At 43.1% G+C, this 66,171-nt stretch overlaps 4 protein-coding genes and 1 long non-coding RNA gene across 11 annotated transcripts in view; 3 read left to right on the top strand and 2 right to left on the bottom strand.

Moving 5' to 3' along the window:
* The window catches only part of LOC109906112 (uncharacterized), a 7,975-nt gene extending 3,051 nt beyond the window's left edge, over nt 1-4,924 (top strand). The window contains exon 6 of the long non-coding RNA XR_004203195.1: nt 526-4,924. This is a non-coding gene — a long non-coding RNA (uncharacterized LOC109906112). The remainder of the gene's footprint in view (nt 1-525) is intronic.
* Nucleotides 4,925-7,612: 2,688 nt separating this feature from the next.
* gpr55a (G protein-coupled receptor 55a) lies at nt 7,613-16,201 on the top strand. Of its 6 annotated transcripts, XM_031791109.1 has the most exons (5): nt 7,616-7,722; nt 10,901-10,978; nt 11,358-12,180; nt 12,324-12,704; nt 14,302-16,201. In XM_031791109.1, exon 5 carries the CDS (start codon nt 14,306-14,308, stop codon nt 15,323-15,325), a length of 1,020 nt encoding a protein of 339 aa, XP_031646969.1. In that variant the 5' UTR covers nt 7,616-7,722; nt 10,901-10,978; nt 11,358-12,180; nt 12,324-12,704; nt 14,302-14,305; the 3' UTR covers nt 15,326-16,201. The 6 variants fall into 6 exon arrangements, with proteins under 6 accessions (XP_031646971.1, XP_031646969.1, XP_031646967.1 ...); XM_031791107.1 differs by having other exon boundaries at nt 10,901-12,180; XM_031791110.1 differs by lacking the exon at nt 10,901-10,978 and having other exon boundaries at nt 7,623-7,722; nt 12,060-12,180.
* A 7,303-nt stretch (nt 16,202-23,504) lies between these two features.
* On the top strand, nt 23,505-25,217 carry lpar5b (lysophosphatidic acid receptor 5b). Its single transcript, XM_020503772.2, has 2 exons — nt 23,505-24,624; nt 24,956-25,217. Exon 1 carries the CDS (start codon nt 23,666-23,668, stop codon nt 24,593-24,595), a length of 930 nt encoding a protein of 309 aa, XP_020359361.1. The 5' UTR covers nt 23,505-23,665; the 3' UTR covers nt 24,596-24,624; nt 24,956-25,217.
* A 607-nt stretch (nt 25,218-25,824) lies between these two features.
* LOC109905859 (integral membrane protein 2C-like) lies at nt 25,825-43,751 on the bottom strand. Its single transcript, XM_020503504.2, has 6 exons — nt 43,328-43,751; nt 41,353-41,499; nt 40,850-41,038; nt 40,626-40,736; nt 30,510-30,657; nt 25,825-27,150 (listed from the first exon to the last, which is right to left on the bottom strand). Exons 1-6 carry the CDS (start codon nt 43,421-43,423, stop codon nt 27,059-27,061), a joined length of 783 nt encoding a protein of 260 aa, XP_020359093.1. The 5' UTR covers nt 43,424-43,751; the 3' UTR covers nt 25,825-27,058.
* A 4,651-nt stretch (nt 43,752-48,402) lies between these two features.
* cab39 (calcium binding protein 39) lies at nt 48,403-63,609 on the bottom strand. 2 transcript variants are annotated; one of them, XM_020503506.2, is made up of 9 exons: nt 63,316-63,609; nt 58,681-58,841; nt 58,114-58,278; nt 57,389-57,507; nt 54,459-54,627; nt 54,254-54,313; nt 53,270-53,335; nt 52,743-52,886; nt 48,403-52,640 (listed from the first exon to the last, which is right to left on the bottom strand). In XM_020503506.2, exons 2-9 carry the CDS (start codon nt 58,792-58,794, stop codon nt 52,452-52,454), a joined length of 1,026 nt encoding a protein of 341 aa, XP_020359095.1. In that variant the 5' UTR covers nt 58,795-58,841; nt 63,316-63,609; the 3' UTR covers nt 48,403-52,451. The 2 variants fall into 2 exon arrangements, with proteins under 2 accessions (XP_020359095.1, XP_020359094.1); XM_020503505.2 differs by having other exon boundaries at nt 63,311-63,537.
* Nucleotides 63,610-66,171: the final 2,562 nt, after the last annotated feature.

Genomic DNA, 66,171 nt, shown 5'->3' with positions numbered 1-66,171 from the left:
GGCTAGGTTTGCTGAGCTTGTGTAACTCTACATTGACTGATTTCAAATATGTTTACAAGGTGACTGCCATTGGAGAAGGGGTCACCAGGTATGTCCTGTCCACTGTCATGGAAAATCTTTTTAATATATTGATTTATAGACTTGTAGATTATTGAAAAACAGTTTTTCCCCAGGTCAGTCAAAAAGAGAACTGTTTATTTAAGATGACCTTGCCCTTTGAGGGTGAGCAGGACCATTGTGTTCCTTCCACATCTCAGGCACTTTTGGAAAGTCATTTTATTTTGGGGGGAGTAGCTGGGTGCATGATTGGGCACTTACATTTTTTTTTTTTTAAATGGTGGGCCACACCTTGCAAGACTAAGCCCTGCTATCATACATGTACTGTTTGGCAGAGAACCAGAGACGGCACCGATAACCTTATCTGACTGCGTGGACCACGATGTCCGGGATGTCATCCAGTTGGTTCGGAGAAACATTTTTATCTTTTGTGTATATATATATATATATATATGGTTTTTTTTGTAGGTTCATCAGAGGTCCTGAAGAATTTGTCAGAGGTCCTGAAGAATTTGTCAGAGGTGCTGAAGAATTTGTCAGAGGTGCTGAAGAATTTGTCAGAGGTGCTGAAGAATTTGTCAGAGGTGCTGAAGAATTTGTCAGAGGTGCTGAAGAATTTGTCAGAGGTGCTGAAGAATTTGTCAGAGGTGCTGAAGAATTTGTCAGAGGTGCTGAAGAATTTGTCAGAGGTGCTGAAGAGTGCTTTTTTTTCTTTCTTTTTTTACCCTGAAGCTGTCAAAAAATACTATGACATATGAGGATTTTGAAAATGATCTGATGGCAAGCATCTCCTCATCCTACTCTTGGTTTGGTCCGTTTTGATTCAAAGCCCTGCAGGAAGACACGATGTTCACATCAGCTCAAAAGTTTTATACCGCTTTTTATTGTTATTTGATATACTTTAGTAAACCGTGATACAGACACTGATAAAGTGGCTTACATTTTACATTCTAATGGTAATGGTTAACCAAAAAAATCTAAGCTGTACAATTTGAAAGATTAGACAGCTAGAATGAAGGTAGTGACGGCCTAGGAACAGTGGGTTAACTGCCTGTTCAGAGGCAGAACGACAGATTTGTTGACCTTGTCAGCTCGGGGATTTGAACTTGCAACCTTTCGGTTACTATTCCAACACTCTAATCACTAGGCTACCCTGCCGCCCCAATTCCCAATGGCCTTGCAGGCCGATGCATTCTAGATAGATCCTATTGGAGGAGGAACCTGAAGCTGATGGGCCAGTTCAATGGCCTACCCTCCATATATACTCCCATTATCCCTATTTAAAAGTCCTGTCTTAAAAGGTTTCCTCAAGGAAGTGCCTAGGCAGTCAAGCAGCAGAAGAGAAATGTGCCTTTTAGAAGCTCCGAGTAGTTGGCTAATCCAACTTGATGGCCACAAACGGAGGAAAATAATTGCTGGTTGTAAATAAAATAAAAATTGAAAGGAATTTCTAGGAAATGGTGATATTAATGCACTGCCTCATTTCTATATTGGATAAAGGAATTAAGTACATGAGGACAAATATTGAGTTGGTATGTGTTCTGGGTCCCTCTCAAAGAAATCAATGCTAATTGTGACTAACATCTCCTCTTTATAGATGGCAAACTATTTACTTTTGAAGCCAGGTGGGGTTTTCCAACTGTGGGAAACATGCTGTATTAGGGAATATTGTGTGGTATATCAGAATTCCCATGCACTTGTTCTATGCCTGGCTGCACTACAAGGTGAACTGTAAGGCAAGTTACCCTCAAACTGTACAAGAGACTGAAAAAACTGATGCTTCATCTGATGTTTGAATATTTTTGATATATCTACAACATATCCACTCTATATGACTGTATTTACCCTGAAATGTGTTTTCCACCACACTGAGGAAGAAGGTGTCTCAACTGGCCAATCAACGTTAGGGGTGCCCTTGACAAACGAGGCCCATCGCTCCTCCAGTTTAACTTGACCTTCACATGCCTGCCGCTTTGCTGGATCCATTTTGCGCTCGTTTTCTGCAATAAAGCGCCTGATGTATATTAACCAACATTGGTGTTCATAAGGTCCAGAGTCTGAAAGGCCTGATAAAGACAAATACCTCCACTTTTACACCAGGTGAGGGGTTTCTTTATTGCTGTGAACTGGGTCTGAGAGGAGCAGGACACCAGAGGCAATGAAGTGAAAACAAATAGATTCTGAAAAAATTCTAAAGTGTACAGGGTTCAGTGCAGGGGCATCCCAACTGCATGAGTGCACTCTGGGCTTGTAAAATTCAACTGAACAGGTCAAATACTGTTTTGAGTAATTAACGCAGAGGCCAGGGGAAATCTGGGTGGCCTAAATGCTAAAAACCAGCCAGAGTCTTAAATGTAGCATGCCCATGGGTAAGGGGCCAGATCCAAGCCAAAGCAATGTTAGGAATTCAAACGGGCATCTTTCTGCCTTGTTATGTCTCACTTCCTTAGAAAAACATTGGAATTTGTCATGTTTCTGCGTAATTACTGAGTTACCTCAGACAGCCTGTCTGTTGAATTTAACTAGACGTTTTAGGAAGGACAAGCCCTTCTGAATAAACAACAAATTATGACTGTGTGCACTCCGCAGTTAGGAAGTCTTCTCTGCCTTGTACTGTAAGATATGGAATTTATAGCTCTAAAGCTGTATAAATGTTCAAACAGTGTGGGACAGAGTGATAAGGCTTTACTCTTATTTCTCAGCCCTCTGCCTTTTCTTATATTGAAATATGCTCCAAGGCCTTTGGCACAGTTCATTAATACAGTAAGATCCAGTATATCATGAATCTATTATTTGGGGACGTTGAGAATATGTGACTGCAGGTCATTTACAGTGAACTGTTAATTCAGCACCCAGTAGACAGTGTTTCCTGTCACACACAGTGATGAACATGTGAGCTGTGCCTCAAGACCTCCCCGGTGTTAGAAATCTGACAGTAGATGGGCAGTGCAGCCGTTTGACCCCTGAACTTTCCTGATGAGAGGGCGGTGTTTCAAGGTGATAAGGGCTTTAGCCCAGGGAATCCTGACACTGAATAAACCTGATGTAGTGTATTGTAACAGAAGCCAGATTTGGGGTCGCTCCACTTGCACTTCCACTAACACCTTATATCAAACTTCCCTCGGAGTCCAAACATTTAAGGAAGAAAATTATACAGTCTAGTGAAAAGGGAGAGGCCCATTTACACATATTAGTGTGCCCTACCAAGGTGACTGGCTTCAGTTGGTCTTGATAGGGTTTGTAGCACCTGATCCTGTTTGAGGCCCCCGCTCACGTTCCATCCCTTGCACATCCCTTGATGTGATGTCCTCGTTCCGTGGCCTGGCTCAAATTGAAATCATAAGTTGCTCCAGAGGCCGTTGCCTCTGTGTTCTGGGGGTCTGTGGAGAGCAGGCTGTGTCGGCAAGCCTTTCCACACTGTTGCAGTGTTCGCCCCAGATTATTACAGCATAGATAGCACTGAGGAATAGAAGGACTACAATGGTCATTACGGTGCGTGATATGGTGAGGGTGGTATTTTGAGTTTGCTTGTCTCAGGAGGGGCATGATTGATAGTTAGACATACATCACCAGAAATAAACGTTTTCATATATTCTTTAAACAGTCGTGAAGAAGACATTCAGCTGAAGTTGAAGTGACACTTTTTGTTCTACTCTTTAGTTGAACTGCTCACTAGTGTAAAGACAGCAGCATGTCTTATTATTGACTGTTTCTCACTGCAGTTTTACTGAGACAGTCAATGAGGACAGGGCAAACTACAAATTCAAATTAAAGAATAGAATTGAGCGGTTATTGAACACCCTTTCTGAAGGCTCCACAAGTAAGCATCATTAATGTTTGTTTACCATGCTTCCTGGTGTACTTTGGGATTAAATCTGATTTTTAAAGGCAAACTCAAAATTTGTGATGACAGTTTATTTCACAGAACAGCACTAAAGTAAAGCACTTCGGCAAATGAATACACCCTAGACAAGTTGTCAGACAATCGATGAGGGATTTTACGTCACATTCGCTCATTCTTTTGGGAGGTAAAATGCTTTGGAACTAAATCAGCCATATACAGGACATTTTACAGTGTACCATCTTGACTCACTGTTCAGCTTATAGTTTCTTATTACAGTGTTTTGCTTGTTGCATGATGAGTTTGAATGAGTGGAGCTCAATTGTTCAAATTGCCATCAATTTGTAAATAACCTTCTTTAGCTAAAGCCAACTCATTTAATGTCAGAAATCACAGCTTGTTTGTATCATAATAGATGGCACTTGTCTTATCAGTCAATTGCATGTTATTTGCAGACAATTGCACCTTGCGATGGGGACTCCCAGACTCTGACCTGCCCTCAGTGTGAATGACTCAGTGAGAACAGCCAAAACAGCTCAAACAGCATTTGCTGTTACATAGAAACTATCAGCATTTGAAATTCTCTTGGAGATAGTTTGACCAATACAAATACTGAAATCAATTCAATTCTCAGACCCAGGCTTTTAAACATCTCCAATTATATCTGATAATATGGCAACTGTCTCACTATAGACATTTAAGACGCTGGAAAAAGAACCTTGAGCATCTGGCAATGTTTGCACTTCCATGTCAGTCAATGGCCGTGGAAGCTGAACCTCAGGGACTGTGACTCCTTCAAGATGGTGACCATAAGGACCTCCCCCGTCAAGGCTGTATTCCATGTCAACCTAATGTGAGATCAACAGTAAAATATGAGCATGTCTATTCTATGCAAATAATAAAGGAATGGGAATCACAATTGAACAAGGTCATTTGGGAATACAGTGTTTGTTTGCAGTGTAAAAAAAATACCACAGGTAGTTGCAATTTATCTCTAATCATGTTAAATAAAATGTGGTAAAATAATGTTAACCAATTTAATTATTTTATTATTTGCATCATTGATTGCTGCTTACATTCATACTTATTCATATGTACAAATTTGTGTGTCATGCATTAGAAGTGTACTTGCTAACATTATTTAAAGTACAAACCTGGAGGGGGTCATGATATCCCTCACGTTGATTCTGAGTCCATAGCTGCAGTGGTGACTGATTCCCCTCAGTGCGCAATCAATGGTGGTTCCAGCTGTCCTTGAAGAACTGCAGGTGCCTTTGGATTTGTAGAATAAATCTCCAGTTCAGGGCATAGATGTGGATCTCTTCCTCTAGGTTGAGTAGACCCTCCCTCTCCAGGTTGCAGAAAGAAGCATAGAAGATGTCCAACACTCCCCCCAAAGACATCCCTCCACAGTCATTTATCCTGGATAAAGAGACAAAGCAGAAACATCCCTCCACAGTCATTTATCCTGGATAAAGAGACAAAGCAGAAACATCCCTCCACAGTCATTTATCCTGGATAAAGAGACAAAGCAGAAACATCCCTCCACAGTCATTTATCCTGGATAAAGAGACAAAGCAGAAACATCCCTCCACAGTCATTTATCCTGTATAAAGAGACAAAGCAGAAACATCCCTCCACAGTCATTTATCCTGGATAAAGAGACAAAGCAGAAAAGCATAAGAGTGTGAGAGAAAGAGTTGGGGGAGAGAGATATGTTGTTATTGTTATTCATAAAATCACCACAGTTGTCTACAGTCACAACTCTTTCTATGCAAAAAAGTTGTAAGAATGTTAACTAATCAGAGCAATTTAGCATGTGACCTAACACAAACCTAACAGAACCTCAATATCATTCTGATAACTCCTTTGCTTCGTAAACATGTTTATCTGCAAATTTAACAAAACATAATTGGCCATTTAAGCTAATAATGTTGATTTGAAGAAGTAGGAAAATATACACAATTATTATAAAAATGATTATACCTCTGATTCTGTGTACTTCTACCAGTGAGATGGGAATTCCCTGTTTAGGCCTCTGGTGGACACCATGAAGTGTGCCACTTGAACATGTTCTCCTCCTTTGTCAGACCTAACGCGTGATGGCACTCCACAGGTGTTGACTGCTTCAAGGAAGCTGTTCATCACTGTGGAGGCCCGGTTGTTGGTGGCGGCGCTGAGGTACACGATTAGATGCCTAAAACCATCAATGCTACCATGAACTACAAATCACCATCTGTAATAAAGAAATTGTATTGTTTCGTTTACTGGAATATTAAAGGTTCCATCTAACATAGTCAAAATCATCTTCACTCTTCAATCACTGGATGGATGTGTTATTTTTTCTTTGACTGACATTGGCTTTACACTTCAAGACAGTAATGCAAATGGACATGATGATGAGTGAATTGGTAATAAATATATAACAAATACATCCTGATCCCTGTCCCAGCTTGTTGAATAGGCCTCTGGCATAAACGTTGCTCTGTGACGGTTAGTACAGCACTTAATGGAGCGCAGGCGCCACCCCAGTGGCATGAGTTCAACTGAGAATGGAGGGGATGGGTGACGTAATGGGTTAGAGACCTGTTTGGTTACCAAATTGCTGAACACTACAGGGTCAACCTCTGTGTCAGTAGATGCAGCTAACTGGAACAAATTGTCAGCCAGAGACTCCACACAAAAAAGTAAATAGTCAGATTCAGCACAAGCATTTTCAGCTAGGTTAGCCAAAACTCTCAAATCTCTGGCTGTCTCTTGCATTCGTGTAGCCATATTGCGTAGTGTCTGTGTCATAGAAACCATGCATGTGAAGTCAATCTTCGTACTCTGATACCGATCAACCAATGGGAGTAAGGTCATTCATTTATTTTTACATTTACCTGCATATATATTTATGGATTTATTTATGTATTCATAATCTTTTTTACTTTGGCCGTCTTGGTCCTCCATAGACTGGAAGATCACTGACAAAGTAGGAAAAGTGAGATGGAAATGAAATGAGGATGTGGTTGTGGTGGTGATGTATGCTATGTCGTAAGGACATTGTTCTCTGCACTACAGTATCAGACAGACTTCTCAGGAAAAAGTCTACTAATACTTTCAGGCAAGAACCATAGTTTCCAGAGAGCTAGATTACATATTTAGTAGTTATATTTCAAACACACAGACAGACATTAATTTTAGTTGGCTCCTGGCAGTGTACTCAAGATATCCCCTGGCTGTTCCTGTGGCTCCCTCTAGTGCCTCTTTGTACGAAAGGATAACATAATATTTCACTGTTTCAGACTTTTCCAGACAGTCTCCCACTCATACTGTATGTGAATGTGTGCATTAGCAATGACAGTTGTTGGAATCATGATATGATAAAAAATGAGATTTACAATTGGAAAACTTTTCGTATACAGCTTGGTTTCTTCTAGAAAATACTAAAAGACAAACTCCAACCTGCGTAGGAAACGTATATAGTTATATCAATGGGGAACACCTTCTGTTAACATACATATCTTACAAAGGCAGTGAAAAGGTTCACATCAAAAAACAACAGAGCATGCTAAACCACGTGAGCGTGGCCTAAGCAGAAACTGCTTCCACGGTATGTGCTCAAACCACACAATACTTGATGACTGTCTTCCTTTAACTATGCAATCTAGTCAACGAAAGCGGCACTAGACTAGAGCAGATCGGGGGGGGGGGGGGGGGGGGGGCGTTCAACTGTTTCACAGAGGAAGAAGTAGTGGCATGACAGGCTGTCTATTGTAGGTGAAAGTGTGTCTTACCATCAAGTATTCAAAGCCAAAAGATTTGGTTCCAACACGATTTCGGTGAGTGTTTTTTTTCCGTAGCCTACTGTAATACTTTTGGACAGGAGTTTTGCTCCCAGTTCGTCACTGCATGCTTTATAGAATTAAAAGCACATCATACATTTACATTCACCCACGGTTTCTGCTATGCTGTTGTGAGATGTCGTATAATCTTAAATCCTCTAGAGACATTTCAATGTCACTATCCCTAAAACAATGGAAAAACAGGCACTTTCTACCATGGGGAAAAATCACTGTTCAGACCTTTTCAGTAGTGATTCCGTCTCTTTTCAGTGAGTTGGCTCATTCAACTCAGCTCAACAGAGTCAAGTTAAACAGATTGTGATAGTTTGACTATAATTGCTTTTAAAACAATTCTAATTAAATTTATAAATGAAATCATACTCTACCTTAACCACAATGTATTTTAAAATGCATTGGTTAGTTATGAAAAAGAATGCTATTAAACATTTGCATTTAAAGTAGAACTTTGTAATGTATATAAACAAAGTGCATATAAATGTAACAATTCAAAACGAATACAATCTGAACAACATAATAATAGAATATTGCACCATATCAAAGACAAATAAATAACAATGTGCAAAACTGCAGCATCCCACTTTAAACTGGTCCCTCTTTTCTCTCTTCTTTATTGCCATGTAATAACCAGCAGCACACAGAGATTTGCATTCAGAAATGCAATCTGCCTCACATTCGAGGGGCTGATGGTTTCTTCTCTCAGTAATTATTTGTCCAGTTTTCGAGAAGACCCTCTCAGAGGGAACGGATGTGGCCACTATTCAGAGTCTCCCTGTCATGACTTTAGTAAGCCGTGGGTAGACAGAGGCCTTGTTCTTCCACCAGGAGGGGCTCCTCCAAATAGCATCAGACCTCCATTATGACATTGCTCTCTCGTCAAACAGCTCCACACAGCAGGGTTTTGTGGCACTACTGCTGGTGCTTCTGCTCCATCTGATCCCTCTTCCTCCTGTTGCCCTGGTGCCTGAGCCAGCTGACTGCTGGGGCTGTTCCTCCCTCTTCTTCCTGTTGCCTTGGTGCCTGAGCCAGCTGACTGCTGGGGCTGTTCCTCCCTTTTCTTCCTGTTGCCTTGGTGCCTGAGCCAGCTGACTGCTGGGGCTGTTCCTCCCTCTTCTTCCTGTTGCCTTGGTGCCTGAGCCAGCTGACTGCTGGGGCTGTTCCTCCCTCTTCTTCCTGTTGCCCTGGTGCCTGAGCCAGCTGACTGCTTGTGCTTCTGCTCCATCTGATCCCTCTTCTTCCTGTTGCCCTGGTGCCTGAGCCAGCTGACTGCTGGTGCTTCTGCTCCATCTGATCCCTCTTCCTCCTGTTGCCCTGGTGCCTGAGCCAGCTGACTGCTGGGGCTGTTCCTCCCTCTTCTTCCTGTTGCCTTGGTGCCTGAGCCAGCTGACTGCTGGGGCTGTTCCTCCCTCTTCTTCCTGTTGCCTTGGTGCCTGAGCCAGCTGACTGCTGGGGCTGTTCCTCACTCTTCTTCCTGTTGCCCTGGTGCCTGAGCCAGCTGACTGCTGGGGCTGTTCCTCCCTCTTCTTCCTGTTGCCTTGGTGCCTGAGCCAGCTGACTGCTGGGGCTGTTCCTCCCTTTTCTTCCTGTTGCCTTGGTGCCTGAGCCAGCTGACTGCTGGGGCTGTTCCTCCCTCTTCTTCCTGTTGCCTTGGTGCCTGAGCCAGCTGACTGCTGGGGCTGTTCCTCCCTCTTCTTCCTGTTGCCCTGGTGCCTGAGCCAGCTGACTGCTGGGGCTGTTCCTCCCTCTTCTTCCTGTTGCCCTGGTGCCTGAGCCAGCTGACTGCTGGGGCTGTTCCTCCCTCTTCTTCCTGTTGCCCTGGTGCCTGAGCCAGCTGACTGCTTGTGCTTCTGCTCCATCTGATCCCTCTTCTTCCTGTTGCCCTGGTGCCTGAGCCAGCTGACTGCTGGTGCTTCTGCTCCATCTGATCCCTCTTCCTCCTGTTGCCCTGGTGCCTGAGCCAGCTGACTGCTGGGGCTGTTCCTCCCTCTTCTTCCTGTTGCCTTGGTGCCTGAGCCAGCTGACTGCTGGGGCTGTTCCTCCCTCTTCTTCCTGTTGCCTTGGTGCCTGAGCCAGCTGACTGCTGGGGCTGTTCCTCACTCTTCTTCCTGTTGCCCTGGTGCCTGAGCCAGCTGACTGCTGGGGCTGTTCCTCCCTCTTCTTCCTGTTGCCTTGGTGCCTGAGCCAGCTGACTGCTGGGGCTGTTCCTCCCTTTTCTTCCTGTTGCCTTGGTGCCTGAGCCAGCTGACTGCTGGGGCTGTTCCTCCCTCTTCTTCCTGTTGCCTTGGTGCCTGAGCCAGCTGACTGCTGGGGCTGTTCCTCCCTCTTCTTCCTGTTGCCTTGGTGCCTGAGCCAGCTGACTGCTGGGGCTGTTCCTCCCTCTTCTTCCTGTTGCCTTGGTGCCTGAGCCAGCTGACTGCTGGGGCTGTTCCTCCCTCTTCTTCCTGTTGCCTTGGTGCCTGAGCCAGCTGACTGCTGGTGCTTCTGCTCCATCTGATCCCTCTTCCTCCTATTGCCCTGGTGCCTGAGCCAGCTGACTGCTGGGGCTGTTCCTCCATCTGATCCCTCTTCTTCCTGTTGCCCTGGTGCCTGAGCCAGCTGACTGCTGGGGCCGTTCCTCCATCTGATCCCTCTTCTTCCTGTTGCCCTGGTGCCTGAACCAGCTGACTGCTGGGGCTGTTCCTCCATCTGATCCCTCTTCTTCCTGTTGCCCTGGTACCTGAGCCAGCTGACTGCTGGGGCTGTTCCTCCATCTGATCCATCTTCTTCCTGTTGCCCTGGTGCCTGAACCAGCTGACTGCTGGGGCTGTTCCTCCCTGCTGCTGAGGTTATTCTTTGAATAGCCTCATCAGTCGTTCTGACATCACTGAAGGATAACTTCTTAATCCTGGGGTCAAGTGCAGCGGTTTCACATGTCCCGTGGTTACATTTGCTTCTCTCTGGCTGCTGGCTGTGATTCGCTGCAGGCCCTTACACATGAGTATAATTTTTGAGGTTGTTACATAGCTGAAAAGAGAGAACAGTAACTTATTAGTTCAGGTTCATGTTTTGTCTACTGATACTACATTCTTATTTACGGCTCATATACATATAAAATACTGGATTAAATAATGATGTAGTAATAACTGCTTACTGTACCTCTCTCCACTGATCTCCACAGTGACCTGCTCAAATTGTTCCAGGACTCTGCACACCTCCTCCACCACCTCCCATTCCTCTTTGGTCAGACATCCAACAGGTGCATTGACAATGGCCAGGGTAGAGAGGATGGCATCCTTTGACTGAAGAAACCGCTTCAACATATAAAATGTTGAATTACATCTTGTAGTTCAGTCTTGTTTAGGCCTCAGCTCAGGCATCCCCATCTGGCGTTGTGTAGACTTTAGTTTTTCAGCACTTATTGTGCTCCTGTGGAAGTATTCCACAGCTGCTTTCACTTTGTCCACAGTGGGCTTCATCACCTTCAGAACATATCTTACAATCAGGTTGATTGTGTCGGCAAGACATGGATGATGGGTCCATTTAAACATTTTCATGGCTTTGGTTGTTAGCTGCATTGTTGCTGACACAACAGACCTCTTTTCCATCTACTGACATTCTTTGGTCACACTCAACAGTTCCTCTGCCAAGTTCCCTGAGGTGTGTCTGTCGCTGAATTCAAAGCATTCCAGAAGACAGCTAGACACGGAAAATCTTCAATGAAGTGACATGTAACTGACATGTAAGAAGTGGTTACCCTTGATGTCCAGCTGTCAGTGGTAAGGCAAACTGCAGTAGCTTTTTGGACTCTTCCCCACACTGAAGCCTGTGTGCTCTCGTACAGTTGTAGAATAAGTGATTTTGAAAGGGTTTTCTTGCTTGGAATTGTGTACATTGGATTTAGACTATTGCTATAGTTTCTAAAACCTCTGTCCTCCACGATCGAAAATGGCTGGAATTTGGTGGCAATAATTTTAGAAAATGCAATATCAATTTGGCCTTTGCTACAGACATAGACTTTGGCATAAACTGGTCCATAGAAGACTGCGTAGCTGTGCGTCGTGGAGTAGGCCTACTTGACTGAGTGGATATATCTCCACGTGTGGAGGTGCTGGCTCCACCACTATCACTAGCAGGCCTATTAGTTTCTCGAAGCTCCGCTACAGCTAGCTTCACAGTTGGGTGCACAGTTCGCATAGGGAAGGTTGTGTGTAGAACCGGCTTTATATGAGATTTTGTTTTGGCAAATTCTACACTGTGCTCTAACATTATCTACATTATTAAAATGCATCCAAATGCTACTGTGCTTCCGACTCATTTTCCAGCTGTTGTTTTCACAGCTGTCCTTCTTCTCTCTCCTCGGCTGCTAAGTGTGTGACTGTGAGTGTGTTGGCTCGGCTCTCCCTCACGCATCTTTGGTTCATTGGTTGACACTTCGTGTCTGATTGACAGGAACAACAGGTGAGGCTGTTAGTCTGTGCAGACAGAACGAATGTGTGTGCGCTTGAGCATTTTATTTTTCTTTCGTTCTTTGAATTAGTTAATTCTATTAATTTCAATCTTTAATTATTCATATCTTTATTATTTTATTTTTTTATAAATAGATTCGGCTCTTCTGATATGCGAGCCAGCTCCCAACGTTCACCTACAAGAGCCGGTTCTTAGAGCCAACCAGCCACGTCTTGCTTCCGGACAAGCTAAACACCTTCTTCGCCCACTTTGAGGATAACACAGTGCCACTGACACGGCCTGCTACCAAGAACTGTCGACTCTCCTTCTCCATGGCCGAAGTGAATAAGACATTTAAACGTGTTGACCCTCGCAAGGCTGCCAGCCTAGATGGCATCCCTAGCCGCGTCCTCAGAGCATGCGCAGACCAGCTGGCTGGAGTGTTTACGGACATAATCAATCTCTCCCTATCCCAATCTGCTGTCCCCACTTGCTTCAAGATGTCCACCATTGTTCCCGTACCCAAGAAAGCAAAGGTAACTGAACTAAATGAGTATTGCCTCGTAGCACTCAAGCCTGTCATCATGAAGTTCTTTGAGAGGTTAGTTAAGGATTATACCACCTCTACCTTACCTGCCACCCTAGACCCACTTCAATTTGCAATTTGCGTCTGTGGAACCCAATAGGTTCACAGATGATGCAATCTCCATCACACTGCACACCGCCCTATCCCATCTGGACAAAAGGAATACCTATGTAAGAATGTTGTTCATTGACTGTAGCTCAACATTCAACACCATAATACCCTCCAAGCTCATCATTAAGCTCGGGGCCCTGGGCCTGAACCCCGCCCTGTGCAACTGGGTCCTGGACATCCGAACAGTCCGCCCCCAGGTAGTGAAGGTAGGAAACAACACCTCCACTTCGCTGATTTTCAACACCGGGGCCCAACAAGGGAAGCATGCTCAGCCCCGTCCTGTACTCACTGTTCACCCATGACTGTGTGGCCACGCACATCTCCAACTCAATCATCAAGTTTGCAGACGACACAACAGTAGTAGGCCCCAACAATGACGAAACAGCCTACAGGGAGGAGGTGAGGGACCTGGGAGAGTGGTGCCAGGAAAATAACCTCTCACTCAACATCAACAAAACAGAGGAGCTGATCGTGAACTTCAGGAAACAGCAGAGGGAGCAAGCCCCTATCCACATAAACTGGACCGCAGTGGAGAAGGAGGAAAGCTTCAAGTTCCTCTGCGTACACATAACTGATGATCTGAAATGGTCCACCCACACAGACAAGTGTGATGGAGAAGACGCAACAGCGCCCTCAAGAGGCTGAAGAAATTTGTCTTGGTCCCTAAAACTTTTACAGATGCACAATTGAGAGCATCCTCTCGGGCTATATCACCGCCTGGTATGACAACTGCACCGCCCACAACTGCAGAGCTCTGAATAGGGCGGTGCAGTCTGCCCAACGCATTACCGGGGGCAAACTACCTGCCCCCCAGGACACCTACAGCACCCAATGTCACAGCAAGGCCAAAAAGATCATTAAGGACCACCCAAGCCACTGCCTGTTCACCCCGCTATCATCCAGATTGCGAGGTCAGTACAGGTGCATCAAAGCTGGGACCGAGAGACTGAAAAACAGCTTCTATCTCAAGGCTATCAGACTGTTAAATAGCCATCACTAGCCAGCTACCACTCAGTTACTCAACTCTGCACCTTAGAGGCTGCTGCCCTATATACATAGACATGGAATCACTTGCCACTTTAATAATGGAACACTAGTTACTTTAATAATGTGTAAATAATGTTTACATACTGCTTTACTCATCTCGTATGTATATACTGTATTCTATTCTACTGTATTTTAGTCAATGCCACTCCGACATAGCTCAATCTAATATTTATATATTTCTAAATTCAATTATTTTACTTTTAGATTAGTGTGTATTTTTGCGAACTATTAGATACTACTGCACTGTTGGAGCTAGGAACACAAGCATTTTGCTACACCTGCAATAACATCTGCTAAATATGTGTATGTGATCAATATAATTTGATTGTGTCATAAGTGAAAGTGCAATGACATTTATATGCGTATTCTATTTCCCTCTCTGTTTGCAGTAAAATGCCACTGTGTGAAAGGGACGTGTGCTATATACAATGGATTGTCTACGTCCCCACATTCGTGGTGGGTTTACCCCTCAACCTGGCCACCCTGTGGCTCCTCCTCTTCAGGATCCGTCGATGGACTGAGTCCACAGTCTACCTCAGCAGTCTGATCATCAACGACAGCCTTCTCATCTTTTCTCTGCCCTTCAAGATATACGCCTTCGGCCGCACCTGGGGCCTGAGCATGGGCTTCTGCACCTTCCTGGAGAGCCTGGTGTTCGTCAACATCTATGGGAGCATCGTACTGATCGTGTGCATCTCGGGCGACCGATATGTTTCTCTGCGGTTTCCATTCAACGGCAAGCGTCTACGCTCGCCACGGAAGGCTGCCCTGGTATGCCTGGCTGTGTGGGTGACGGTATTCGCTTTCACCACACCCGTCTATGAGCTCCACAACAAAAACACCACTAGCCTGCACAACAACAACGAAACCAGGTGTTTCGAGGGATTCTCCAGGGAAACCTGGGGGAAGAAATGGATCATTGTCGCCATGGAGACGGTATTCACAATCAGCACTGTCACTATGTTGTTCTTCTCAGTGCGCGTGATGCAGATCCTGAGTGACATGCGGCGTCGGAACCCGCTGGACAAGAAGGTGAGGGACAACAAGTCTGTGAAGATCGTCCTGAGCAACCTGGTGGCCTTTATGCTGTGCTTCATCCCGTACCACGTGGCCGCAGTCGTCTACTTCCTGGCCAAGAACGGCACAGAGAACCCAGACGTCATCGACCCCCTCAGAGACTTCGTTCACATCAGCACCTGTCTGGGCAGTGTCAACTGTCTGACGGACGGGGTCTGCTACTACTTCATCCTGAAGGAGAACCTGCTGACTGCCAGCCAGGAGAGGAGGAGGATGTCCACTAGAGGGAACAACGTGGCAAAGCCCGGGGAAATCAACCAGCATCCGATGGACAACATCATGGTCAAGGGACCCAGAGAGGCAGGATCAGACAACCAGGTCACTGGAGATCGATAGGACTTGCTAGATATGTGTGGTTTATCGGAGTGGAGTGGAGAGCAGGGTGGAGGCGATTTCCCTGTAGATGGATGGCTATTACCTCTATCTGGGAAACGGAAACTCAGATCACCACAACAGAGAGGAGAGAAGTCTCATGAAAGACTCTCGAAGAATGAATGACTGGTGTTAGGTTCTAATTCTCAGAGTAAAAAACTCAAAGGACATTTATGAAAGCTTAACCAAGTTTATTCTGCCCAGAGGGTCAATACAGCTGCATTCAGATAAAAACATTTTCACACAAGCACTGATATTTAACTGTTCCTCATAGGCTGAGTCTCCTCCTACCCATCTGTACAAACATCATTCTTACTGTTAGGCAGGACACTAGTGATACGGGCCATAAACTTTTATTTCTCCCTTAAGGTGACCTGACCTGACCTCAACGCCCCTCCATCACTAATCCACAGCTCTCTCCCCCTATCAATGCCTGCCACATGTAATCGCTTTGATGGGTGTCACCTTGGGGTCATGATAGTGGCTGCACCAAATTATTGATGTATTACAATAATTGATTATGCTTATGTTGTATGAATAGAAGGGGAAGGGCTATAAGACGCTCCCCCACTACATTTATAGGGTCCTGGACCACAGATGAGCAATATATTCATTATAAGGTTTAATACTGTTCCACAGTTCTTTTCTAGTCTCTGCCTCTTATAAGAAACGGTCTGAGCAGATATGTGAGCCATTGCCGCCAAAACAGAGTGTCTGTGAGAAAGCACCGCAAGGCTAAAAGAGATACAGTGCCTTGCGAAAGTATTCGGCCCCCTTGAACTTTGCGACCTTTTGCCACATTTCAGGCTTCAAACATAAAGATATAAAACTGTCTTTTTTTGTGAAGAATCAACAACAAGTGGGACACAATCATGAAGTGGAACGACATTTATTGGATATTTCAAACTTTTTTAACAAATCAAAAACTGAAAAATTGGGCGTGCAAAATTATTCAGCCCCTTTACTTTCAGTGCAGCAAACTCTCTCCAGAAGTTCAGTGAGGATCTCTGAATGATCCAATGTTGACCTAAATGACTAATGATGATAAATACAATCCACCTGTGTGTAATCAAGTCTCCATATAAATGCACCTGCACTGTGATAGTCTCAGAGGTCCGTTAAAAGCGCAGAGAGCATCATGAAGAACAAGGAACACACCAGGCAGGTCCGAGATACTGTTGTGAAGAAGTTTAAAGCCGGATTTGGATACAAAAAGATTTCCCAAGCTTTAAACATCCCAAGGAGCACTGTGCAAGCGATAATATTGAAATGGAAGGAGTATCAGACCACTGCAAATCTACCAAGACCTGGCCGTCCCTCTAAACTTTCAGCTCATACAAGGAGAAGACTGATCAGAGATGCAGCCAAGAGGCCCATGATCACTCTGGATGAACTGCAGCGATCTACAGCTGAGGTGGGAGACTCTGTCCATAGGACAACAATCAGTCGTATATTGCACAAATCTGGCCTTTATGGAAGAGGTGCAAGAAGAAAGCCATTTCTTAAAGATATCCATAAAAAGTGTTGTTTAAAGTTTGCCACAAGCCACCTGGGAGACACACCAAACATGTGGAAGAAGGTGCTCTGGTCAGATGAAACCAAAATTGAACTTTTTGGCAACAATGCAAAACGTTATGTTTGGCGTAAAAGCAACACAGCTCATCACCCTGAACACACCATCCCCACTGTCAAACATGAGGGTGGCAGCATCATGGTTTGGGCCTGCTTTTCTTCAGGAAGATTTTTAAAATTGATGGGAAGATGGATGGAGCCAAATACAGGACCATTCTGGAAGAAAACCTGATGGAGTCTGCAAAAGACCTGAGACTGGGACGGAGATTTGTCTTCCAACAAGACAATGATCCAAAACATAAAGCAAAATCTACAATGGAATGGTTCAAAAATAAACATATCCAGGTGTTAGAATGGCCAAGTCAAAGTCCAGACCTGAATCCAATTGAGAATCTGTGGAAATAACTGAAAACTGCTGTTCACAAATGCTCTCCATCCAACCTCACTGAGCTCGAGCTGTTTTGCAAGGAGGAATGGGAAAAAAATTCAGTCTCTCGATGTGCAAAACTGATAGAGACATACCCCAAGTGACTTACAGCTGTAATCGCAGCAAAAGGTGGCGCTACAAAGTATTAACTTAAGGGGGCTGAATAATTTTGCACGCCCAATTTTTCAGTTTTTGATTTGTTAAAAAAGTTTGAAATATCCAATAAATGTCGTTCCACTTCATGATTGTGTCCCACTTGTTGTTGATTCTTCACAAAAAATACAGTTTTATATCTTTATGTTTGAAGCCTGAAATGTGGCAAAAGGTCGCAAAGTTCAAGGGGGCCGAATACTTTCGCAAGGCACTGTACATAGACACAGACCCCTGCAGGGGAGTAAATAGATAGGAGACAAGTCAAACATACCACTGTAAGCCACACGGGAATGGAAAATTACTGCTGGGCTATAGTTTTCTCCTGCAAGTTTGTATAACTGTATATGCATGGGCTGGGTCTCATCAGTAGAAGGTGTTGATGTAGGCAGTTACATTACTAGGGGTTGACTGCAAGCATATTAAAGCAACTTTGACCTTTTATATTTTGCAGAACTTACTCTGAAACATGCGTGCTGTGTTTCCGTTGTCAACTTCTGTCTGCAATTGCATTAATAAAGGTTTGATTGATTTACTTAAAGAAGATATTGTCTGATTGCTGATTTTACCAATAAGCCAATGATTGACAAGGAACAAGGAACCTTTCCCAACACTTGCACTCAACACATTCCAAGCTTAGTTGCACACACTATATACCTTTCTCCTATAACCATTAACTTCTGGTGTAGACCCTCTAAACCTCAGCACTCCATCAGTGACATGAATAAGTATATTTCATATTCTCAGAACCAAACAGTCCCTCCTCTCGAACAATAGCTTCCTACTGTTCAACTTACTTAAACTTGGAAATTACTTATAAATGAACAAACAATGATAACAAAACATTCACCGTGAGGTTTACAAACTCAGAGACTTATGGCCTCTGATCTATGATCACAACAAACACAATCTTAATTTCCATCTCTCATCACACAACAAAATGACATTCCAGCTGAAGCTGTTGGCTTCCTCCCCTTCAGCTGGAGCTGCTTTTAGTTTCTCCACTTTCTCCTTCTAGTTCCTAAGAGAGTGATAGCATAAGACTTGGAAAGCAACAAACAGACACAAAAAACATAACAGTATAATTATCCTCTTGAAACTCTGGGGGTGGTATTTCATTTTTGGATAAAAAACGTTCCCGTTTTAAACGGGATATTTTGTCATGACAAGATGCTCGACTATGCATATAATTGACAGCTTTGGATAGGAAACACTCTAACGTTTCCAAAACTGCAAAGATATTGTCTGTGAGTATAACAGAACTGATGTTACAGGCGAAACCCAGATACAAATCCAATCAGGAAGTGCCCCATATTTTGAAAGCGCTGCATGCCAATGACTCCTTATATGGCTGTGAATGGGCTACGAATGAGCTTACGCTTTCTACGTATTCCCCAAGGTGTCCACAGCATCGTGACGTATTTTTACGCATTTATGTTGAAGAATAGCCGTAAGGGACAACATTGAGAAAGTGGTCACATGATGGCTCCCGCAGAAAATCTTGCGTAAAGTACAGAGGTAGCCATTATTCCAATCGCTTCTAATGAGAAACCAATTGTCCCGGTGGATATATTATCAAATAGATATGTGAAAAACACCTTGAGGATTGATTCTAAACGTTTGCCATGTTTCTGTCGATATTATGGAGCTAATTTGGAAAAAAGTTTGGCGTTGTAGTGACCGCATTTTCCGGTCGATTTCTCAGCCAAACATGAAGAACAAACGGAGCTATTTCGCCTACAAAAATAATATTTTTGGAAAAAAGGAACATTTGCTATCTAACTGGGAGTCTCGTGAGTGAAAACATCCAAAGTTTTTCAAACGTAAATTATTTAATTTGATTGCTTTTCTTATTTTCGTGAAAATGTTGCCTGCTGCTAGCAGGGCATAATGCTATGCTAGGCTAGGATAAACTTACACAAATGCTTGTCTAGCGTTGGCTGTAAAGCATATTTTGAAAATCTGAGATGACAGTGTGATTAACAAAAGGCTAAGCTGTGTCTCAATATATTTCATTTGTGATTTTCATGAATAGGAAGATTTTCTAGGAAGATTTATGTCCGTTGCGTTATGCTAATTAGTGTCAGGCGATGATTACGCTCCCGGATTCGGGTTTGAAAGTCACAAGATTAACAATGTGGTAAGCTATGCATAATTATATATGCATGAAAACCCAATGTCTGAGACCATGACAATTCCCACTTTCTCTTCACCTGACTCTATGCCTCCAGGATACTTTTCTGCTGGATTTCACAAAAATGACAACCCTAAAAAGCCTCCTCATGCTTTTGCCCAGTCTTCCCTTTCCGGCCCCATTTTTTGAGAGGTGTTCCCAAGCCATGTCATTTTCACTTTGTTCCCCATCTCCTCCATTGCCACCTGATAGGCAAGTATGCATCCCTAATCAACGCTACATCCTCTTGAGGTAACTCAGCACTGTATATGCTTTCACATCAATGCCTTCAAAATGTTGTTCAGAGTACAATTACCCCAACATATATTCTCTTTCATATGATGCATTAACCAATAAAGTAGCTAACCCAACCCAACTATGATGTTTAAAGTAGACCAAATCCATCTGCATGTCTACAGTGGAATCTAGTTGCTCTCTCTCTCTTTAGCTCTGCTTCCTCTGTCATGGTGTCATCAATCTCACCCATTATGCATCTGGACCTCACTTCACGTGAGAACTATGCACCCACCGAGGTGAGATATGACGATCTTTAACGCTGCAGGTGCTGTAAGAAGTACTGTATGTGGACCAGACCAACACTGTCCCAACACCCCCGCCTGGTCTATCTTGATGTTCACTCAATCTCCGGAATTCAGCATCTCCAGCTCCTCATGTGCTGCTTTCACCTGAGGATATACTGCAACACATGGGTCATTTCCTGACAACATAGACTCTCCTCCTATGTCAAGATCACTAATATGTGACATTTGAATAACAGCCTCCCCTGTACTCCCATCGGTCTCCCAGTTACCAGTGATCCGGGTCACAGCCCCAATGTAAGTTTGCTTTCGTCCCTCTGCATCCAAAGAACACCATACCTACTGTGAAGCATGGGGGTGGAAACATCAGGCGTTGGGGCTGTTTTTCTGCAAAGGGCCCAGGACGACTGATCCGTGTAAAGGAAAGAATGAATGGGGCCATGTATCGTGAGATTTTGAGTGAAAACCTCCTTCCATCAGCAAAGGCATTGAAGATGAAACGTGGCTGGGTCTTTCAGCATGACAATGATCCCAAACACACCGCCCGGGCAATGAAGGAGTGGCTTCGTAAGAAGCATTTCAAGGTCCTGGAGTGGCCTAGCCAGTCTCCAGATCTCAACCCCATAGAAAATCTTTGGAGGGAGTTGAAAGTCTGTGTTGCCCAGCAACAGCCCCAAAACATCACTGCTCTAGAAGAGATCTGCATGGAGGAATGGGCCAAAATACCAGCAACAGTGTGTGAAAACCTTGTGAAGACAGAAAACGTTTGACCTCTGTCATTGCCAACAAAGGGTATATAACAAAGTATTGAGATAAACTTTTGTTATTGACCAAATACTTATTTTCCACCATAATTTGCAAGTAAATTCATGAAAAATCCTACAATGTGATTTTCTGGATTTTCTTTCCTCATTTTGTCTGTCATAGTTGCAGTGTACCTATGATGTAAATTGCAGGCCTCTCTCATCTTTTTAAGTGGGAGAACTTTCACAATTGGAGGCTGACTAAATACTTTTTTGCCCCGCTGTACATGTATTGTGTAACATGAAGTCCTATGAGTGTCATCTGATGAAGATGATCAAAGGCTAGTGAATATTTGTTATCTCTATTTGTGGTTTTTGTGACTCTGGCTGGAAAATCTTTGGCTGGAAAAATGGCTGTGTTTTTCTGTGGCTATGTGGTGATCTAACATAATCGTTTGTGGTGCTTTTACTGTAAAGCATATTTGAAATCGGACACTGTGGTGGCCAAAAGTTTTGAGAATGACACAAGCGCCAGGACTGTCTCCTAAAGTTGATTCAGCTGCGGGATCGGGGCACCACCAGTACAGAGCTTGCTCAGGAATGGCAGCGGGCAGGTGTGAGTGCATTTGCATGCACAGTGAGGCAAAGACTTTTGGAGGATGGCCTGGTGTCAAGAAGGGCAGCAAAGAAGCCACTTCTCTCCAGGAAAAACATCAGGGACAGACTGATATTCTGCAAAAGGTACAGGGATTGGACTGCTGAGGACTGGGGTAAAGTCATTTTCTCTGATGAATCCCCTTTCCGATTGTTTGGGGCATCTGGAAAAAAGCTTGTCCGGAGAAGACAAGGTGAGCGCTACCATCAGTCCTGTGTCATGCCAAAAGTAAAGCATCCTGAGACCATTCATGTGTGGTTGCTTCTCAGCCAAGGGAGTGGGCTCACTCACAATTTTGCCTAAGAACACAGCCATGAATAAAGAATGGTACGACACATCCTCCGAGAGCAACTTCTCCCAACCATCCAGGAACAGTTTGGTGACGAAGAATGCCTTTTCCAGCATGATGGAGGACCTTGCCATAAGGCAAAAGTGATAACTAAGTGGCTCGGGGAACAAAACATCAATATTTTGGGTCCATGGCCAGGAAACCCCCCAGACCTTAATCCCATTGAGAACTTGTGGTCAATCGTCAAGAGGCGGGTGTGGATAAACAAAACCCCACAAATTCTGACAAACTCCAAGCATTGATTATGCAAGAATTGGCTGCCATCAGTCAGGATGTGGCCCAGAAGTTAACTGACAGCATGCCAGGGTGGATTACAGAGGTCTTGAAAAAGAAGGGTCAACACTGCAAATATTGACTCTTTGCGTCAACTTAGTGTAATTGTCAATAAAAGCCTTTAACACTTATGAAATGCTTGGAATTATACTTCAGTATTCCATAGTAACATCTGACAAATGACTGTAAAAATGACTCCTAAAACCATTAACTTCTGGTGTAGACCCTCTAAACCTCAGCACTCCATCAGTGACATGAATAAGTATATTTCATATTCTCAGAACCCAACACTGGCCAACACATTTTCAAATCAATCATCCAACCTTCAAGTTAATGTTCCGTTGTATTCTCACTCATCACACCTGTGACCTCATTCAAGTATTGCCCTTTAGGAGGCTGAGATCCATAGAGGTTCCACAGAATATCTCAGAGGGCATATCTAACTCTTAACTAATCTGATCAACAAAAGGCATGGGATTTACAACAATGAGTCTTGTAATTTATTCATACTGAATTGAAGCATATACATAATTATACATTGTTCAGATATGGACTGCTCAGATGTAATCCACCCTCTCTCAATCTAGCAGTGGTTTAAAGTACGTCAGTAAAATTACTTAAAAGTACTACTTACAATAAGTAGTTTTTTGGGGTATCTGTACTTTACTATACTATTGATATTTTTAACTACTTTTACTTCACTACATTCCTAAAGAAAATAATGTACTTCTTAAATTTTCCCTGACACCCAGAAGTACTCGTTACATTTACAATGCTTAGCAGGACAGGAAAATGGTCCAATTCACTCACTTATCAAGAGAACATCCTTGGTCGGTCCTACTGCCTATGATCTGGTGGACTCACAAACACAAATGTTTCCTTTCTAAATTATGTCTGAGTGTTTGTGTGCCTCTGGAAATCCGTAAATTGAAAACACAAGAAAATGCTGCCGTCTGGTTTGCTTAATATAAGGAATTAAATGATTTACACTTTTACTTGTACTTTTGATACTTAAGTATATTTGAGCAATTGCATGTACTTTTCATACTTAGGTATATTTAAAACCAACTACTTTTAGACTTTTACTCATGTAGTATTTTACTGGGTGACTCATTTGAACTTGTTACTCAGAAAGGATTCATGTTATCAAGAGTCTTCAAACAGATTAGCAGATAGAATGGGAGGCCCTTGCTCAGAAGGAAAAAAGTACCCTCACTTCCTGTTTCAACACCTATTTCAACACTGTTATTTCAAAAACAGAGTTAAGAACAGCTCAACCGTCATACAGACCGCTCTGCTAGGAAGTGGAAACCAGAGCACTGAGTTGCTGGTTTGTCGTGGTTTCTGTCTCTTTTCAGTTCACACGCACAGACACACACAGCTGCGTCTGTCTTAAAAAGGAGCAGAGATACAGTACAGCACCATGAACAACACAAACGATTCCTTAGAGGACAGCGCTCTGGAGCTGAGTTGTGTGAGTGCAGTGTATACAGTCTCTGCCGCGGTGTACGGCTGTGTGATGGTGCTGGGCCTGCCGCTCAACGCTGTGTCACTGTGGATTCTGCTATGCCGCCACGGCCTCAAATCCTCCAGCGCAGTCTTCATGAGCCACCTGGCTCTGTCAGACCTGCTGCTGGTGCTCTCCCTGCCCACCCGGGTCTACTTCTACACTACAGGCACCTGGCCACTGGGCATCCAGGCCTGCACGGCCACCACCATGCTGTTCCGCAACAACATCCGCTCCAGCTCCGTCTTCATCACATTCATTGGCCTGGACAGGCTGCTGGCTGTGGTCTACCCTCTAAGAACCCGCCACATCCGCACCACCACCAATGCCTGGAGGGCCTGTGTCTTCATCTGGGTCCTGATTGTGGCAGTCAACATCCCAGAGGCTCTCTACTTCATCAGTCAGATGAAGAGCTGTAATGCCACTGACAAATGCTTTGAGTTTACTCAAGAATGTGCCTTGAATGTGCAGATAGCTGGTTACGTGCAGTTTGGGCTGGTGTTCGCCATGCTGGGGGTCAACGTGGTCTCCACCACCATGGTGTCCTGGACGCTACACAGGCACCTCAGCGATGCTGCCATGGTCAACAATAAGATGAATGTCATGCTGATCTTCACCATCAACCTTCTGATGTTTATTGTCTTCTTCCTGCCCTCCTCCATCGTGCTGGTGCTCAAAATCAAGCAGGCTATCATGCCCATATTCTGTCTGGCCAGCATCAACTGTTGTCTAGATCCACTGTTGTACTACTTCTCTTTAGATGCTTTCTGGAAGACGAAAGAGCGTTCTGACATAGAGGTTTCACTGGCCAGATCACATGAAAGTAGATTAGGGAGGACACAGTGAGAAACGACTACCGGTGAAGATAGTTTAAGGTAACTGCGTCAACATGTGTTCCTAAATATTCCACAATTTATAGTTAAATGTTCAATTCTATTTTACCAAACGGCATTTGTTTTCTTGTTTTGTAACAGTTAATCTCTTCTTCTGTAAATTGAATTGCACCCATCTGTACTTTTAAGACGTGCTCATATAATAGTTTTATTTAATAAACACTTTACAACCGTATCTTTGTGATTTTGATCGTTAATAAGACTGAAGTCATTGACATTTACTGAATGTAGGTTTTGTTCATCGACTACAGTCCCTTTTCCAAAAGTACTGACAATAACAAAGGCTTTCAATTCTGCTTTCATCCACATGTAGGGCCGGGTGCCCAACATTTCCCACTGTTGAGTGGTTCAAACATCAGACAGTCATGTGAATTTGTTGATAATTCATGAGGATCCTGGCTGAGGAGCCAGGCAGGCAGCAGCAACCATCCAACAGCTCAGAGCCATGCCACATGGAGGGGCATCTGTGTCCATGATATATGACAGACTATAAATAAGGAGTCACTATGGAGTTTAGTACAGGAAAGCCAATGTAAAGATGGCATGCAAATAAATTGATCCTTTGAGCCATTGTCTTTCAACAGGTGGGGTCACTTCTTTGCAACGCTTATCCCTCAACCATCAGAAAAGGGGAATCGACATGGTATCAGCGAAAAGCCCCTATCTTACAAAAGACAATGCCTTTGGGCCTAAGAAAACTCTAATCAAGCAATGTATGTTGACTGGATATAGGCTATGTGAAATATGTGGTCTAAAAGGATCTACATCTTGTGCTGCCCTAAGGGGAGTGACATGTAGAAGTCATCTGGGACCTACTAAGATCTCCTTTTCCTCATGTCCTCTTTTTCCATGTATAAAAACTAGGTCACACAGCACAATTAACTGTCTGAAAATAACATACTTTCCCACTATGCCCAAACAGGTCAGTGCATGAGATTTGTTCACACTTTACCTTACTAAAAGACACCTCATATCATACCACAGCTGTCCACTGCTGTCTGGTTTCACATTTTCACCCACTGACACTTAAGGATATGATCCGTTACCTCCAGACAATGAAACAAGGCTGGTGGCACATACACAGAACCAAAGAGAACCGGGACAGCGAAATGTCCCAATGATGCCCACAGTATAGTAACAACTATCATTTATTTAGAAAGAACAAAAGGACAGAAGCCCCCAGGTGTTTAACTACTTTATTCACAGATAAGACTTCACCCGCAGACAAAATATACAGACCAGTCTAAGGTATAGATGAACAGATATAAGCTCCCTTACAGCAGTCAATACTTTAGTCCAGTCTCTGACTCTGGACCAAGGCTTTAAACATGCTCTTATAAAAGATTCTAACAGCGCAGTTTTTCCTTACAGAGAAAACACACATGCAGGAGGGAAAAATCAAGACAGAATTCTACGAGAATGACTCACAGAAGCATCGATAAAGAGTGCAAATTAAGTGGGAGAGGCTCAACCTCCCCAGAAAGAAAGACCAAATAATGAAGAGGTGATAAGAGGGGCATTAAAATGGAGGAAGCAACTTTCTTTAATGCTTTCATATGGAAAAAGGGGGAGCAACTTTCTTTTATGCTTTCACAGGGGCAAGGGCAGCTTGGCTAGAAATAACCTGGTAGAATATTACATATAACTGCACACAGTAAGTGAAGAGCAAGTATTTCATGTCATGTACATGATTCTAGACTTTACTTACAATGCAGGTGCAAACATGCAAAGACTAATAATGGCTAATCTGTCTACCTCACTTTGTAGGGACACTGGTCCTTAAACTGACATTCACATAAAAAACAATAAACTTTAGTCTGGTAGAGTGACTGAGCTAAAGAAGAAGACAGACCAGGTGAAAGAGAGAAGCAAGAGGGGTGCAGTGACAGAAACACAGACAAAGATCAAGAGAAAGCGATGCTGCACAACATTAGGTAGGGTGTTTGCTGAGGAACAGGATTTCTTGCCTTAGCAAAGGGTCCTATTACAAAACTAACAGGGACGAGCAGTAATTTCAAGAGCAGGGAAATCAATTACACTCACATTGACAACACATGGAAATGGTTGTCTTCCCAGACAACCGAGGAGTCACACAGTTCTCTTAAATCGACCCCCCCCCCCATCATAATAGGCTTAGGGGTTCTGCTACATGAAACTATTTAATCCAAGGTAAATCACTGAGAAAAACATGTATTATTGCAGCCAGGAAACACAAGGAAAACATCACTACTGACAATAACAAAAATTAACATAGTTTATTTTAATTTTAAAGAGACAGTAAAAGGTATCAACAAAGGAACAAAACCATAGTTAAAGTGCAGCTGAAACGTAATTCAAAATATCTACACAGGGATGCGCTACAGTGGCTAGAGAGGTGGCTGTGCCTTAGGGTGTCGTGCCCGACGTTCATGACAGTTTACGCTCCATCACAGATGACCGTCTCAACCACAAACGTGTTCTCAAAGTGGCGGATGCGATGGCAGTTCGCCGCTTCCCGTTTGTTGATGCCTACAAGTCAGACAGTGAAAGACTTATATTAGACAAGAGAATACAGTGGCTTGCGAAAGTATTCACCTCCTTGGCATTTTTCCTATTTTGTTGACTTAACCTGGGATTAAAATGGATTTTTGGGGGGGTTTGTATCATTTGATTTACACAACATGCCTACCACTTTGAAGACGCAAAATTTTTTTTTATTGTGAAACAAGAAATAACACAAAAAAAACTGTAAATATGAGCGTGCATAACTATTCACTAAAGGTCAACCGATTAAACGGATTGGCCGATTAATTAGGGCCGATTTCAAGTTTTGATAACATATATATTTTTTTACACCTTTATTTAACTAGGCAAGTCAGTTAAGAACACATTTTTATTTTTAATGACGGCCTAGGAACGGTGGGTTAACTGCCTTGTTCCGGGGCAGAACGACAGATTTTTACCTTGTCAGCTCGGGGATTCAATCTTGCAACCTTACAGTTAACTAGTCCAACGCTCTAACCACCTGCCTCTCATTGCACTTCACGAGGAGACTGCCTGTTACGCGAATGCAGTAAGCCAAGGTAAGTTGCTTGCTAGCATTAAACTTATCTTATAAAAAACAATCAATCGGTTGATGATATTACAAGTTTATCTAGCGTGTCATGCGTTGCATATAATCGATGCGGTGCGTATTCGCGAAAAAGGACTGTCCTTGCTCCAATGTCTACCTAACCATAAACATCAATGCCTTTCTTAAAATCAATACACAGAAGTATATATTTTTAAACCTGCATATTTAGCTAAAAGAAATCCAGGTTAACAGGCAATATTAACCAGGTGAAATTGTGTCACTTCTTTTGAGTTCATTGCACGCAGAGTCAGTGTATATGCAACAGTTTGGGCAGCCTAATCTGCCAGAATTTTACATTATTATGACATAACACTGAAGGTTGTGCAATGTAACAGGAATATTTAGACTGATGGATGACATCCGTTAGATAAAATACGTAAAGGTTCCATATTTCACTGAAAGAATAAACGTCTTGTTTTCGAGATGATAGTTTCCGGATTCGACCATATTAATGACCTAAGGCTCGTATTTCTGTGTGTTATTATGTTATAATTAAGTCTGATTTGATAGAGCAGACTGACTGAGCGATGGTAGGCACCAGCAGGCTCGTAAGCATTCATTCAAACAGCACTTTCGTGTGTTTTGCCAGCAGCTCTGCTGTTTATGACTTCAAGCCTATCAACTCCCAAGATTAGGCTGGTGTAACTGATGTGAAATGGCTAGCTAGTTAGCGGGGTGAGCGCTAATAGCGTTGCAAACGTCACTCGCTCTGAGACTTGGAGTAGTTATTCTCCTTGCTCTGCATGGGTAACGCTGCTTCGAGGGTGGCTGTTGTCGATGTGTTCCTGGTTCGAGCCCAAGTAGGGGCGAGGAGAGAGACGGAAGCTATACTCTTACACTGGCAATACTAAAGTGCCTATAAGAACATCTAATAGTCAAAAAGGTACTGCATATGAAATACAAAATGGTAGAGAGAGAAATAGTACTATAATTCCTATAACTACAACCTAAAACTTCTTACCTGGGAATATTGAAGACTCATGTTAAAAGGAACCACCAGCTTTCATATGTTCTCGTGTTCTGAGCAAGGAACTTAAACGTTAGCTTTCTTATATGGCACATATTGCACTTTTACTTTCTTCTCCAACACTTTGTTTTTGCATTATTTAAACCAAATTGAACATGTTTCATTATTTATTTATGGCTAAATAGATTTTATTGATGTATTATATTAAGTTAAAATAAGTTCATTCAGTATTGTAGTAATTGTCATTATTACTATTTTTATTTTTTATTATTATTTATTTTTTATGTAAAAATATTTTTAAAATCGGCATCGGCCTTTTTTGGTCCACCAATAATCGGTATTGAAAAATCATAAAATCGGTCGACCTCTACTATTCCCCAACCAAGTCAATACTTTGTAGAGCTACCTTTAGCAGAAATTACAGCTGCAAGTCTCTTGTGGTGTCTCTATAAGCTTGGCACATCTAGCCACTGGAATTTGTGCCCATTCTTCAAGGCAAAACTGCTCCATCTCCTTCAAGTTGGTGTACAGCAATCTCAATTGGATTGAAGTCTGGGCTTTGACTAGTCCATTCCAATACATTTAAATGTTTCTTCCCCTTAAACCACTTGAGTGTTGCTTTAGCAGTATGCTTCGGGTCATTGTCCTGCTGGAAGGTGAACCGCCGACCCAGCCTCAAATCTCTGGAAGAGTGAAAACAGGTTTCCCTCAAGAATTTCCCTGTATTTAGCGCCATTCATCATTCCTTCAATTCTGAACAGTTTCCCAGTCCCTGCCGATGAAAAACATCCCCCACAGCATGATGCTGCCACCAATATGCTTCACTGTGGGGATGGTGTTCTCAGGGTGATGAGGTGTTGGATTTGCACCAGACATAGTGTTTTCCTTGATGGTCAAAAAGCTCAATTTTAGTCTCATCTGACCAGAGATCCTTCTTCCATATGTTTGGGGAGTCTCCCACATGCATCTTGGCAAACACCAAACATGGTTGCTTCTTTTTTTCAAAGAGCAATTACTTTTTTTTATGGCCACTCTTCCCTTCCTTAAAGCCCAGCTCTGTGGAGTGTATGGCTTAAAGTGGTCCTATGGACAGATAGCTCCAAAGCTCCACGGTGGAGATTGGAGTATCTTTTGTCTCTTTGTTGCCTCTCTGATTAATTCCCTCCTTGCCTGGTCTGTGAGATTTGGTGGGTGGCCGTCTTGGCAGGTTTGTTGTGTTGCCATATTCTTCATTTTTTTTATATAAAGGATTTAAAAAGGTGCTATGTGAGATGTTCAAAGTGTCTGATATTGTTTTATAACTCAACCCTGATCTGTACTTCTCCACAACTTTGTCCCTGACCTGTTTGGAGAGCTCCTTGGTCTTCATGGTGGCGCTTGCTTGGTGGTGCCCCTTGCTTAGCGGTGTTGCAGACTCTGGGGCCGTTTGGAACAGGTGTATATATACTGAGATCATGTGACACTTAGATGGCACACAGGGGGACTTTAACTAATTATGTGACTTTTGGGGCTTATTTAGGGGCTTATTTAGGATCTTATATGTTTTTAAACAAGTTTTTTTTTTTTTTTTTTTCACTTCACCAATTTGGCCTATTTTGTGTATGTCCATTACATGAAATCCAAATAAAAATCCATTTAAATTACAGTTTATAATGCAACAAAATAGGAAAAATGCCAAGGGGGATGAATACTTTTGCAAGGCACTGTAGGTGGACCATTCAGACCCTGAGTGACTCCCACAACCCTATACAAGGCTCTGAACCTCCCCATCACCTCTCCTCAACCTACGTCTGCGGGCGTGGCGCTTCAGGCGGTATGTGTCCTTGCCGTTACACAGGCGGTAGATGAAGGGCCCCAGCTGGCGCATGTTATGAACCTTCCCCGTCACAACCATCTCCTCCTGGATAATGTAGGTCTGGGGAAGGTACGTTCCCTTCTAAAAGACAGAGAGGGGGAGGTAGACAGGGTTAGAATTCAGAAAGAGAAAAAGAGAAGGGACAGGAGAGAGAAAGAACCCAGACTTCAAATAAATTGGAAATAAAGATATCGTCATCCTACAACAAACATGGTATAGAGGAAATGGACCCACTGGTTGCCCCCTAGGTTACAGAGAGTTGGTAGTCCCATCCACCAAACTACCAAGTGTGAAGCAGGGAAGAGACTCAGTAAAATTAGTAAAAACAGGAACATTTTACATCTGGCTAGAAATTAATCTCAACAGAGAAACATTTCCTTGTGTGTGCTACCTATATCCCCCCAATAGATACCCCATACTTTAATGAAGACATGTTTGCCCATCCTAGAGGGGGAGATAAACCATTTCCAGACCCAGGGACATGTACTAGTCTGTGGTAACCTAAATGACAGAACTGGACAAGAATCTGACACCCTCAACACACAGGGGGACAAACACCTACCTGGAGGTGACAACATTCCCTCCCAAATATGCCCCCCTACACACAACTATGACAAAACAGGTCACAACTCCTGTCAGCTCTGTCACACGCTGGGTCTGTACATAGTCAATGGTAGGCTTCAGGGAGACTCCTATGGTAGGTACACCGATAGCTCATCCCTTGGCAGTAGTACTGTAAATTACTTTATCACTGACCTCAACCCAATCTCTCAGAGCGTTCACAGTCAGCCCACTGACACCTCTATCAGATCACAGCAAGATCACTGTCTACTGAACAAAGCAATACTCAATCATGAGGCATCAAAGCCAAAGGAACTGCACAATATTAAGAAATGCTATAGATGGAAGGAAAGTGGTATAGAAACCTACTAAAAAACAACTAATTCAATCACTTTCAGACAACTTCCTGGACAAAAATTTCACTGTAATACTGGTGTAAACTTACCAGTAGAAAACCTAAACAGTATATTTGACCTCTCAGCTTTCCTATCAAATCTAACAATTTCAAGAGGACAGCCTAAGAACATTAACAACAATGACAAATATTTGATGAACAATGTAAAAACCTAAGAATGAAATTCAGAAACCTATCCAACCAAAAACAGAGACCCAGAAAACCTGATCCTACGCCTTCACTATGGTGAATCACTAAAACAATATAGAACTACACAACGTGAAAAGAAGGAACAGCACATCAGAAATCAGCTAAATGTAACTGAAGAATCTATAGACCGTTCCAACTTCCCCAGTAGTGGTTACACTTAACAAACAACATGAAAAGTTATCTATCCAAAACAGAGATGGATAAACCACTACTCCAATCTTTTTTCAAATCAAATTTTTGTGTCACATGCGTTGAATACAACAGACCTTCCCAGAGCCGTGTGCTTTTCTAGTTAAAGCTAGCTAATATTGTACCTGGTTGGTTAGCTCCCAGCACGGTGGCATTGTTGGCACTTTGTTCATTGTTGTTTAACTAGCTAACATTAGCTGTCTGGGTCGTTAGCTAACGTTATGTGTGTGTGATCTCAAACAAATGTGCGCAACCGCAACATTCAAACGAGGCTACAAAGAAAACTAATGGGACGGTAGTGACTGTGTTGACGTCAAAATCAGGGGTGTGAACTAGGTTTCTTTTCAAGCGTTGATCGACATGGTAACGGCTCTATAGTATTGGAGAAAAGTTGAAAAAAAAACTGACCCTCCGTTACATCTTGACGTGTCATGTCGTAACATACAGCACGCATAAAGCAACTATTTCTGTCTTATAATCTCTCCACCAGGTGTAGCACTTCTATCATCCTTTAAAAAACAAGAAATGGACAGTGACGGGGTAAGGGGGGGTACCTAGTCATTTTTTTCATCATCATTGCATGCGATCATCATTCTCAAAGCCACTGTTAACTTCTAAGATCACTTCAGCACCGCCCAAAAACCCAATTCAAATTCGACACAAACCTTCAAATAGGTATGGAATGTCATTATATAAACTCTTTATAGTGTTTTATTTACATTTTAGAGGCGATAAGGTGATAAGTTGGACAGATCGAGTGAAAAAAAGCTATTTTCCCACACAACATATCTCCATCACGCATTAGTTTAGCTTCCCCACCAGCCATTTTTAAAAAGACCCGACGGGGCTCATTGTCTGCTTGAATTATGCAGAAACGGGCAGCGTTTAAGTCATGTAATTGATTCTGTTGGAAAGGGGAGAAATTGTGCTTTACAATGGTATTGACATTACAGTTGATCTGGAAGTATTACGCTTTTGGGGTGCTAAAATAAAGGGCAATTGTACGGACCAAGGCGATGTACGAGTTTACGTTATATGTCTTAAGCTAATGTTAGATGGTTGGCTAACTAGCAGACATTATTATTAATTTCCCAAAGCTGTTTGCTTTCCAAGTTAGAGCCTAATGTTAGCTAGCTAGCATTGCACCTGGTTGGTTAGCTCCCATCAATGTGGCATTGTTGGCACTTTGTTCATTGTTGTTTAACTAGCTATCATTAGCTAGCTGGCTGGCTCGTTAGCTAACGTTATGTGACACGTGTACAACACCCGTTGAATATGGCCGGTGTCAGTAAATGTCTGCAAAAAAGCATAATTAAAAACGTTGCCAGCAGAGCTGGATAGGCTGTTTTCATGTTATCCAGAGGTAAACAAATCATCGGCCAGAGCATCAAGTGTGCGCTCTGAGATGGGTGGGGCTAAAGCTAAAGAGGGTGTAAACGATGCTGAATGGGTTTAGACAAAGAAGAGCTCTTCACTAGATACCAAAACATTCAAAGGCCATTTTCTCAAAAGTGAGTTGACAAGTTGATCAACTTTCAAAGCAGAATTACTTTCCCTTTGTTCCTCAAATGCAGTCTATGATATACCATTTTGTAGATCTGAGTCTCTACTTTTATGCAATGTAGGAAACACCATTTCACATTTTGCTACATAAGACCGAATCCAGGTGGTGAGTCACATATACAGTGCCTTCGGAAAGTATTCAGAACCCTTGATGTTGTTTTCCCCATTTTGTTACAGCCGTGTTCAAAAATTGCTTTGAAAAAAGTGCCATCATTCTACACGCAATACACCATAATGACAAAGCAAACAGGTGTTTAGAAATGTTTGCTAACCCAGGAGGGCCTACAGCAGCAACTAGATCTTCTGCACAGATTCAGTCAGACCTGGTTCCTGACAGTAAATCTCAGTAAGACAAAAAAATGGTGTTCCAAAAAAGGTCCAGTTCATAGGACCACAAATTCAAATTCCATCTAGATACTGTTACCATAGAGCACACAAAAAAAACTATACACACCTCTACCTAACCCACCACAGGTAACTTCCACAAAGCTGTGAACGATCTGAGAGACAAAGCAAGAAGGGCCCTCAAAAGGAGCATAAAATTCAACATACCAAGTAGGATCTGACTAAAAATACTTGATTCAGTTACAGAACCCATTGCCCCCTATGGTTGTGAGGTCTGGGGCCTGCTCACCAACAAAGAATTCACTAAATGAGACAAACACCAAATTGACACTCCACATGCAGAATTCTGCAAAAATATCCTCTGTTTACAATGTAAAACACCAAATAATGCATGCAGAGCAGAATTAGGCCGATACCCGCTAATGATCAAAATCCAGAAAAGAGACATCATTCTTCAACCACCTAAAAGGAAGCGATTCCCAAACCTTCCATAACAAAGCCATCACCTACAGAGAGATGGACCTGGAGAAGAGTCCCCTAAGCAAGCTGGTCCTGGGGCTCTGTTCACAAACACAAACAAAACCCACAGAGCCCCAGGACAGCAACACAATTAGACCCAACCAAATCATGAGAAAACAAAAATATAATTACTTGACACATTGGAAAGATTTAGCAAAAAAACTGAGCAAACTAGAAATGTTCTTTGGCCCTAAACAGAGAGTACACAGTGGCAGAATACCTGACCACTGTGACTGACCCAAAATAAGGAAAGCTTTGACTATGTACAGGCTCAGTGAGCATAGCCTTGCTATTGAGAAAGGCAGCCAAAGGCAGACCTGGCTCTCAAGAGAAGACAGGCTATGTGCTCACTGCCCACAAAATGAGGTGGAAACTGAGCTGCACTTCCTAACCTCCTGCCCAATGTATGACCATAGACACATATTTCCCTCAGATTACACAGATCCACAAAAAATTTGAAAACAAATCAAATTTTGATTGATTCCACAGTGTGCCATTACAACAGCAAGATGTGTGACCTGTTGCCACAAGAAAAGCGCCAGTGAAGAACAATTGTAAATACAACCCATATTTATGTTTATTTATTTTCCCTTTTCTACTTTAACTATTTGCACATCATTACAACACTGTATATAGACTATGACAATTGAAATGTATCTATGCCTTCGGATCTTTTGTGAGTAATGTTTACTGTTACTTTTTTATTGTTCATTTCACTTGTCCAAGGTGGCATAGCAGTTCAGACGTCTTTTGTCCTCGTCTTGTCGTGTCCTGTGTATGTATGTATGTATGTATGTATGTATGTATGTATGTATGTATGTATGTATGTATGTATGTATGTATGTATGTATGTATGTATGTATGTATGTATGTATGTATGTATGTATGTATGTATGTATGTATGTATGTATGTATGTATGTATGTATGTATGTATGTATGTATGTATGTATGTATGTATGTATGTATGTATGTATGTATGTATGTATGTATGTATGTATGTATGTATGTATGTATGTATGTATGTATGTATGTATGTATGTATGTATGTATGTATGTATGTATGTATGTATGTATGTATGTATGTATGTATGTATGTATGTATGTATGTATGTATGTATGTATGTATGTATGTATGTATGTATGTAGTATGTATGTATGTATGTATGTATGTATGTATGTATGTATGTATGTATGTATGTATGTATGTATGTATGTATGTATGTATGTATGTATGTATGTATGTATGTATGTATGTATGTATGTATGTATGTATGTATGTATGTATGTATGTATGTATGTATGTATGTATGTATGTATGTATGTATGTATGTATGTATGTATGTATGTATGTATGTATATATATATATATATATATATATATATATATATATATATATATACAACTTTTTCACATACATTTTATTTTTATTTTCCATCAACTCATCTTCAAAACACTCTCCTGCAACCCGCCTCACCAATGTATATTTATAAAAAAGTATTATTTACCTCAGATCTGTAATCCTCCAAGAAGCTAGCCAGAAACTCCAGGAGGCTGGCCTGAAACTAGCCAGAAGCTAATCCAGAAGCTAGTTCAGAAGCTAGTTGGCTCCTTTACTGGCAAGTCGTTGGTGTTCAGCTAACCACGGTTTGTGGTCATCGGCTATCCTTTGGCACGAAAGTCTATCGCCAGTTCTGTACGGCGCAGCGCGGCTCGGAGCGGAGCATACCGGACCAATTTTTCTCTCCATGTCCCTGGATTTCGACTGCTCTCTGGACATTCATGCCCGGATCTCACAGCTAGCTAGCTGCTATCCGTGTGACTATCGGCCTTCGTCGATTCCGGAGCAAACATCAATTGTTCCGGAGCTAGCAAGCTCCGTCAATCACTCCTGAGCTCCATCAATCGCACCTGGGCTGCAGTCGCCTATCCGGACCCGGTTTGCTGCCTTCGCGGAGCCCCACCGGGCCTTCACAACTGGACTGCCGACGTTATCTACCCGAAGGAGTTATTCGGCTGGCTCCTCCGTCGCGACGTTACCTGAACGCCCATCTGCGGCCTGCTAACCGTTAGCTGTCTTACCGGCTGCTATCTGAACAGACAATCGGACATTTTTTATTTTTTATTATTTTTTTTATTTTTTATTATTATTATTATGTTTTCTTCTTGGGCCTCTATAACTATATCTATTGTTTTTATTTTTGTTGTTGTGTGATTTGGATTGATCCCCTCTACCACACGGAACCCCACTAATCTACTGACGGAGCGCAGGAGGTGGCTAACAACAGACCTCCATCCTATGCTAGCTTGCTACCGAGGCCCTGGCTAGCTGTCTAAATCACCAACCAACCTCTCCACTCACCGGACCCTTTTGATCACTCGACTAAGCATGCCTCTCCTTAATGTCAATATGTCTTGTCCATTTCTGTTCTGGTTAGTGTTTATTGGCTTATTTCACTGTAGAGCCTCTAGTCCTGCTCACTATACCTTATCCAACCTATTAGTTCCACCACCCACACATGCAATGACATCTCCTGGTTTCAACGATGTTTCTAGAGACAATATCTCTCTCTTCATCACTCAATACCTAGGTTTACCTCCACTGTATTCACATCCTACCATACATTTGTCTGTACATTATACCTTGATGCTATTTTATCGCCCCCAGAAACCTCCTTTTACTCTATGTTCCAGACGTTCTAGACGACCAATTCTCATAGCTTTTAGCCGTACCCTTATTCTACTCCTCCTATGTTCCTCTGGCGATGTAGAGGTGAATCCAGGCCCTGCAGTGCCTAGCTCCACTCCTATTCCCCAGGCGCTCTCTTTTGACGACTTCTGTAACCGTAATAGCCTTGGTTTCATGCATGTTAACATTAGAAGCCTCCTCCCTAAGTTTGTTCTATTCACTGCTTTAGCACACTCTGCCAACCCGGATGTTCTAGCTGTGTCTGAATCCTGGCTTAGGAAGACCACCAAAAACTCAGACATTTTAATTCCAAACTACAACATTTTCAGACAAGATAGAACTGCCAAAGGGGGCGGTGTTGCAATCTACTGCAAAGATAGCCTGCAGAGTTCTGTCCTACTATCCAGGTCTGTACCCAAACAATTCGAACTTCTACTTTTAAAAATCCACCTCTCTAAAAACAAGTCTCTCACCGTTGCCGCCTGCTATAGACCACCCTCTGCCCCCAGCTGTGCTCTGGACACCATATGTGAACTGATTGCCCCCCATCTATCTTCAGAGTTCGTGCTGCTAGGCGACCTAAACTGGAACATGCTTAACACCCCAGCCATCCTACAATCTAAACTTGATGCCCTCAATCTCACACAAATAATCAATGAACCTACCAGGTACCTCCCCAAAACCTTAAACACGGGCACCCTCATAGATATCATCCTAACCAACTTCCCCTCTAAATACACCTCTGCTGTCTTCAACCAAGATCTCAGCGATCACTGCCTCATTGCCTGCATCCGTAATGGGTCAGCGGTCAAACGACCTCCACTCATCACTGTAAAACGCTCCCTGAAACACTTCTGCGAGCAGGCCTTTCTAATCGACCTGGCCGGGGTATCCTGGAAGGATATTGATCTCATCCCGTCAGTAGAGGATGCCTGGATATTTTTTAAAAATGCCTTCCTAACCATCTTAAATAAACATGCCCCATTTAAGAAATTTAGAACCAGGAACAGATATAGCCCTTGGTTCTCCCCAGACCTGACTGCCCTTAACCAACACAAAAACATCCTATGGCGTTCTGCATTAGCATCGAACAGCCCCCGTGATATGCAGCTGTTCAGGGAAGCTAGAAATCATTATACACAGGCAGTTAGAAAAGCCAAGGCTAGCTTTTTCAAGCAGAAATTTGCTTCCTGCAACACTAACTCAAAAAAGTTCTGGGACACTGTAAAGTCCATGGAGAATAAGAACACCTCCTCCCAGCTGCCCACTGCCTTGAAGATACGAAACACTGTCACCACTGATAAATCCACCATAATTGAGAATTTCAATAAGCATTTTTCTACGGCTGGCCATGCTTTCCACCTGGCTACTCCTACCCCGGACAACAGCACTGCACCCCCAACAGCAACTCTCCCAAGCCTTCCCCATTTCTCCTTCTCCCAAATCCATTCAGCTGATGTTCTGAAAGAGCTGCAAAATCTGGACCCCTACAAATCAGCCGGGCTAGACAATCTGGACCCTTTCTTTCTAGAATGATCTGCCGAAATTGTTGCCACCCCTATTACTAGCCTGTTCAACCTCTCTTTCGTGTCATCTGAGATTCCCAAAGATTGGAAAGCAGCTGCGGTCATCCCCCTCTTCAAAGGGGGGGACACTCTTGACCCAAACTGCTACAGACCTATATCTATCCTACCGTGCCTTTCTAAGGTCTTCGAAAGCCAAGTCAACAAACAGATTACCGACCATTTCGAATCTCACCATACCTTCTCTGCTATGCAATCCGGTTTCAGAGCTGGTCATGGGTGCACCTCAGCCACGCTCAAGGTCCTAAATGATATCTTAACCGCCATCGATAAGAAACATTACTGTGCAGCCGTATTCATTGATCTGGCCAAGGCTTTCGACTCTGTCAATCACCATATCCTCATCGGCAGACTCGACAGCCTTGGTTTCTCAAATGATTGCCTCGCCTGGTTCACCAACTACTTCTCTGATAGAGTTCAGTGTGTCAAATCGGAGGGTCTGCTGTCCGGACCTCTGGCAGTCTCTATGGGGGTGCCACAGGGTTCAATTCTTGGACCGACTCTCTTCTCTGTATACATCAATGAGGTCGCTCTTGCTGCTGGTGAGTCCCTGATCCACCTCTACGCAGACGACACCATTCTGTATACTTCCGGCCCTTCTTTGGACACTGTGTTAACAACCCTCCAGGCAAGCTTCAATGCCATACAACTCTCCTTCCGTGGCCTCCAATTGCTCTTAAATACAAGTAAAACTAAATGCATGCTCTTCAACCGGTCGCTACCTGCACCTACCCGCCTGTCCAACATCACTACTCTGGACGGCTCTGACTTAGAATACGTGGACAACTACAAATACTTAGGTGTCTGGTTAGACTGTAAACTCTCCTTCCAGACCCATATCAAACATCTCCAATCCAAAGTCAAATCTAGAATTGGCTTCCTATTTCGCAACAAAGCATCCTTCACTCATGCTGCCAAACATACCCTTGTAAAACTGACCATCCTACCAATCCTCGACTTTGGCGATGTCATTTACAAAATAGCCTCCAATACCCTACTCAACAAATTGGATGCAGTCTATCACAGTGCAATCCGTTTTATCACCAAAGCCCCATATACTACCCACCATTGCGACCTGTACGCTCTCGTTGGCTGGCCCTCGCTTCATACTCGTCGCCAAACCCACTGGCTCCATGTCATCTACAAGACCCTGCTAGGTAAAGTCCCCCCTTATCTCAGCTCGCTGGTCACCATAGCATCTCCCACCTGTAGCACACGCTCCAGCAGGTATATCTCTCTAGTCACCCCCAAAACCAATTCTTTCTTTGGCCGCCTCTCCTTCCAGTTCTCTGCTGCCAATGACTGGAACGAACTACAAAAATCTCTGAAACTGGAAACACTTATCTCCCTCACTAGCTTTAAGCACCAACTGTCAGAGCAGCTCACAGATTACTGCACCTGTACATAGCCCACCTATAATTTAGCCCAAACAACTACCTCTTTCCCAACTGTATTTAATTTTTATTTATTTATTTATTTTGCTCCTTTGCACCCCATTATTTTTTATTTCTACTTTGCACATTCTTCCATTGCAAAACTACCATTCCAGTATTTTACTTGCTATATTGTATTTACTTTGCCATCATGGCCTTTTTTGCCTTTACCTCCCTTCTCACCTCATTTGCTCACATTGTATATAGACTTGTTTATACTGCATTATTGACTGTATGTTTGTTTTTACTCCATGTGTAACTCTGTGTCGTTTTATCTGTCGAACTGCTTTGCTTTATCTTGGCTAGGTCGCAATTGTAAATGAGAACTTGTTCTCAACTTGCCTACCTGGTTAAATAAAGGTAAAATAAAAAATAAAAATAAAAATTGTTTATCATCTATTTCACTTACTGTGGCAATGTGAACATATGTTTTCCATGCCAATAAAGCCCTATGCATTTAATTGAGAGGGACAGAGGGGGAGAGAGAAAGAAGGAAGAGAGAACATAATAGGTTGTGGAATATGAGAGATGGTATCACAGACAGACAGAGAGGACTTATGTTACCTTAACATTGACCAGCAGTTCCCAGAGGTTCCGTGGGGGCATGACGATGGTGGTATTGAGCTCGATGACATAGCATTTGTCCAAAGCGATGTCATGGTAGGCTGTCAGTCCCTGGTGACATCGAGAAAACTAATTAAAAATGTCCAAAACCTGGCTGATTGACTCTCCATCCTACAAGAGGTGTGTGTATGTGTATGCGTGTGCATGTGCTCGGTCCTGCTCACCCTGTGAAAGTCGTGGATGATGTCAGCAGGGTCACTTCCTCCAAAATGGGGCACAGGCACGCTGATCTGCTCATAGTTGTCTTCCAGGTAGATGCCCACGTTCTCCTCCAGCTCCTGTCTGCCTCTCAGAGGGGCATACACTGAGTCCTCATAACGAACCCTGCAGTGGAACAGACTCTCCTCTGGGATCTAGGTCAAGGCCCAAGGGAACCGTTAGCAAGGCTATCACTAACTTTCATCTTCATTATCAGTCTCTACCATTATTAAATGTTTCATGATCCCCGACTGGGATAGAAAGACCAACGTGCTGATAACCAAATGGAAAACTCTGATCTCCAATGTAGATCATAACAACAACACCATCAGAGGCAGTTACACCAGGAAGCACATTTACAAATCCCACATCAAAAGATAGGACAATAGAGGATAGGCCTAAGTGGTATCATCAGAGTGTTGTATCATACTGTCACTGTACTGAGACACTGTATGTAGATGCTAGGTACCTGGGGTATGAAGTAGTAGCGATAGACATAGATGGAGGCCAACACCAGGCCAGACATGAAGACCACCAGGCCAGAGGTCAGGCAACATAGGCCGTTCAGAGGAGACCTCTGGGAGCGCAGAGGCAGAACCAGCTCCTCATCATCCTCCTGACAGGGAGACACACAGGGTCACATACATGAATACACACACATCACACCAGGCTAGTGTCCTGTCCAGGGTGTGTACTTCTACATCAAGCTGCCTCACGCTATGAACAAACTCAGACAAAGCTTTCTTGCCCAAGGCTTACTTACTTAATTATCACCCCCCCCCCCGGTAAAAAGGATACTCACAGCTAGTGTTTCACAGATATTCTATGGTCACATCAAGACAGGGCAGACTAAGTCAGGTTGGGTTAGGAGTATTATGTTTCTGCTCTTAGATAGAAAAGTGAATCCTGAAACCTGCAGCTATAGTTACGGTAGGTGGAATAAATCTGCATGTTTTAGCAGGGAAACAGCAACGTGGGTGGCAGAGAGAGGGATGACAGAGTGGTTAGTAATGTGGCACCACCCCCAGTCTTTCACCCCATCTGCCGCTGCCACACGCTCCACCGGTGTGTTGGCAGCGTGTCATGGGTTGGCTTTCTACCGTATATGTGCAACTACGTGGGTGGATAGGTACATTTATCCTGGAGGATGAGCTCTGTGCGTAGGAGACAAAAAAGCAAGTTATTCTTAGCTGGTAGTTGGAGTGAAATTCTCCTGACATTGCTATTGCCTGCATATGAAAACAGCTCACAGACTATCAAACCAAAAACCTTGGTGTTATGACAACCTGTGTTGAAGGATAAACTAGGAGATAAAATGCACAAGGACGAAGGGATAGACTACACATCATTTTCACTGTCTGTGTGTGGGTGTCTGTGCGTATGCATGCATGTATGCATGTATGTATGCATGTGTCTGTGCTCCCTACAGAGGCAGATAGCTACCAGTGTTCTCCTTTCCTACTGATTGAGATAGGAGGGCCTTACATGGACTGAGAACATGACAATGGTCTGTCTACATTTCCAACAAACGCTATAGAAGATAATGGCCAGTAGGCAACTGTCAACTTCCCCCTGAGATAAAAACAGGCAGACATACACCCTAATTGGTTTAGATGCATCCTTCTAATCTTTGATAAAATACACGTCTAAGGCTTTAGTTGTAGCTCATTACTGTCTGCAAGTGGCTGACTAAAAGCAAAGCATATTTGATTGGATTTGAAACGGCAACATGCTGGGGAGCGAAGCTTTCCTAGAACCACTGCATCACAAGTTGAGACCTGTAGCCTACTGATGGCACAGTGATGCTGCTTATGAAATATGAACTTGCATGGCAAGCAGTAGTAAACTCCATCTGCCATTTTGTCTGCTGCCTGTGTTTGGTAAACATGCTTTTCTTGTAATCCATTCACATTTGCCAAGAGATAATTCTTCATAATCCACAGCAAACATTATAGGTTTTATGCTTAAAGCAAAAGTAATAACTTGATCCTCCTTGGTTTAGGTTCTTACAGCTATTAATCTATCGTTCAATTCTCATAGCCTAACGTTTGCCTAAATAACTGATGTTGATAAAGCTCATTTGTCTAAGAACATCCACTTAACTATGTTCAATAGTAATGTTAGCAGTGCCCCTTTGTTCATTCAATCGGCTTTGGCAAAGTGCCGACATTTCCACAAATAGCTTGTTAGCCGCACAGCATCGTTTTATTTTCTGCCAAATGGCAATGGCTGCTCTGACCTCAAATAATGTTCAAATGTACCTGCTGCGTTCTTCAGTGTGCCGGTAAATTTCAAGTAAAATGCCATGCAGACGCTTGACAAACACACCGCGCGCGACTAAATAATTATTGGAGGTAGCACCAGTTAGCTCTGTTTTATCGAAGGGCAATGCACACAAAGCGATATCATGTTGCAACCACAACGAAAATGCATCAGTAACTTACCATCGGATGGGTTATGAGAATTTCGGTCTTTTCGCCATCATTCTCCTCCTTCTCGACTTTCTGACCCGCGACGGACAGGAAAGTGATCTTGACCATTGCTGTTCCTGTCAAAGACTAATCGAGTGGGTTTCGTTTCCTCTAGCTACGGTAGCTAGATCCCCTACTCGTATGTGAGCCTTAACTGTTGTTACTGACACAATGTATCTGGTTGTCTTGTTCTTCTTCGAGGGGGTTTCACGGCGGTTGGAGTTAAATGTGCATTACCGCCACTAGCTGGATGGTTTATTGAATAAGAAACAAAACAATTAACATTTCGGGAATGGGGTGAAACGAAATCATACAAAATAAAACACGTCACACTTTTTCAATCACAGTCCACTCCAAAATACATCCCTACACAGACTCAGGGGCCTGTGCTGTAGATACATTCACCGAAAGGGTTTCTTGCACCGCCTTGGCTGTGAAATCACAAAAAGACCCAAAAAAGCTCTTACATGGTATCTTTTCGAATCCTAACTTAATTTAACTAGGAAAGTCAGTTAAGAACAAATTCTTACTTGCAATGACGGCTAACCCGGACGATGCTGGGCCAATTGTGCACTGCCCTATGGGACTCAAGTTGTGATACAGCCTGGAATCAAACCAGGGTCTGTAGTGATGCCTCTAGCACCAAAATGCAGTGCCTTAGACCACTGTGTCACTCTGGAGTTCAAACAGGAGAGACTCTTCATCAAAGAACAGTAGCATGGATGAAGTCAACTTATTTTCTTGGTCCACCGTACAGGTCAGTCGATGTCGACGTGCACCAACCACTCCATCAATGTCTTCAGTTATATCCTCTGCCTTTATTTCTCGCGCCACCCCAGAAATAACCCCTTTTTGGCAAATCTGACCATAATTCTATCCTCCTGATTCCTGCTTACAAACAAAAACTAAAGCAGGAAGTACCAGTAAGGGCATTCTGAGTGGCGCAGTGGTCTAAGGCACTGCATTGCAGTGCTAGATGTGCCGCTAGAGATTCTGGGTTCAAATCCAGCCTCTGTCGCGACTGGGCGAACCATGGGGCGGCGCACAATTGGTCCAGGTTAGAAGAAGGTCTGGTTGGCAGGGATGTCCTTGTCCCATCATGCACAAGCAACTCCTGTGGTGGGCCGGGTGCAGTGCTCGCTGACACGGTCGCCAGGTGTTCAGTGTTCCCAATGACACATCAGTGCAGCTGGCTTCTGCGTTAAGCAGGCGTTGTGTCAAGAAGCAGTGCGGGTTGTGTTTAGGAGGACGCACGGCTCTCGACCTTCGCCTCTCCCGAGTCCGTACAGGAGTTGCAGTGATGAGACAAGACTACCAATTGGAAACCATGAAATTGGGTAAATAAATAAAGGAACGTTTAGGTGACTCTGTCAAATGTACGCTCCGTAGCCGTGAGCAAGACCATTAAACAGGTCAACATTCACAAGGCCACGAGGCCAGATGGATTACCAGGGCGTGTACTCAGAGCATGCACGAACCAACTGGCAGTTGTCCTCACTCACATTTTCAACCTCTCCCTGACCGAGTCTGTAATACCCACGTTTAAAGCAGACCACCATGGTCCCTGTGCCCAAGAATGTTAAGGTAACCTGCCTAAATGACTACCACCCAGTAGCGCTCACGTCTGTATTCATGAAGTGCTTTGAAAGGCTGGTCATGGCTCATATCAACACCATCATCCCTGAAACCCCAGAACCACTCCAAACCACCGCCCCAACAGATCCACAGACGATGCAATCTCTATTGCACTCCACACTGACCTTTCCCACCCGGACAAAATGAGCACCTACTTATGTGAGAATGCTGTTCATTGACTACAGCTCAGCGTTCAACACCATAATGCCCTCAAAGCTCATCACTAAGCTAAGGACCCTGGGACTAAACACCTCCCTCTGCAGCTGGATCCTGGACTTCCTGACAGGCCACCCCAAGGTGGTAAGGGTAGGGAACGACACATCCGCCATGCTGATCCTCAACACGGGGGTGCCCCTCGGTTGCGTGCTCAGTCCCCTTCTTTGCTCCCTGTTCACTCATGACTGCATGGCCAGGCACGACTCAAATAAAATAAAAATTGCAGTAGACCTGACAGTGAAATGCTTACTTACAGTACTCCAACACCATCATCAAGTTTGCCGATGACACAACAGTGGTAGGCCTGATCAGCAACAACAATGAGACAGCCTATAGGGAGGACATCAGAGACATGGCCGGGTGGTGCCAGGACAACAACCTCTCCCTCAACGTGATAAATACAAAGGAGAGGATTGTGGACTACAGGAAAAGGACTGAGCATGCCCCCATTTACATCGATGTGGCTGTAGTGGAACAGTTTGAGAGCTTCAAGTCCCTTGGTGTCCACATCAACAAAGCCTATTCCCCCTCTAGAGACTGAAAATATTTGGCATGGGGTCCTCAGATCCTCTAAAGGTTCCATAGCTGCACCATCGAGAGCATACTGGTTGCATCACTGCATGGTATGGCAACTACTCGGCCTCCGACCTCAAGGCATACAGAGGGTAGTGCGTACGGCCCAGTACATCACTGGGGCCAAGCTTCCTGCCATCCAGGACCTCTATACCAGGCGGTGTCAGAGAAAGGCCCTAAAAATTGTCAAAGACTCCAGCCACCCTAGTCATAGACTGTTCTCCCTGCTACCGCACGGCAAGAGGTACCGGAGTGCCAAGTCTAGGTCCAAAAGGCTTCTTAACAGCTTCTACCCCCAAGCCATAAGACTCCTGAACAGCTAATCAAAGGGCTACCCAGACCCCTCTTTTGTGCTGCTGCTACTCTCTGTTTATAATTTATGCATAGTCACTTTAACTCTACCTGCATGTACATATTACCTCCATTACCTCGACTAACCGGTACTCCCTGTATAAAGCCTCGCTTGTTATTTTACTGCTGCTGTTTAATTATGTTACTTTTATTTTCAATTTTCAATGTTTTATCTATTTTTTACTTAACACTTTTTTTTCTTTTTTTCTTAAAGCATAGTTGGTTAAGAGCTTGTAAGTAAGCATTTCACTCTAAGGTCTACACCTGTTGTATTTGGCACATGTAAGTGTTGGGCCAGTAACCGAAAGGTTGCTGGATCGAATTCCCGAGCTGACAAGGTAAAAATCTGTCGCTCTGCCCCTGAGCAAGGCAGTTAACCCACTGTTCCCCGGGCACCAAAGGCGTGGATGTCGATTAAGGCAGCCCCCTGCACGTCTCTGATTCAGAGGGATTGGGTTAAATGCGGAAGACACATTTAGGATTCTGTTGTAGAACTGACTAGGTATTCCCCCTTTCCCCCTATATCCACAGCCTATTAAGGCTGAACGCATCATGTATGGTAAAAACAGCATCCAAAGAAGAGTCAACAGTATCCCTTCTCTTATACACATTAGCATGAGCATTTCAAGTCTCACACCTGTGTTGCTTTATATACTTCATGCAAAGTTACCCCACTATGTACCCTAGCAAATGTCTTCCCCAACAAGTCAGCTTTTTCTTTATCAGTTACGGCCATTTCTTGACCCACAATCAAAAATTGGAATTCAAGTGGACTTGCTTCTTCCAGTCATCTTTATCAACATAGACCATACATCCCCCAGCTCTGTACCCCTGCCCATTGTAGAGCAGAACTGTCTCCATGCATTTCTCTTGACAGACTTAATGACCCTACGTACTAAAGCTCTCTTCTCTGGGAAATCAACTAGATTCTCAGGAGTCATATTCCTACGCAAACACTCTGTAAGCCCTATTTCTTTCTCGAATAGCCGCAGTGCACTCTTCAGTCCACCAAGGAACCGACTTCCTTTTTTCACCCACTTCACTCATTGGTACATATAAATTCGCAGCACTCAAAATCAGAGGTCACAAGATTTCTGAACAGGTCTCGTATCAGTGTCTGGACCAACATAAGCAACATTTCATACAGTAGGTCCACTTATTCCAGGAGTAACCCTGTTATCTCCATCATTCTGCCTAATAGTTCCACCAATCTGCCTTGCAGCCTCTGCATAAGAGACATGATGAGTAATTGTATATCTTTGGGCCTCTCCAGCCTCTTTCTGCACCTGGCATCCACCAAATGGTGCATTGTGTCCTCACACAATTACTACATTTAACCTTGACATTGTTCCCACATTCACCATAATCATGTTCCCCTCCACGCTTGGTACATATTTTCTTTCCTTTGCACAGATTCTCATTCTTTGGCATTTAAATCACCTTAATGGGGGTGGGACAAACTAACAGTGAAAGCCAGGAAGCTCATCTCTTCTTTCTTAGGTACAACTTTCTCAAACAATAATACTGACAGGCTTTCACTTCTCTGCCCCTCTTTCTTACTGAACAGCCTTTTGGCTTTAACCTCTATAACCCCCTGTACATTTGATATTATATATGGACATAGATAGTGGAAGCCCAGAAATGACCCCCCTCAGCCTAGCCGAAGCTCCAGGGACATGACTTGTGATTTTCTTCCCATTGACTTTTCATTTTCAGAATCTTCCCTTGCTGGACATGGTCAGCACAGAATATAAACAGTCTACCATTACCAATGAACCGGGCTAATCTTACTTCCCCGATCTCTTAACGGCATTGGTTAATCAAATAGGGTGTAGATGAGACCTTGTGATCACATCAAACATAATCACAATTTTCCATTACTTTTGTTTTCCACTACCTTCACTGTCTCAACACTAGAAGTGCCACTGCCGTCAGCAGCACTTATACCAGGGACATTCTTTTTCACCATAGACCATCCATGACTTTCATCATCCCCACCTGTACCGTCAGAACTATTATCCATGTCGACCACAGTCCAGCACAGCTGTTGCTAAAACTGCCTACCACAATATAGAACGATAGATTACATTTCACTTCCTTGTTTGAAGTCAAACCTTGCCCATTCAAATTCAAGCGGATTCTGTTCCCAATCCCCACAAGCACCGTTGTCTCAACGTATCATTAACACGTTGTGTTTTAGTTTACTCTTCCAGACATTTAGCACAAAGACAGATACAGGAAAAGACAATGAGACTAATAACACTGACCACAGGTTTAATTTATTCCAAATGTGTTTCCTTTATTTCTGTTGTTTAGATTGTAGAGCCTTTGACACTTCTGAAAGCAGCCATACACAATGTGCTGGGACTGGAGTCAAAGATAGCATGAGATTATTTGGCTATTCTCAAATGTTAATTATTTATTTGGAAGAAAATTCCAGCACAACATTGTATGTAGAGTACCATGCAGCCAGTAGAGGAACATGCTATTTAAATATGCATTGAGGAATACTGGTCTTTAGCGTACCGTTCTCTGTTGGTTTGCACAATGAAATGGCTGATCAGTTGTCTATTGGAATAGATGGATGAGCGTTCAGTCAAAAGCACTCGGCTCAACAACACTCTGACCATATCCTTCACTGCAATTAAACATGTATGTTGAGTGATATATATGCAAGATTTTCATATCACCCAATCAACTCCATCCCTCAAATAAATACTGTGCTTCAAATGGCAGATTTGCTCAGTCAGTGTTAAATTAAACAATCTCCAAATAACATACACAATGCTCTGGGATTGTACTGGAATTTTAACCCCCATGAAATGGGGGGGGGGGGGGGGGGGAGATGAAATCAGAGTGTTGCAACACCCAGACACCACCAGAAAGCGGTGAAGTTAGAGTATAATAATAAACCAGAATGGATGAGTGGGGGGGAGAATGTTGCGATTCCCTGAAATCCGCACAAACACCCAGAACAGATTCCAGTTGGGAGATGAAGGGTGTGTTCCTCTGCCCAAGCGTTGCTGAAGCCTGCCAGATCTTTAACGCCTGGATAGATATTTTACATATCAGCTAACCCCATCATGTTATAGCAATCTGTCAGTCAATGACAGTTGATGACATAGCACACAACCATTGGCTGATGCATGCAACGTGACCATTGGCTGATGCATGCAACGTGACCATTGGCTGATGCATGCAACGTGACCATTGGCTGATGCATGCAACGTGACCATTGGCTGATGCATGCAACGTGACCATTGGCTGATGCATGCAACGTGACCATTGGCTGATGCATGCAACGTGACCATTGGCTGATGCATGCAACGTGACCATTGGCTGATGCATGCAACGTGACCATTGGCTGATGCATGCAACGTGACCATTGGCTGATGCATGCAACGTGACCATTGGCTGATGCATGCAACGTGACCATTGGCTGATGCATGCAACGTGACCATTGGCTGATGCATGCAACGTGACCATTGGCTGATGCATGCAACGTGACCATTGGCTGATGCATGCAACGTGACCATTGGCTGATGCATGCAACGTGACCATTGGCTGATGCATGCAACGTGACCATTGGCTGATGCATGCAACGTGACCATTGGCTGATGCATGCAACGTGACCATTGGCTGATGCATGCAACGTGACCATTGGCTGATGCATGCAACGTGACCATTGGCTGATGCATGCAACGTGACCATTGGCTGATGCATGCAACGTGACCATTGGCTGGCTGCTCAGCACAAATTTCATGTTTCCATTAGAACTCTTCCCTTCCACCCCGATGTCCTGGCACCCAGCACATTTTAACTGAGTTACTTAAATACAGACGGAAACAGAGGATTAAGAAGAGATCTAGGCTAATACCATGACATTCCTCAGCTGTACTAATTATTATTAATGGTTAACAATGTAAGAGCTGGCCCTGGCTGGAAGTTATGTACAAATAAAACCATTTCAGTTCAGTAAAATGAAACGCATAATGTCTGATTTTACGTGTCACTGTTTTAAAAATGTACTTGATTAGAAGTAACAAAAAAAAAAACTGTTGTTTTAAAGTCAAATATATATACACAGTACCAGTCAAAAGTTAACAGCTATTCATTCAAGGGGTTCACTTTAGTTTGACTGTTTTCTACATTGTAGAATAATAGTGAAGACATCAAAACTATGAAATAACACATGTAATCATGTACCGGTAGTAACCAAAAATGTTACACAAATTAATATATATTTGAGATTCTTCAAAGTAGCCACCATTGGCCTTGACAGCTTTGCACACTCAACCAGCTTCATGAGGTCATCACCTTTTTTTTTTTTGAATTTCCTTATTGCATTTTAGCCAATCAGTTCTGTTATGACATGGTGGGGTGGTACACAGAAGATACAGAACCCTAACCCTATTCGGTAAAAGACCATGTCCATATCATGGCAAGAACACCTCAAATAAGCAGAGAAATGACAGTCCATTACTTTAAAAAGACATTTAGGTCAGACAATACGGAGAATAAAAATAAAAAAAAACTAGAAAGTTTCTTCAAGTGCAGTAGCAAAACCCATCAAGCACTAATGATGAAACTGTCTCTCACGAGGACCATCACACGAAAGGAAGATGCAGTTACCTCTGCAGGAGAGGATAAGATCATTAGAGTTCCCAGCCTCAGAAATTGCAGCCCAAATAAATGTGTCAGAGTTCAAGTAACACTGACACATCAACATCAACTGTTCAGAGGGGATGCGTGAATCAGGCCTTCGTGGTTGAATTGCTGCAAAGAAACCACTAAAGGTCACCAATAAGAAAGAGACTTTCTTGGGCCAAGAAACACAAGCAATGGACATTAAACCGGTGGAAATCTGTCATTTGGTCTGAGTACATATTAAAGATGTTTGGTTCCAACCGCCATGACTTTGTGAGACGCAGAGTAGGTGAACGGATAATCTCCACATGTGTGGTTCCCACCGTGACTCATGGAGGAGGTGGTGTGGGGGTGCTTTGCTGACGACACTGTCAGTTATTTACTTAGAATTCAAGGCACACTTAAATCAGCATGGCTACCACAGCATTCTACAGTGATACGCCTTCCCATCTGGTTCACGCTTAGGGGGACTATCATTTGTTTTTCAACAGAACAATGACCCAACACACCTCCAGGCTGTGTAAGGGTATTTGACCAAGGAGAGTGATGGAGTGCTGCTTCAGATGACCTGGCCTCCACAATCACCCAACCTCAACCCAATTGAGATGGGTAGGAAGAGTTGGACCACAGAATGAGCAAAATGCAGCCAACAAGTGCTCAGCATGTGGGAACTCCTTCAAGACTGTTGGAAAAGCATTCCAGGTGAAGCTGGTTGAGAGAATGCCAAGAGTGTGTAAAGCTGTCAAGGCAAAGGGTGGCTACTTTGAAGAATCTAAAAGTAAAACTTTTTTGGTTACTGCATGATTCCATATGTGATTTCATAATTTGTCTTCACTATTATTCTACAACGTTAAATTTTTTTTGACTAGTACTGTATAGCCATGTGTCAACGTTTCAACAAAATCGACAAAGCAAAAAAACACTAATGGCATATGTACACGTTCACCCTTTCCCAGAACAAAAAAAAGAAACCCAATTCAGGCATGTACCGAAATAATATCTAGCATTTTATCCATACCATCTGCTTTGTGCTGTTTCACAACACCAATAGCTGCATGGTTCGGTGAGGCCATTTGAGAGCCCATTTTAAAATGAATCACTGTTGCACATGATGAAGGCATAGATAAGAGTTGTAGCTGGTATGTGCTTTTTGCCATCTGTGGCACTAAGTAGACAGGGCAAGACTGGAAATGTAATCTCTCAGCCAGCGTTTAGCCCCAAGCACAGCCATGTATCTGTCACATTTGAACAAGGCATGCAACCAACACCCCAATGTTCACTTTGCTAGTACCTTGCCATCTCAAGGTTTATGCTGATATTATAGCATATGTGTGTGCGTCAGAAGTCTGCATAGCGCTCAAATGTAGTAGATTTCATTGTTACCATTTGCTTAAATGACCTTTGTTGTGTTGATGTTATCCTTCCACATGTCTTAATGTGCAGCATCTATTATGTTCAGCTCTTCTTTTTAAAGGAGAAAAATAAAATAAAAAATAAAAACATCTAATGTCCGTTGTGTTGAACAGCAGAATGAGCTGGAGAATTCCTGATGACTTGATGTGGGTGCGTTATTTTTTTTCCGATTCGTTTCCTCAAATAGTGGAAAAACTAGAACAGCAGCAGCTGCTGACAAGTCTGTTATCCAGATGTTGTCTGGACACCTTAAGCCCCTCCCTCAGGCCTCCTGGGGAGCTGGCCTCTTCAGATCTTTGATCTGTTTGACCAGATACGTCTTTTCATCGTTGAACTGTTCGTCCTCCGTCCTGTCGTTCTGGAACTTGGAGAGGAACTCGATGAGTTTGGTCTGGTTCTTCAGAAGAATGTCCAAGATGGGCTGTGTCTTGTTGGGGTTGGCCACAAACACCTACAGGGGAAGGAAGAGGACAAATTATTCTTACAATCCAACCCAGTCAAATTGCACCGCCTGCTATAGCCTTGTGCTAGTCTCGGATTTTCTTTATTTTACCTTGAAGACGTGGAAGGCCTCAAACTGGATGTTGCGGCTTTTGTCCCGAAGAAGGTTCATCATTAGCTTGAGGTTCTCTGGCTTGCTGATGTATTTCGTCATGATGGTGAAATTGTGTCGATCGAGAAGAAGCTCTCCCAACAACTAAATTGTTTCAGAGTGACAAAAAACATTAAGTAATAATTGCAATTACAGTCTGGGGTAGGTGAAAAAGTCATGATTTATTTAATACCATAAGATTCCACTAAAACTATATAAAATAGATTTGCATCATTATAGTTGGGTTTACACAAGGCAAAGTGAAGATACTGCTATGCATTGGCAAAAATAGGAGGAAGTTACCAGGCAGATGAAATATAAAACCTACTCCATCCACAGGGTGGCGCTACAGTGGTCAGCTTGCTGCAATTTTCAGTAACCAAACACCATGTAAGAGACCACCTCTATATTTAGCCATTAAAAACATACGCATAGAAATACTACATGAGAGCTGTTTACTACAACAGGAACAGAACCCACGTTCTTACCTTGAGGGACTGCCTTTTAGTCACGTAGTTCTCTGAGTGGAGTAACTTCTCATATTCACTGAAGAACTGGAGGGGAGAAAGAATCATCGGCGTGAATGTCAAGCCGCTATTTCAAATCAAATTTTATTTGTCACATACACATGGTTAGCAGATGTTAATGCGAGTGTAGCGAAATGCTTGTGCTTCTAGTTCCGACAATGCAGTAATAACCAACAAGTAATCTAGCTAACAATTCCAAAACTACTACCTTATAGACACTGTGTAAGGGGATAAAGAATATGTACATAGAGATATATGAGTGAGTACAGAGCGGCATAGGCAAGATACAGTAGATGGTATTGAGTGCAGTATATACATATGAGATGAGTATGTAAACAAAGTGGCATAGTTAAAGTGGCTAGTGATACATGTGTTACATAAAGATGCAGTAGATGATAGAGTACAGTATATACATATACATATGAGATGAATAATGTAGGGTATGTAAACATTATAAGGTAGCATTGTTTGAAGTGGCTAGTGATATATTTTACATCATTTCCCATCAATTCCCATTATAAAAGTGGCTGGAGTTGAGTCAGTGTTTCTAACAAGCAGAGTGCATCTGCTTGTTAGAAAACACAAGCCAACTAGTGATCTTCCAGCACTGACAGACAGGGAGCTGTATTCAGAACAGCCACATTGTGTCAAAAGCCTGGCTTATATGTTCAGAGAAAACCAGTTCCTGAGTACTATGCTGCCACTTGCAAGTTAATTTCCATATTCCCTGGTATACTTTTCATGGATCTCAGAGATACTCTGAAATATTCAGTCAGACTGGGGTTTAGCACAAATAAACTCAGTCTGAGGTCACGCCAGAACAAGCTGTCTTAAAAAGCTGTTAACCGTGACAGGTTGCTATTCAGCGAAAGGAACATTTGAAGAAACGAATCATGGACATGTGTTCTTACCGGGTTACATTTCAATACAATATGGAGGACTTACCCTGTCATAATGCTGCTCCAGGAACTCTGCACTCAGAATCTTGTGTCTTGTTAGCAAGTCCTGGAAGAACACAGGTATTTTAACCAATGAGCTCAAAAATACAGGCCCTCTATCGAAGTCCCAAGAAACTCAGAGTCCTAGAGGGTCTGAGATACAGTTCTAAGAAGAAATAAAAAATATATTTTTCTTTTTTTTTTAAACTCACTTTAAAAGTTGCAAATGCGTCTGAAGCGATGTCGAACGTGGACATCTCCACGTATCTGAAGAAGTCGTAGAACTGCTCGGCCCCCAGGGTGATCTTGGCCAGTGGCTCGTGCCTGATACACTCCCTCAGCATGATGCCACAGTTCAGAGCGATCTCTGGAGACTCGTACCTGCCAGGAGGACAGTGGAACAGGAAGGAGGTATCCAGTTAATACAATGCAAATAGGGTTGGGCGAAGTCAACCTGTTGTATCGTGATTACGTACCCATAAAATACGGCCTCCCTTATTGGCCAACTAATTAATATACACACACAAAAATAAAGGGAACACTTAAACAACACAATGTAACTCCAAGTTAATCACACTTCTGTGAAATCAAACTGTCCACTAACACTGATTGACAATAAATGTCACATGCTGTTGTGCAAATGGAATAGACAACAGATGGAAATTATAGGCAATTAGCAAGACACCGCCAATAAAGGAGTGGTTCTGCAGGTGGTGACCACAGACCACTTCTCAGTTCCTATGCTTCCTGGCTGATGTTTTGGTCACTTGAATGCTGGCGGTGCTTTCACTCTAGTGGTAGCATGAGACGGAGTCTACAACCCACACAAGTGGCTCAGGTAGTGCAGCTCATCCAGGATGGCACATCAATGCAAGCTGTGGCAAGAAGGTTTGCTGTGTGTCAGCGTAGTGTCCAGAGCATGGAGGCGCTACCAGGAGACAGGCCAGTACATCAGGAGACGTGGAGGAGGCCATAGGAGGGCAACAACCCAGCAGCAGGACCGCTACCTCCGCCTTTGTGCAAGGAGGAGCACTGCCAGAGCCCTGCAAAATGACCTTCAGCAGGCCACAAATGTGCATGTGTCTGCTCAAACGGTCAGAAACAGACTCCATGAGGGTCGTATGAGGACCCGACGTACACAGGTGGGGGTTGTGCTTATAGCCCAACACCGTGCAGGACGTTTGGCATTTGCCAGAGAACACAAAGATTGGCAAATTCGCCACTGGCGCCCTGTGCTCTTCACAGATGAAAGCGGGTTCACACTGAACACATGTGAGAGTCTGGAGACGCCGTGGAGAACGTTCTGCTGCATGCAACATCCTCCGACATGACCGGTTTGGCGGTGGGTCAGTCATGGTGTGGCATTTCTTTGGGGGGCTCCATGTGCTCGCCAGAGGTAGCCTGACTGCCATTAGGTACCGAGATGAGATCCTCAGACCCCTTGTGAGAACATATGCTGGTGCGGTTGGCCCTGGGTTCCTCCTAATGCAAGACCTCATGTGGCTGGAGTGTGTCAGCAGTTTCTGCAAGAGGAAGGCATTGATGCTATGGACTGGCCCGCCCGTTCCCCAGACCTGAATCCAATTGAGCACATCTGGGACATCATGTCTCGCTCCATCCACCAACGCCACGTTGCACCACAGACTGTCCAGGAGTTGGCAGATGCTTTAGTCCAGGTCTGGGAGGAGATCCCTCAGGAGACCATCCGCCACCTCATCAAGAGCATGCCCAGGCATTGTAGGGAGGTCATACAGGCACGTGGAGGCCACACACACTACTGAGCCTAATTTTAAGGACATTACATCAAAGTTGGATCAGCCTGTAGTGTGGTTTTCCACTTTAATTTTGAGTGTGTGACTCCAAATCCAGACCTCCATGGGTTGATAAATTTGATTTCCATTGATAATTAGTGTGATTTTGTTGTCAGCACATTCAACTATGTAAAGAAAAAAGTATTCTTATTAAATATTGCATTCAGTGTTCCCTTTATTTTTTTGAGCAGTATTTTATATATATATATATATCTGCTAAAAACGACAGTTGGGCTACAACATGAAATCGAATGCAACTGGATGATTTATGATGAAAGAATGTTGAAAGCCTGGTTAGAGGCCAAGAGCAGGCACATCTTTTCTAATATTCCTTTCTGGTGGAAGAGCTTTAGCATGGAGCAGGTATATGTGTGTGTGTGTGGCGCACTGTGATGGAGCAGTGACTGATGAAGAACTGTAGTGAGTGGTTTTAGGATTACATCATGGGCTGGATAGCAGTCTACAGTCTTCACAACTGAATAATAACTGCCTCAAAGTAATAGAAAAATGCATAATATTGTTTGTTCTAACATAAAGCTGTGATTGACAATAGCCAACGCCTAGTCTTAGGCTATAGAGACTTTCCTTCATTTTTGAAAGCCCCAACTTTAGGACACACCATCGTAGGCTAGAATATTTGGGAAATAAGCGAACCTTCATAACTAACTTGTCTTAAAGCTTTTATAACACACCCCCTACTGGCATAACAGGTTATTGGCCCTTTGGCTTTCAACCTCGCTTGGAAGGATTTTCATGGTCCGCCTTGATCATTTATTTCTTAATAAGCTTAAACTTGATTAAAACTGGTCATTAGATGTTCTATAGGCTATTGATATGGTTGATTCTCCCTCATTATTAGTCCTCTGGCTAGGTTATGTTTAGGCGATAGAAATAACAGATTGAACTCCTTTACATTGATTGATTATGAGAAAGCCATGCACAACACAATGAACACAAAAACACTGGAATTCAGCACCAAGTAATTATTATTGTTTATGTTTCAGTCAAACATATCTATTTGCAGTCTACAAAGTATTTGTAATTATGTTCCGACCATCCACTCCAGAACAAAATGATCCCTGATATAGGACACCGCCAATGTCTTCCGGAATTACTATCAATATCTGCCGTTTGTCCATTTCTGCAGTATTTATCTTTCCATTTCGATTGATTTAATCCTTCTGTAAAGTCTATTGAGACAATGTGGTAATTCCCTTCAAATAAAACTTATCAGACTTAAAAGGTATCCACTTTTAACCAAACATAAAAGCACCACACCCAACATTGTAAATAACAGGTTGTAGTGTAGGTTTAGGCGCCACAGACCTCACCCTTTGAGCAGCATGAAGAGGATGTTCTGCTGAGTGCAGAGGTACTCCACTGTGGGCGTCCGTGTCCCGATCTGACGTCTCAGAATGTTGTTGAAGATCTGAGCCACATCCTTCTTACCCTGATGGTGAACAGATATGACAGAATGTTGGTAAGGTGTGAAAATCACAAGGGGTCAGATTTCAAGCAGACATGGTTTCTAGCAGTAGTTACTAAACAAAGTTCTCATTTTGAACTTTAATACTGAAGTTTTTCTGAATGCAATGTTCTTATACATGTTATGGTGATAAAACAGATTCACCTATTAGCACCATTAGTGAATCGGCACATTTCAAAATAGTATCATTGAGTGGTTTTACACCCATTATCAAATGCAGCCTCCCCATAGCAGGAATAGCCAAGACAGATGTCTCTTTTGATGGGTGAGAATGACACAGACCAACTGAATGATGTGGAGGTTGAGTGTGTCAAAGAGGAGAGTCACACAACACTGACTCAGGCTGATAAGGTGACTCAGTGAAACACACACGTAAGCAAAGAAAAGTGAAAACCTGTCCATGTGCCAGTAAAAGAGAAGTCAGTCTTGTCTTTTTCTGTACATTGACATAAAATGTCTCTCCATCCCAAAGACACCCATCTTTCTAGTCAGCATCTCAAAAGAAATCTCTCATATCCCTGCATCTATCTGAAAGACAGACAAAACAGAAACAGTGTAAAAGTGTCTCACCTCAAAGTCGATGAGCTGCAGGTCAGATACGAGGGTGCTGAGCAGGCCGCTGTTATAGAGCTCCTGGGCCAGCTGGGCCACCGCCTCTGTCTGGGGCTCCTTCTCATTAGTGCCATACAGAATCTCCTTCATCGCAACCAGGCTCTTAGACACCTCCTCTGTGGCCTGGACACGCACACAAAAAAAGACAGACAGGAGAAATTAGCTCTTTACATTAGCTAGCTCTCCATCAGTCACCATAGTGTTTCCTATGATCTAGCAAACACCCACCATCCTACGTTGTCCTGAAATGATCCCATCATACACTATTTTCAGTCTAGAGATGGCTTGTTATGAAAGGAAGGAAACTAAACCCTCAACAGGTTTGAGACCGACGTCTCGTCGTTCTCACACTCCAACCCTAATCTAGGGCACCTAATTCTAATAATTGGCTGGTTGATAAACTGAATCAGGTTAGTTACAGCTGGGGTGGCACGGAAACATACAGAAGGGTATGTCTCCAGGAACAGGGTTTTAGAACTACACTGTAGTCAATTCAAACTCAGAGGGACAGGTTTGGTTGTTTACCTTCTCAGCCTTCTTGTCAGAGATGTCGTGTTTCTCCAACACCGTCATGTTGTCCTTCAGGTTCTTGACGATGTCCGCTGGCGACTTGTGGGACTTGCCAAAGGGGAACGGCATGGTGGTGAGTTACCGTGGTCGACCAAGCAGCGAGTGCACAGTCCTACCTATCCACAGAGGAGAGAGAAACGATATCAAAAACTGAAGGGGATAATGAAGGAAAGGGATCCGCAGAGAAGGACTAAACCAAACTTTGTGACAGAAGTTGTTCAAACTGCATTGGTACTGACTCAGAGAGCTCAGTGAGAAGGAGCCAATCAGTACAAACGTACTAATCAGACCTCTCCCATGAACCAACCCTGGGCCAGGAGTTTACCTGGGGACTATAATACCGGGCAGAGTACAACACACAAGGCAGGCAGCACTTATTACATGACTCACTATTCATCATACCGATACCAAGATACAACATAGCCTACTGACTCACAATTCATAAGTCATACTGACACTAAGATTCATATTGCTAAGAAACAGGTTGTAGAGGGGCAGGCTAAACAGATTGATCTGAAGACAGAAACAGCTGAAAGCAAAACGATTCTCACCCTCAAACTGAGATTTGATATCAAGCATTAGAATCATTACTTTAATTGTGTGCGAGGTTGTTGAAAGGGCAGGCTAACTGCAGGAATTTTGTTTACTTTGTAACTATGGATTTTATTGATTGGTTTACTGACCAGTTGCATCATAAAAGGGGAGGTGACGTTGAGACATTACTGATTGTAATCATTGACTAACACTGACCAGAGGTAGAATGTCCTCTGCCCTACCCTACTCCAAAGGGGCCTCTACATGACCCCTCATGTTGTTACCAGTACTTCTCCAGCCTCTCCCCACTAGTGTAGTTAACACAAACACACCACTGTTCAGCCATATATCCTTTCTCTCAACTCACATCCCTCCCCAGACAAACTGTAATGTGCTTATAACCTTATCTAGTCAGGGCGTAGAGCAGTGAGAGCCAGGGGAATGCATGAGCCCCTCAGTGGGACGTGTCAGAACTTCTCACTGATCTTTTATCTAGGACGGGGATGGGCAACTGGCAGCCCTGGGATGAATTTCCCCAAAAATATATATATAAGAAATAAATAGGGAACTCAGTTAACTTACTGTTGCGAGTTAGAATAGTAGAATACACAGGGTGCAATTTCTAAATTTGGTTGTGCATCAGTTTCTCTTGCTGTGTCAGTCATTGAGTCAAGTCAATTTTTAGATTGACAAGTTAGTTTAGTGGCCAGCTATCTAAACTTGTTATCATGCTCAAATTACTGGCTTAGGGGCCCCATTTGATTGTGTTAGTTAGTCTCACTCATGCATGCCGTTAATGAGATCTATCTACCCTGTCAACATTTTTAGAATTGCTGTAAATTAGCTGTAAAACAGCCACTTTTCCTCACACATGGCAAAATGTAGTAGAATTGCATGAAATTCGTTCTAAAATCACTAAATCTTCTCTCCACCCCATGGCAAAATGTGTATAATTGCACAGGGGGAGCAGACCCCCGAGCAACTGCGGCCCCTCATGGTTAGTTCATTTTTTTATGGCCTCCACCCCCATCAAAATTGCCACATTCCATGACCTACCCATTCACTTTTTGTAATACAGGCCGTAGCTGGATCTACCTACTGATAATAGGGAACTGGGATATGGGTGGGGTTATATATACTGTATCACAGCTGTTCAAGGTGTCAATGACATCCCTGGTGTTAAATTTGGTCTGGCAGAAGATCAGATAAGGAAGGGTTGAACTCACACCATGAAGGGATGGGTGTGCGGTTTGTATGGAAAGGGTGCAGAAAGGTGACCAACTTAAAATGTCCCCCATTTACAAACAGCCATGACAATACAGGTAGTCCAAAGACAGCTGAAGAAGTCTCAACTCTGTTCTCATATCGAGGCAGAGTTGAGCATTGATAACTGGTCGTGTGATTTTCTAGCAACAACATCGAGTCACCATCAGTCGATACTTGTAAAAATTGTAATTCTTAAAACACCTACCTGTATATAAGTTGGTATCTAATTGCGGTCCTTCCATGGGGTACTGAAATTCATATTTTTAATAAAAACTTGAATACAACCAAATTTCCTCAATTGTGTTGCTTAACTGGAGAAGTAGTGCCCTTGAAATACTAGCTAAACTGAGATCCAATTGGCACAAGCAAATTTGCACTGAGCAACACAAATGAGGAAAGTTTGTGGTTGTAGTCGATAAAAAGTATTGATTGATGGGCACCTAATATTGTTGCTAGCAAATCATGCGACCCGTTATCAATGCTCAACTCTGCCTCGATATAAGAGAGTGTGGTTGAGTGTTCCTCAGCTATCAAAACACAGCAAGGATTCAAATAGCAATGTTATGTGTACAGTCAAGACCAGTGAAGTTACTCCCAGAATGCAGTGGTAGAAAAGTACCTAATTGTCATACCTAATTATTTGGCTTTAAAGATACTTAAGTATATGTAATTGCTAAAATATACTTCAGTAATAAAAGTAAAAATTATTTAAAATTCCTTATATTAAGCAAACAAGATGGCACCATTTTCTTGTTAATAAAATAAAATAATTACGGATAGTCAGGAGCCCGCTCCAACACTCAGGCATAACTTACAAACAAAGCATGCGTGTTGAGTCCACCTGATCAGAGGCAGTAGGGATAATCAGGGAAATTCTCTTGATGAGTGTGTGAATTTGACAATTTTCCTGTCCTGCTAACCATTCAAAATGTAACAAGTACTTTTGGGCATCAGGGAAAATGTATGGAGTAAAAAGCTGATATTTTCTTCAGAATTTTAGTTTAGTAAAAATGATCAAAAATATAAATAGTAAAGTACAGATACCCCCCAAAACCACTTAAGTACTACTTTCAAGTATTTTTACCCAAGTAGTTTACACCACTGTCAAAATGCAGTGGATACCAACTGAGACCGGGGGTGATGTACCAGCTCAGTCTGTCGGTCGATCTGCTTTGGCAACCTGTTTCCAGATGGGATCATCACCTGACCTGTGAACCTAAAATCTGGCACAGTCTAGCTCAGACTCTGACCTATGTTTCGGCATGGCATCTACATTTAGAATTAGAACCCAGCACTGGAGGCAAGAATATAACCAACCAGCACTAAAGCAAGACCTAGCCTGGTCACATATGTGATGTGTCACATGTTAACAAATTGAACTAGAAAACACTGACATCTACCCCACCCCCGGTTTGAACTCTGGCCAATTCGATATTAATCTCAGCACACCTTTTAACTTCACCAGGTGGTCAATACACCTTTCACTCACAGGCTAAAGTTTGTTAATGTAGGCACCACTTCTCTACTCCAGGGTTTCCACAACCCACCCCAATGGGTACACGTTTTGTTTTGTCCTCCACCTAACACTACACAGCTGATTCAAATAGTCAAAGCTTGGTGAGTTGGCTATTTGAATCAACTGTGTAGTGCATGGGAAAAAAACAAAACGTGCACCCAGTGGAGGCCCCAAGATCAAGTTGGGGCAACTCTGCTCTCCTCTAATGTGACCGCCTTTAGCATGACGTAGACAAACAGATAACATATATACGGCTTTTAAGTATTAACTAACTAGATAGGGAATAACTCATTCACAATTGTAGCTCTGCAGATTGCATGGTGCTTTTCCATTATGACTTTGGTACTAGTACATGCAACTCGTGTGAGACCGGTAGCCTGCTATTGGTCCCTAATTTAACTAGCACGGGCTAGCATTGGAGAGCTAAATTGGAAAATATAGTGTGGCTAACTAGTTAGTTAACTAACTACCTATGCAGTTGCGAACTAACCATGCACTACCACAAAACATTATTGCATCAACCGCTCATTGCCATATTAGTTATCATCAGCAAGCGCACAGTGAACCGCACAATACAAACGTGTCTGGTGAAGATGTCAGCCAGCGTCTGCGCACAATATTTCGTGATGGCTAGCTAACAAATTACTAGTTCTAAAATGTTTGATAACTCGGTAGTTACCTTGCTAGTCAGTCAATTATTTGGCTAACGTACTATTTTAGTTTCATTATCAGATGATTTCAATCCGTGTCCATCAATTATCGTGCAAGCCCTCCAGCCTGCCTGCCAACCAACGTTAGCTCATATTGTGGTCTATACGGGAGGCCTAAATACACAACAGGCCTTTAAATATGACTAGCTTGCTAAGACAACGGCAACGCTTTCTGGCTAGTTAACTAGTTAGAAACCTAGTTCACGTTAGTTGGCTAGCGACAACGTTGGCTAACTAGACAACCGTGCCAGCTAGCTACTGTACTAACTACTTTTGCGATCCTGCTAGTTTTTTTGTGTTCAAGGTCTTGCTAACTTCTCGTGTGTAGCAGCTAGCGAGATTAGAATATCTAGCTAGCGAACTTCATACTGATAAGTTACTGTAGCCAGGCTAACGTTAGCTAACAAATAACGTTATATGCTTGAAAGCTTTTGACAGACCTCTACTAGCTCGCTAACGTCGTTAGCTAGACAGCTATTTTAACTGCCTGGCGTTAGCTAACATTGTCCAATGTAGGCAGAACAGCTAATTGTCATCTAAACGACACATAATATCAAACCTTACAAACTCGATCTTTTCACTCTCCACCGATGTGCTTGAACAGCTAACGGAAATGTAGCTATGTCCCGTTGGATTATAAAGTCCTTTGTTTTCCTTATTCGTTTCCTCCCCTTGTTTTAAATGTTTTATAGCAAGCTAGCTAGGTTTCCTAGTCCTTTTATGTGTACGAGTGGACTGGTTAGCAATGTGGTTGGGCATTGAGGTCTACCGCCCCCCGCTGTTCGTATTACGCTATAGCATCGGCACATGGGGTTCGCAAGTGTCCACAGGGAGGCACTCGTACACCAGGAAAAGAGTGCATGAATGATTCCACCAATGATGTATATAAACATGTGTATATCACAGAAGGGAGGACGGATCATAATAATGTATTGAACGGCGCTAATGGAATGGCATCAAGCACATGGAAACCACGTATTTGATACCATTCCACTCCAGCCATTATCACAAGCCGGTCTACAATTAAGGTGCCACCAACCTCCTGTGGTGTATACAGTACATACATCATTGGAATCCACACACACCTAAAGAGGGCTAATGTGAATCCACACACCCTAGACAAAAAGTATGTTTGGTGAGCAATTCTGTGTGCATGCTTTTTCTCTTTATTCTTGTGTACAGGTCTCCCAGAGTAAAGAGGCTAAACCTTATATAGTTGTAATTAATGAAATAAGACCACTGTATTCTATTAGCTTTGGAGCCTTCCCAAAACCAAGACCTGCTAATCTGAGCAAAACAAACATCAGGATGGGATTTTATGTTTATTGAAAAATAGGTGTGTTTTGGGATCTCTGGCTGCGTGTGATGAAGATTTCAGTTTATCATTTCTGAAGGCCACCTCCACAGCAGAACATCTTCCTCAGCCATCTGATAAACCTGTGGGGGAGACAGTAACCACTGACACGAATGGAACAATATGGACACTACTGCAACATGTCAAACTGAGTCACAGAGTCCTTTACTATCCCCTTTTATGTGTCCATCTGTCTGTTAGCTTTTCCCTCCCTCCATTATTTCATTTTCTCCTGTCTACTTTAAACTCACCTCTTCTTGATGGTCTTGTGACATTTCTTGCCCTCCTCTGTCTCATTCTCCTGTTCATTCTTCTCCTTCACTTCTTCCTTCTCTTGCTTTACTTGGAACCTTTCCTCATCAGGCAGTATGAGAATCTCCTCTACCTCATCATAATCAATCTCATCGGGCAGGAAGATCATCTCCTCTACCTCATAATCAATCTCATCAGGCAGTATGACAATCTCCTCTACCTCCTCATAATCAATCTCATCAGGCAGGAAGATCATCTCCTCTACCTCATAATCAATCTCATCAGGCAGTATGACAATCTCCTCTACCTCCTCATAATCAATCTCATCAGGCAGTATGAGAATATCCTCTACCTCTTCATAATCAATCTCATCAGGCAGTATGATCATCTCCTCTACCTCCTCAAAATCAATCGCATCAGGCAGGATGATAATCTCCCCTACCTCCTCAAAATCAATCTCATCAGGCAGGATGACAATCTCCTCTACCTCCTCAAAATCAATCTCATCAGGCAGGATGATAATCTCCTCTACCTCCTCATAATCAATCTCATCAGGCAGGATGATAATCTCCTCTACCTCATCATAATCCATCTCATTGGTTTCTCCTGTATGATCTCCATTAGTGTCCAGAGTGAGAAACATAATACATTTAAACATCTTTCCAGCGCAGCTATAATCTGACAGATCTACACTAGCTTTCCTCTATGTGACACCATGTGAGTGGATCTGCCTGACAGAGAGAGAGGGAGCCTGGTTCTTATCTGGCTTCTTACCAGTACAGGGGTTCCAGCCCTGTCAGAGTTGCCTGTCTGTCCTCCCTCAGTCTATGGCCATGCCAGGGTCAGCAGTGGAACCTTCAGTGGAGGCAGGCGGCGGGGAAGAGTGTGGGGTTGAGCGGCGGTAGTTTGGAGGTTAGAGGGAGGGATGCGAATGGGGAGGAAGAGGGGGGAAGTGGTAGTGGTCTGGAGGGTAGCGTTCAGTGGAGAAGTGGTCAGTGGTCAGTGGTCAGAGGTCAAGGAGGTCATAGTCACTGGAGCAGGTGACCTGTAGTTCTGACTCTTGATGGGAAGATTAGCGGTACAAGATTAGTTAACATGATTAATCACAAGATCACAGTGACAAGATACAGCCCACTGGGCACAGACATCAATTCAACATCTATTCCACGTTGGTTCAACATTATTTCATTGAAATTACATGGAAAAAATGTTGATTCAACCCATATTTGCCCAGTGGGAATACGTGTATCAAAACCTTACAAGTCTCACATACTGGGAGAATATTGTAGCTGCAGTAATGAATCAGTAATTCATATACAGTATGTCTGTATAAATACTGTATGAATCCAGTAAACAATCTACCACTGACTCAAGAGTAGCGAAGTCATTCTGCATGAGAGAGGAGACAGAGGTGCAGGGTTATGGCTAAACCAACCAGCTCTCACAGTTCCACGTCAGAATTAGACGTTCATCCATTTTTCTCAAACTTCAAATTTCTAAGTTGTTCCAAACGTCAAATTTCTAAGTGTTTAAGGTTAAGTTTAGGCATTAACTCAGAATTTTGAAGGTTAGATATTAACTCAGAATGGTTGAGGAAAGGGTTAAGGTTTGGGATAGCCTTAAAACAAAAATATCAAAATCAACTTTCTATTGCAGGATTTGAACTTGCAACCTTTGGAATCAGATGCTTACACCTATCTGCCATGCCGTCCACAATGCTGTAGCAAAACCGAAACCTACTTGATGGTAACAGTGCTCACTGTTGCCCCCTAGTGGCCAGTTTCCACCATCTCCTGATGTCCTTAGACATAGAT

Source organism: Oncorhynchus kisutch, linkage group LG15 (genome assembly GCF_002021735.2).
Source record: "Oncorhynchus kisutch isolate 150728-3 linkage group LG15, Okis_V2, whole genome shotgun sequence".
Classification (NCBI taxonomy): Eukaryota; Metazoa; Chordata; class Actinopteri; order Salmoniformes; family Salmonidae; genus Oncorhynchus; species Oncorhynchus kisutch.
Note: the sequence above shows the minus strand (reverse complement) of the source record. Positions and strands in the feature narration are given on the sequence as shown.

Bases quoted from the DNA above. Each gene is read 5' to 3' on its own strand.
- gpr55a (XM_031791111.1), top strand. From the start codon at position 14,306: ATGCCACTGTGTGAAAGGGACGTGTGCTATATACAATGGATTGTCTAC.
- lpar5b (XM_020503772.2), top strand. From the start codon at position 23,666: ATGAACAACACAAACGATTCCTTAGAGGACAGCGCTCTGGAGCTGAGT.
- LOC109905859 (XM_020503504.2), bottom strand. From the start codon at position 43,423: ATGGTCAAGATCACTTTCCTGTCCGTCGCGGGTCAGAAAGTCGAGAAG. The intron at 40,737-40,849 runs GTGAGCAGGACC...CGATGTCACCAG, and splicing joins TCATCCACGACTTTCACAGG to GGACTGACAGCCTACCATGA. The intron at 27,151-30,509 runs GTAGGTTGAGGA...TCTGACTTGTAG, and splicing joins GAAGCGCCACGCCCGCAGAC to GCATCAACAAACGGGAAGCG.
- cab39 (XM_020503506.2), bottom strand. From the start codon at position 58,794: ATGCCGTTCCCCTTTGGCAAGTCCCACAAGTCGCCAGCGGACATCGTC. The intron at 57,508-58,113 runs GTGAGACACTTT...GTTCACCATCAG, and splicing joins TGCAGCTCATCGACTTTGAG to GGTAAGAAGGATGTGGCTCA. The intron at 54,314-54,458 runs GTGAGTTTAAAA...GTGTTCTTCCAG, and splicing joins ACGCATTTGCAACTTTTAAA to GACTTGCTAACAAGACACAA.